This window comes from Hyposmocoma kahamanoa, unplaced genomic scaffold (assembly GCF_003589595.1).
Source record: "Hyposmocoma kahamanoa isolate Upper Pololo Valley unplaced genomic scaffold, ASM358959v1 192, whole genome shotgun sequence".
Classification (NCBI taxonomy): Eukaryota; Metazoa; Arthropoda; class Insecta; order Lepidoptera; family Cosmopterigidae; genus Hyposmocoma; species Hyposmocoma kahamanoa.
In genome coordinates this window covers 75,624-133,691 of record NW_020653719.1, presented here as the reverse complement: position 1 = coordinate 133,691, position 58,068 = coordinate 75,624, and the positions used below count along the sequence as shown (strand labels likewise).

The following is a 58,068-nucleotide window of genomic DNA, read 5'->3' as shown; positions in this document are numbered from 1 at the left end:
ATGAAAATTTCACAGGAGTGTTCAATGTACCTACCTACTCGGAAGTTCGAAAATAAAATCGTCGAATTACAATCATAAATGTAGTCTAAACAAAAGCTCTCAAGTGCTCTTATCTCCCTTTTTAATTTATTTTACGGTAGCCTAAATAAATATTGCAAGTGATAAAGGTACAACTCTTTATTTATAAAAGCAACACCTTTTAAATATTATTCTCAGGGGAATCTGCCTTACGAATGAATAGTTAAGACTATTACAAAAGTAATTTGCTTACCTAAGAAATAAATATCTATTATTTGACTTTGAGTTTGAGAAGATCCTAAAGACTCGCATTCTTATATAGTGACGTGACGATACGTATGATCACAGACCAATAATTACGTAGAAGTAGAAGCATGTAGAAGTGTGTAGTTTGCGTGACGTTATGTGCCAACAATACGCGAAGTTCCACATACTTAAGCTCAATCTTTCATTTGCTTTGTAAGTTAGGGTTGCGTCATTTATCTGGCGCAAAACCTCGAAAATATTAGAAAAACGCCTTATTTTGCTACTTTGGAATTAGTAGAACGTGAGCAAAACCTTGAGTGTTCAAGGCTCTGCAGCTTCACATCTACTCCGTAAAGTTGCCTGCTTATCGGTATTCTACAAGATATATCACGAAGAGAGTGTGCTAGGGAATTGCATTAATTCCGCCTTCCCCTTTCCATTGTTGGTGGACAAGACGTAGGTTAGGGTTCTCCCCCCATTCTGTGAATATTCCAAGGAATCGCACAAAACGCTTTGCTTCCACATTTATATTTGGCTTGGCTATGGCTATGGCTTGGGTTCCACCTCTATGTTGTGGATATTCCAAAGATTCGCACGAAGCGTTACGCTTCCACATTTATATGGCGAACGGCCATGGAGTGGAATTCCCTGGCTGCAGACTTGTTCCCTGAACTGTATAACTTAGGCCTGTTCAAAGAGAAGTGAATAGGCATTATTTAGGTGTGCTTGCTCCATCATCGACTTTATCGTCATTTTCCATCAGATGAGATGGAAATCAAATGCGCAATTACTTTTTAATAAAAAAAATATTAAAATTATAACTTGCAATAATAGGAATAGAACTTTCAACAATATGCAACAGGGCAAAGTTTAATTTTATAGTCTAGAATTTGTTACTTCTTTTTAAATTAGAATTTTAATCAAATAAATTTAATTTCTTTTTAAATTATTATCAAGATTTCAAATTATGAACGTGTGACATGTGGCGACAGCGGTTCTGATAGTAATCGATGTTTAAAACGCTTATTACGTAGTGTTTACATATTTCAAGGGACCCTACCCTACCGACTAATATCTAACATAGGAAGGTGTAATAAAGATTAGGGAATTAGGGCGGGCGCGTCCCCATTACGTCGTGACGACAGATAGTCGTGCAGTTTAAAATGTCGTCTAATTTGTGGTCTCGACTGTCTTACTACTACACCACAAATTAGAAAGATCGAGACAATGGAAAGAGCTAGAACGACAGTCGTCATAAGATAAATAACCAACTTCAAAAAAAGGAGGAGGTTCCCAATTCGTCTGTATGTTTTTTTATCTATGTATGTTACGCGATAACTCCGGTATTTGTGAACTCCGATTTTGATGATTATTTTTTTGTTGGAAAGAGATTATTTACATCACCGGTTTTTTTTTCAACAATATAATGCAACAAATATACAACATTTTTGTGGGATAATAAACACACACAATATATTTTTTATTTCATAGCACTGTAGATTCAATGTTAATTTAACTGTAATAGCAGGTCCGATTCATTTAACAGCAGAAACAGAAAATACAAGACATTCGTTTTTATTATTTTATAAATTAATTTTATATATTTACAAAACATTTAAATTATTAAATTTTATGTTTTTTAAACAAAGAGTACACGAAAAAATATGTCGAAATAAAAGCGATGTTTTTTGGAACGAAATCGCTACTGTCAATGTCAAATGTCAAGTCAAATGTACTTTGATTGAAATGTCAAGTGTACTTTGATTTTGTCAATTGTGTGTCAATGTTTGTGTTGCTAATTTATGGAGAATTTCCCGAATTGCGGGGAATTTCAACTATATTGGGGATTTTGTGGGAATTGGTGCTATGTGGGGAAAAATGTGGGGATTCTAACAAAAAAAGTGTGCAAAACTGCCCCGCTACCCCCTATCAATGTGTCTTTCAACATCGCACATCTCTCGCATTATTAACAAGCAGCTTAAGTTTTTTTTTTTTTTTTTTTTAATTTATTTCCAATCAACTAGTAGAATTATTATCAGAACACTTGGTTCTGAATTGTAAAATTACCAGTCGGTGCGTGTTGAGTTCGGGATCCCTTCTCCCGCTTAGGCTGGTCCGGTATAAAGAAAAACGATATCGGCTATTGATAAATAACGCCGAGCAGTTAATACTTCCACACCACAACTTACCACTCGTCAACTTTAAATAAATAAAATAATAAATAAATAACGCACACACTCAACATAGCCCAGCACTAGGGAAACCCTGTGTCGCGGGTGCCATGGACACACATATAGACAACCACAAATTACACCCAAACTCACGAGAGAAATAATTGTAGGCCATACAACTATTTCTCTCGGCCCGGGAATCGAACCTGGGACCTCTGCGTGGCAGTCCGGCATGGTAACCGTTCGGCCACGGAGGCAGTTAAATAGGTATTAAGTATATATAGATCGAGACTTAATTTTCTCATTGAATATTTCTAACCTTAACATAGTGTCACCAAATGCGCAGCAAATAATTTAAGTTAGGTACTTAGTTTTGTAAGGCAATGAAAAATTTTTTTAAGGACTAAACGATTTAAGGTCTTCTAATTTTACAATTTGCTTTTCATTTTAGGTTCTGTTTACATTCACAACTAACGTAATAGATGGGTACATTTCGAGTTTCTTAATTCTTTAGTATATTTTTAAACGATGAATTTGTAATAAATAATGAAACTTGTTGCTCTCCCCAAATTTGGGAATTTTAACCGTGATTTTTGGGGATTTTGAACAATTGGCATTGGCAACGCTGGTCAATGTGTCAATGTCAGACGGAGGTTGACAGAGGTCGTGTTGTGTCGTGTTTTCAAAGAAGTAGTTCTATGTCGAAATCATGTCTAAATTTCAAAATAGAATAAAACTATGATCTCATTTATTAACTCGAGTGTTCATCGATTAAAATAGTGTAAATTACACCAATCGTCGTAGTGGAAATTGGCAAAAATGCAGCAGTCACCTTTTGAGAACATTTTAAACATAATAGGCGGCTTATCTGAAGGAAATGAGAAGCCTATGAAACATGGATTTTACAATGCTTTTGCGCTTTTCATTCTGGCGATATGCTGTGCTGCAGTTTATGTACTATTTTTGATATTAGAACCATTTTTTAAGCCTTTATTTTGGGCTCTACTTGTGGGGTCTCTACTGCACCCGTTTAAGTATAAACTATCGAATAAATTAAAGTCATGGTTCGAAAATTTGGAGAAGACGAACACGTCTGTGGTTTTTGGTTTGATGGTGATACCAGTGAATATTGTAAATCAAGCATCTGATAAAGTCGGGCATCAGTTTAAAGAGCATTATAAGGTGATTTTATAGTGATATGAAAAGTACAAGTTGTGTTCATATTACATTGTATTTGTTCTAAATTTATAATGATTTACCTAACATGTCATTACCCTTCTTGGGCTTTACCTTAAAAAGCAAACTCTGACCCTGTGGTGGAGACAAAATGGACAAAGTTAAGCAAAAAGGATTTGATCCACAAAATTATCAAATAATGATTTATATGTACCAAACGGTTCCTAAAGTCTGACCTCTTAGATCAGCATAAAAATCCAACATTTAAAAATAAATAAATATCTCTGGAGTTACATGACATTATAAGTTTTGAAAATAAAACAAGAGTGAGAAACACTTTTAAACTTTGAATTGTCATATCTCAAAAGTGACTGGATGTGCATTGGATCCTTTTTGTTTAACAATGTCTGATTACTCAATAGTTTTTATAACACATTTAATTATTATACTTTGCCTGCAAGTAAAAAATAATTTATTTAAAATTATTCTACAAATTTCATATTTAGCATAGGACTTGAGAAAATGTAAGATAAATCGATTTTGTAACTCTCATATTTCATGGAGCATTTGAGGAAATAAATAAGACGGGCATGGATTATGAAACCAAGACAAATAAATCACAAAAGGCTTAAACATGCCAACAGCAGCTAGAGCTTATTGAAATTTTCCTTATTGAAGCCTTAAGTGCCCTGATAGCTGCTTCCACCAAAGAATAATCTTAGACGTCTAAAGACAAAACACTGCTAGCATACTGAGTACAAAGACCCAGGACCAACATGAAATTTTTTATGTTTAACTAGATGAGTTGAAGGTAGAAAATGTCTTTCTATTTTTCTTTTCTTAGAAAAGCATAGAAAAATTAACAAAAAATTAATGAAAAGTTTTTTGGTGAGTAAGAAATGTGGATGGATGCAAAAGTTATGATGCAAAGTAGTGTGCATGGGTAAATGTGGTATGCGTGTGAATGTGTGTATGTGTATGCATTTGTGTGTTGGTGTATGTGAGAGAAAGAGAGTGGATGTATTTGTGGGTATGGGGTGGCAGGGCATGCATTAACGTTTTTATATATTAAGAATGTTTGTTGTTGTATTTCCAAAATCTTGCATCAATATTTTTTGTGTAGTTCATATTAACAAAATACCAGCACTTTTAATGGTGCCTCGTTATAGCAATACCATCCAAGCCGAAGCTGAGGTGAATCAAGTTCTGTAAAATTTTGAAACTTTTTAATTTGGTAGCAGAAGCTCTAATACAGATGCTTTATATGTATAATATATTTGATATTATAACCATATTAAATTTTACTGCCATGATATTAAATTATTTTTTGTGAAATTACTTCAATTGTTTATTATAATTATTGTTACAAAGATTAAACACAATAAACATACTTAGAAATAATGTAGACAAACTAAATACTGTTGTATTGATACTCTTCTTTTTGTATTGATGCCACACTATATTATTATGCCCTAGAACTCATTGCCACTACCTGTGTCACTGTGTAACTGCCATGCTTAAATGTGGAACATGTTTGCTATTGTGATGAGATTTGCCATTCGGCGTAGCGTACTCACCGAGTAGTACACCATTGCAAGGAGGCTCGTTTCGTGCACCCCACAGTCACACTGACTTGTCCTTATTAAATGTCTTCCATAAATAAAAAAAATAAAATAAAAAATAATGCAATGCTACAAAAATGCAAATCTATATTAATTTCTGTTAAAATTTAATTTACTTGAATATACTTGTTAATGTGCAAAACTTACCATTTCAGACAGTAATTGGCCTACTGTCAGCTATATTTGTCCTACCATGGCTGTACAACTCTGTGCCACGGAGCTTCTCCTGCCTCTTCTGGCAGTTCAACAGCTTCATCAGTTTCTCTACCACCATGCTTATCCAACTGTGCAGTTCTTATGTTGTAAGTATTTCATAATAATAATTCTTTAATACCTACTTTACTTTAAATGTATATACATGGTTTACTCATACTTTATATTTAATTTTTTATTTTAGTTTTTATGTATAGGTAACAAGTGTTCTCTGAAATTACTTTAATGAGATTAAATGACTCTCATTAATTATTATAAGACTAAATATTTTTAACTGACTTCAAAAAAGTATGAGGTGAGAACCTCATACAACTACTTTCAAGTGGATGTGTTTTTTTTGTGTGTATGTTACACGATTACTCTGTCGTTTGTAAACCGATTTTGATGATTCTTTTTTTTATTGCAAAGAGGGTACCTCAGTATCCGTCCTAGTTTTAATTTGAAGAATACATTCCACCTCTAAGGGTAATTCCTTAAAGCTTTGAGGTTGGTATTTTTTTATAAAAATGTTATAATTATCTTAACTGAAGGTCTTAATACTCACCTCTCACCTCTCACTTCTATGTAAATTAATGTCTTATTTTGTGAACTTGTGATAAAAATCATTAATTAATCCGTTTTCTCTTGCAGACTCTAACATTTGCTGTGGCCTATTTTATAAGTGTCTACATATTCTGGTCACCAGAACGAGCTGGCATATTTCGTGCTACATCACAGTTGTTATGGCTGATTATCATCAGTTTTCTAGCCAGTCTAACTGGATCCTTCCAAGTATACACATTTGTATTCCTTCAAGCAATTTGTTTCACTGGAATTGCACTTGAAGTTTTGGAAGTGCATAAAAAGTTATTGGAAAAAGGTAAAGTTATTTGAAAACAAAGCAAAAATCAGAAACTGCAATTTTCTCTAACTTAATTAACTCTGTGCTATCGGAAGACATCATTTATACAGACCTGAGAAAACACAATCAAAAAAATATAATATTAATAATATATTATTTAATTCTTAACACATTTGTATTATGTAATGTTTTTACTATTTTATTGTATATAGGTATGATATGATAATGGATATTAAAGAAATGAATAAGTATGATTTAATACTGCATTAAATGTTTTTCAACTAAAAGATCCATTCATTTATATATGCTTAGTGAAGTGACTAGTGTAGATTCCTGCAGACAAAATTGCTGTATTTATGCACATATTAATTTATATAAAAAAAAAGGAACCTGCAAAAGTCACTCCTACATCATACTTTCTGTATTATGCCGAGCGAGCACTGGAATATTGTTATTCTGACAGAACTATTATAGTCATCATTTGGCGACGCAAAGCAAACAATTTCTTAGAAATTCGCAAAAAAATGTACCAAGTGTGAATCAGAATGTGAACATTACAATATCAATGTATGCTTGGGAGTACGTTAACACTTTAATCGACAGTGAGTCAGGCTATATCAGCTCATATGAATAAAGTCGTCGGAAATCGTGTAAAGATTGTGTGATTGTGACTTCTTAGAATGTAATATGTTTGGACCACGAAATGGTGATGCTAGGTTGACTATAATAATGTGTTGCTTGAAAAAAAACCATTTATTCAAAAATTCCGCAATATAACAAGGATTCCAATAATAATCTATCAGCATTTTCTTTATACACAAAATTTTTCAGATCCTGAAACTTCCCTCTGGGCAGCATTATGCAATGTTTTCTCATACAGACAAGAGCTGGAAATCGAACAAACACAAGATAAACCTTTAGAACATTGTCAATCAACAGTCAGTGACCCAGACTCGACTCCAGAAAAAGATACCCCATCCCCAGTTACTCCGGAAACTGTACCCAAAATGGGAAGTTGGACAGAAACTGACACAATACACAGTTCTCCAAGACGTGCAAAAATGTTGTTTAAAACTCGAACGTTATCCACATTGCCTTTATCGGATACAAAACAGAAATCTGCATTCGAAAACAGGCTCTTGGCCTCATTTAGAGCGAGATCACTGGATGAAAACTATATGAAAAATAATTTCAATAGTGATGAAGAAACCACATTATATTTCAAGTTGCTGTTCTATGGATGTTTCTGCATGCTCGTGTGGAAACATATTTGGCTTTTACCAGTGATGTTGTTTTTTTTAGCTATACATGTACTGAAGTGGGTTTTGGACTTTTTTGGCATATGGTTGTTATGCGAAAACCTGTATAACAACATTATGGGAAAGGTTAAAAGCTGGTGGGAAGACAGGTAAATATATTTATAATATATATAGACAGTTGAAAGTACTTATATTTGGGGCTAGGAAAACATTTTATATTATGTTTCTCATCTTCTTGTCTACACTGACAGTTTTGCGGTGGGCAAAATCGGGCATTGTCTTGTAATTTTTTTTTTTTTAGACAATCAGCTTTAATGCCCGGTCAAGTACGAGGCATTTGCAAAGTGATGTCCATCTGCAATGAGCGAACCAGTAAGATAGCATACGACTCCGTAGACACCGTCTCTACATGCTTTGTGATCATAGGACTCATATTCTTCGTTACTGTTGCCACAGTCTTTATTTGTATACAGGTGAAAATTGCAGATATCATAATTTAAAATCGGTGCTCGTTAAAAAATGTACTCGGCATCTACATAGCCTTTACTCAGTTTTGGTTTTACGAGTAGTCAAAACTAATGAGTGATGCAACATAAGAGTCAAAACGGAAACAGATGTCTAAAGTAAATCTTAACAGATGCGGAAGCGGAAGTGTAAATACTTTATATCTTAAAGAAAAAATTCCAAATAGGATTTGTTTTTGGTTTCTTAATTGAGGCAATTTATTCTTTATTTTTTTGTAATTATGGATGCATAATTACAAAAAATTATACTTTACATGATAATGTAAAGTATAATTTTGCGCTGGTAACTTCAATAGTACTTAACACAACACAAAACTGCTAAAAACACACGCCTCATCCGTCGCGAACGTTATAAACTTCCGATTAAAGTTCTGTTGCAAAATTTGCGGAAGCAGAGGCAGAGGTCTGTTGCGCCATTAGTAAAAACCATTTCTGGTGAAATGTGGGTTCTACTCTAGTATTTTTTCCCTATAACGGGACGCTGATAAGCAGTAACGTGTCAACTAACACGACCAAAGTTTTGAAAAAAAAATGGAAATTAAAGATTTTTCGTGATTTGACTAATGGATGTATGTCAACTGTTTTATCTTTTTTTTATTATTTGGAGTTTTGAAAATCACCTAATTTATGTTTGTAAAACGTAGACGAGACGACCTTTGGGATGGCTCTGCGACATATCAACTGGCCACTTTGGATTCAATTGACAACCGTGTCAAGAGGCTTAGGTGACTCGGAATTAGTGGAGGCGAAACTGCAGAGCTTTGAACACCGCCGTAAAGTTGCCTGTTTATCGATATTTTACAGGATTTTATATTTTGTATGACGGATTATATATTTTGTATGATTTATATCACGGAGAGTGTGCGATGGAATTACACGATTTATTTCCACCTTCCCCTTTCCATCACCGGGGGACTAGGCGTAGGCTTGGGTTCCACGTCTATGTTGTGGATATTCCATAGATTCGCACGAAGCGTTACGCTTCCACATTTATATGGCGAACGACCATGGAGTGGAATTCCCTGCCTGCAGACTTGTTCCCTGAACGTTATAACTTGGACCTTTTCAAGGCGAGAATGAATAGGCATTATTTAGGTGTGCATGCTCCATCGTCACCTCATCGTCACTTTCCATGAAAAAAAAAAGAAAAAAAAAACAAACTACAATGTGGCATAAAAATCGCAATTATCGAGTTATTGTGGGTTAACATGTTATTGCTTATCGAGTTCTTAGATTTTCGCGATTCTTACACATAAGAAATGAAACTATTTTTCCGGATTTAAATCGCGTATATTTGTTTTTTCAAACAAACCAACGAGCCCTAAACCCGGAAAAATAGTTTCATGTCCTATGTTATTGCTTATTAGCATCCAGTCATATAGGTTAATAGACTTACAGCAAATATAACTCTTTTACCAGATATACTCAGAAACTATAGTAGTAGTACAACTAAGCGGTAGCCTGCTCAACAGCACGTTTGTCCAGAATAGTGAGCTACACAAATATTTACCCGAAGGCTGGGAGGACAAGCTTGATTCACTCCTTGATAACGCTTATACTTATGGGAGGGAAGGAATCTCTAAAGGGGTAAGAATGTTTATCTGTTAAATGGTTTGAAAAACTATTATGTACTTGGTACTTGGTGCAACGGGCTGGTATCCGCAACTCGACGACAAAGCGCCTATTATGTAATGGTACTTATGAATGAAACTTTTTTACGTTCTTTGTAGTCTTAGAACTGTTTTAATAAGTATTTTTAGCGTCCGCCATCTTAATGTTTGTGATCTCTATTTTTTATACGGAATGCGAGGTGAGAAACGGATACCCGCCTACCTTACTTTATTAATTAATTAAACCATTTGTTAAGTAATTTAATTTGCTTCATACAAACAAATGGAACCCGCAGATACGATACGATTGGATATGTACTTTACTGTTCCTCTGCATTCAAACTAACCTCATTTTATTTGGCATGAATGATAAAACAAAATTTTTATAAACATTGCTAAATGTAACTTTGTAAACCCTGCGTGAATTATTTTTAAGAATTCTTTAATAGAGTTTCTTCAACTTTTGACAAGTGTCACTGTCTAATGTGGAAAAATATTACTGTTTCTGAAAAATGTGTTTTTTTTTATCAGAATGGAAATTTTTCATGACCCAACCTACACTTGTTTACGACGTTTTCCATATAATTTTATGCAACTGCGCAGACGTCGCCATTTTAGTTGAGTTTCGATAATCGACAACAGTTTTTGATTGCTGAAATCTGCGATTAAATCAATTGTTGATTGTCACAACTAAAAACTAGGAAGTTTGTACCGGTTGTATGAAATTGCTCCCGTCTCTCGCAGCATCAGTCTTGTTCTGGGTTATGACCATGGATTTCTAAACTTTATTTAAAATCGGTGCAACCGTAAACTGGGCCTTCCGAGTTCCGGTACTCAACACTAGATGGCACTATATTCAATTGTTCTCATATAAATTTACGCAATCGCTTTAAAGGAATAAAGACTATTCACGTTACTCACTGTATCCTGTCCTTCGATCATATAACATTCTACAATGAATATCACCCATACAAATTCCGTTTTCCTGAACCAGGTGAAAAGTATCCTCAAAGAAGGCGACGCAGACAAAATAGCTCGCGTTGAGCAGCAAATACTCGAGATATGGGACCGTCTGTACCAAAGCTGGGTATCGGGACACTTCGCCGCGCAAGTCGGGCCACAGGTCGACCAGTCCGCCATACAGGATTCATGGGACAACTTTGTCAGTGACGTCACGAACACACCTGGTAAGTCCTTTTATTCACCACACTCTTCAAGAATTCCTTGACTGTGGTGCGAGAGTTGGTGGGAAAATTTACTGCATTAAAAAAAATCAAAACAAGCGCAGCTATTTTGCACGATTTAACCTGCACTGGGTTCGCAGAGTACAGTAGTAGAATTAATTTACTTGCATTTTTATTAATAATTGCCAAGCCACTCGAAGAATTTAGGTACAGTCGATGTCTGACCACCTAACCGACTACTTAGTTCTGAGTGGATCAGTGTAAAGAAAAGTGTTAAAGCAAGTTAACCTTCAACTAGTGTGCTGTAAAATTCACTTTGATAGGACTCCATATTGCATCATTAGTGAATGACGTTTTAATAAACTTTTTAACCAATTTGATCTTTAATTACATTACATAAATACAAATTTCAACCAAAAAGCTAGAATTCGTTTTCACTTTTTAGTTGAACGCGTGACAAGGCTCCCAGAAGTAAAAGATCGGCTAGGGGATCAGGTATTTTAGGGCATCGACTGTACCTAATATTAAATGTGTACCTTGATATTAAATGTGTGTGTCAGTTATGAAGCGCCAGCGTTATTTTTGTTATGCATTGTGCACATTGTACATTATATAGAACAGTACGTTGACAATTGTTTTCGGATGAATTCTGGCTTGAGATCTAATAAGAAATGTTCTTTATATTTGCAATATCTTATTCGAACAAAATACTTCTTAGACTCGATTTACAGTAAATTGAGCCTTCGCTTTTTTAGACTTATAAAAACATAAACAAAGAACCGGTGGTCATAAACGTTTTTCTTTAGCAACAAATTGTAGTAAAGGAAAACAGTGAGAATGGATGACTAATGAAATGACGTTTGCAAATGACAAGATAATTATTTTATTAAAAGTGTCCGTTTAATTTTTGGAAGCTCTGTTTCATTAAGTTTTTTATAGTGCAAGCCTTTGAAATAGATTTGGTAAGATAAACATTTTTCATTTGATTTGTAACTGTTGAATACTATTAGTCAAACGATGTAATAATTACGTAGTTAGTAAATATGTTTGAGAATTTTGTTTCACGGTATTTATGTAGTTATTTTACTTGCAAACTGACAATGAGTGCGAGTCAGTGGCGTCTGATTAAAAAAAGCAACTTTTCCTTCTGACTAATGATAAAAAAACTAAATATTAAGGTACTTTTCATCCGGCGAGGCGAGACGAGGTTTGAAATTTGTATAGCAAAATTTCGATTCTCTACTAGCGCATCTTCGATCGAAATGCTTGACAAGAATAGGCGAGAATCGAAATATTTGTTGATGTAATATTCAACCGTATAGCTGCCGGCATACATTAACATACTCCATTGCGCAAGCTATTAATGGCGATTTGTCGTGGAAAAAGACCAAAGAGATTTCAATTCTCGTCTCGTCTCACCGGTGGAAAACCGCCTAAATAATGGAAAACATACTTTGATTACAGATATATTCGACTATTCCGGTGTGGTTGCATGGGTCCAAGCGAACTTAGGCACTCTCAGCGCAATTGCTACCAGCGTTTGGGCACCACTAGCAAGCAACGTGTCTCTTTTAGCCGGCTCACTGGGTGCTTTTGCTTCATTGCTACTGTCAGGTGGCAGCACTATCATCAACATGTTCATTAACTTGGTAAGTCAAACCTCCATGTCGATGATGGTGTCTTGAAACATTTGGCATAAGTGCAACAAATAAGAGTAAGCGTTCCATTACATTGCTATAAAAAACTAAATAGTCCTGATTTTTCCTAAGTATTAAACGAATCTGATTTTAACCAAGCCACAAAAACTATTAAGACGCTGACAAGCGTCGATGACCTTGAGCGATCACGCGCCTACTATAATTTCTCCAATAAGGTGGCGCCATACGCCCCGATGCGGTAAGAGTATGGTAATTGGACCTTCAAATTTCTTCTTCTAAATTTGTTATTTGTCTTTTATTTAAAGCAAATAAAGTGTCAGGATCAAGTAAGTACCATTTAAATAACCACACCAAATTTGGTAGTAAGCAAGTTTGGTTTGCCCGAGAAAAATATGTCAAAAAATAACCACCAGAGTCTCACTGTAATCCAGTTTTTGTATTACCTATGACAATAAGCAATATTCTATGAATTTCAAGCTACACTTCAAAATACGTATTACAGGATGTACTATTTTCAAAGTTCCACGTGCTATGTTATCGCCTAAAAACTTACACAAAAACATCATATTTAAGCGATTTTGGACACCTCATCGCCTTAAATCTTCTACAATCAATAATCAGTAAACACTCCAAAGTAGTGAAAATCGAAAAGAAATAGAAAATCTTCAAACCCTGGATGAATAAAAAATGGTGTGTACTAGTTCTTTGCTATCCCGCGAATTACAAATTAATAATAATAATTATTATTATTTATTTAAAAACAAAAGCAATAAAATAAAATAATTGTCATACAATAAAAATACAGTGCAATACAATGCGCTTATAAGATAAGTCTGTCATTTCTTATTTCCATCACGATGCATGGAAATCCAGTCTTTAAAATAGGAATCGTGCACGTACTCACAGAGAGTACGGAGAATCCTGTTGTCAGACACACGGAGAAGGCTCCTAAAGCTATCGACGCGAAACATTATTGCGAATAAATCAGGAACTCCGGCCTCGGCGAACATACTCGATGCGCTGCAGTATCTCGGCTGGTTCATTAGAATGCAATACGTATCATTATACTGCACTCTAATGGTGCTCATCGCGCGTTTCGAAAACCTACTCCAGAGTTGACATGTGTAGAAGCATAAACAATAAGCCTAAACAAGGTCACTCTGACATGATTACTACACCGCGGGAATCTGCGCGCGAGCATGTTGCACCGAACGGCTAGAGCCCTGCACCTTCGTTCTATGTCGTCATCATTAACTAGACTCTCCGTTAGAACGTGGCAAAGGTATTTGAATTTATCCACCATCTCCACTTGCGCACGAACTAAAACACGGGCGGAACGTTCGCCGGGCCCCTTCCGGCCTTAAAGACCATCAATTGCGTCTTCTGGACATTATATTTTAAGCCGTACTTATGAGCATACTGCTCACACAATGCCAGTAGCTTTCGCAGACTATTGATCAGAGGGCTGAGGAGCCCATAACATCGGCATAGCTTAAGTTATTTACACACGTTGTGCCAATATGGCAACGTACTCGAGTGCTTCTCAGCTCCACGATCAGGTCATTCACATAAAGACGGAAGAGACCCGGCGAGGTTAGCCCACCTTGGCATACGCCACATTCTAACCTGAATACGTTAGAATTTGTGTCGCCCCATCTTACACAATTACTTTTGTTTTCATACCAGAATCTCAACAGATCAACGACTTGCCCACACACGTTAGAAGCATAGAGTTTCTCCCATAGTAACCTCAGGTTCACTAGGTCGAGAGTTCGACTAAGGTCTAAGAAACAGGCGTACACTGATGTATCCCTGATGTGTTAGTAGTAACATAGTGATTCAACACACTTTTAAGGCTAAAAACGCCGTACCCGTTGAGAAACCGGGGCTAAAACCAAATTGGGCATCATCCAGCTTGGGAATATTTCGCTTCAGTTCCGGGTGGATCTGACCCCGAATTCGGCTGACCCGGCTGACCCCGAATTCGAAACAATTGACGGGTGTCGTTAATTGTTTAACTTCAAATCGACTAGTTTAACTTGAGCTTTGCTATAATGAACGAAAATTGAAAAATTATTTACATATTTAATATTTAATTACCGATGAAATGTGATTCCGTTTGTTTTGTAATTAAATCTTTTGCTATTTTTCCGACACCACCGAATGGAACAGCCCCCCATTGTTAGAGATATTATCTTTATTACAATAAATACATAATATTTTTGGAATATACGTAGACGTACAAACAGGTCAGTTGTTGGCGCTGTACTATTTCAGCTTTCTAATTTGTGATTTCAGCGCAAACGCGAGTTGATGTTTAAAAGTGATGTAAGGCCCCTTTACCTGATGAGTTGCCAGGGATAGATGACCCTTATTTCCTTATTTGCCGTATGTTTAGTTGACTAGGGACACCGTTCCCTTCAAATTGTATTAAGAAGTTTTTATATATTACATATTTAGTTTTAAAAAATTATACACTACCAGACACATTGCGAGGCACCATGAATGAATGAAATATTTTTTATTATAGTTAATTGCACATTAAAATAACGCGAAAAGCGTTTGTATTTTTATTCTTAAAGGGCTACAATACAAAAATATTGTTATTATCGTTGAAGAAAAAGTTTCCCCAGTTTTACAAATTCAAATTTTCAACAAGGACTTATAGAAATGACATTTGGTATAATAGTTTCAAAATAGTATTATAGGAAATGAAACTATTTTTCCGGAATAAATCGCGTATATTTGTTTTTTGAAACAAACCGACGTTTCGGGTCCTTTACGCGATTTAAATCCGGAAAAATAGTTTCATTTCCTATGTGTAACAATCGCGGAAACCTAAGAACTCGAATAGTATTATAGTTTTCCAAATGTATAGTTTTTCAATTGTATTGTCAAAAAAATGCAGGTTGGTTCGAATTATGTATCGGGGAGTGTATTAAATAAATTAACGCGACAAACACGCCAAATAAAAAGTTACAACTTAGATTTGTACTCTTACCATGCGGTAGAAAATTTAAAAACTATATTTTCTGATGACAAGACCTTGATTTCAAAAGTCAATACGAGGATCACCATTTCTTGACCAAAAGAGAGTAACTTATCAGGCTATATTTACATGTTTCAAACAGCAAATCCTACACATTTCGAAATCCATTTTACTTTGAATTTCTGAAGTACTGCAATGGATTTGGAAATGTGTAGAAATTCACGCTGAATGTCAGGCAGACGGTTAGAGAGCTGCTTAAAATACGCGTTTATATTAAAACTAGGTGGTGTTCTTCACGACGCTGTTCTACCTGCTCGCGTCGAGCAACGCTCTCTATAAGCCCGTAGAAGTGATCACGCAAGTCCAGCCCAACTTCGGACCGAGGCTCGGTATTGCCCTTTCTGTTGCCATCAATCAAGTAAGTAAATGTACTTTAATACAAGGTCTTCATTTCTATAATACAAGGATCGAACACTCAGAAAAAATTCCTTCGATCCGGCCGGATTCGAACCGACGTCTTCTAGCTTACCGTGGCAGACGCTATATCAACTACGGAACGAACCAGCGGACCTCACGAATTTTTCTATGTGCTTGCGTCGTATATTTGTGTTTGGTTTTTTCAACGACTTTTTAGTCGTAGCGCCATCTATGAGAAATCTATGAAAGATTTATCACCCAGTTAGTACCTTTACAGCTACCAGTCCTGGCGAGAGATGTCGCTATTCACTGCATTTTCAATTTTTATTGATTTGATATTCAATTATTTTTTTGTGATATTACTCCACTAGTTTGTTATAATTGTTAATACAAAGATCGAACACTCAGAAAAAATTCCTTCGATCCGGCCGGATTCGAACGGACGTCTTCTAGCTTACCGTACCAGACGCTATACCAACTAAGCATCTTCATTTCTAGTTAAAATAGTAAATTCTATACATTTAAACAGTTCATTCAGGGACGTATTGCCATATCTATCTCTGTCGCCAAGCAGTAAAAAAATGTGCGCATTACTGCGTTCCGGTTTTAAAGAGTTATGGTTGCTTGTGAAACTACGGGAACATGAGACTTGTCAACTTTATGTATCAGGGTGATGCATCTAGTATATAACCAAAAAAAAAGGAGCGAAATGTCATTTAATTTGTTAAAAACTATTCTGCCAAATCATTAATGTGACAACTGTGCTCCGGCCATCCCGGACTCGAAACAATTGACCGCACCGTCAATTGACGGTGCCGTCCATTGTTTCAGTTCAAATCGACCAGTTTAACTTGAGCTTTACTATAATGAACGAAAATTGCAAAATTACATATTTAGTATTTAATTACCGATGAAATGTGATTTGTCTTGTAATTAGGTGGTTGCTGTTTTTCCCACTCCACCGAATGGAACAGCTCCCATTATTAGAGATATTATTTTTATTACAATAAATTTTGGAATATACTATTTCAGCTTTCTAACTTGTGATTTCAACGCAAACGCGAGTTGATATTTAAAAGTGATATAAGGCCCATTTACTTGATAAGTTTCCAGGGGTGGATGGCCCTTATTTCGTCTCTATTTCTGGTTGTGTACTCGATGAGGTGATGGCACAGTGGCAGTGGCCCACAGATGTTTGCGATTTAAATGTCTGAGTGACACTGCAACTGTTATGGACATGCATGTCGCTTACTACCAGGCGCACGACTTATTGTACCGTCACTTGGTATCATAAAAAAGAACGACCCGGATTCAATTCTCGATAAGACCAATTTGGTGAATCATCATCATTATTAACCCATTTTATATATCCCACTGCTGAGCACGGGTCTCCTCTCAGACGATGATTAAAGGCCGTAGTCCGCCACGCTGGCCCAATGCTGTTTGGGGACTTCACACGTTTTCCGAGACATTTTTTATTTATTTTATTCGGGAAAAAAACAGTACAAAACTAACAACAAACGGTCTTATTACTAATTTACATATAAGTATGTACTACCAACAACGTCATCCACGAATTACTGTTATAATGTTCATGTTGCCACTTAACTTAAAAATAAGATATTAGTTAATAAATAATAATGCTAAGAACATAGGAAGAGGTGTTCTAAATTCCAGTTAAAAGCTTAATGGTACTCAATACATCTATAATAGCGGCTCTAAATTCAGTTTTTGGAAGATGTACAATATCCAAATACTTAAAACGATCGTTAAACACAAGAGCGATCCGGCGATGGTGTATAGTTTTAGATCTTTGGATATTAATAGAATGACTTGACTGTAATGTTTCTTATTATTGCAGGTTTTTAGAGCGTCTTTCAAAATGGCGCTTTTCTACGGCCTGTGGACGTGGTTGGTCCACAATCTGTTTGGTGCCAAAGTGGTCTACCTACCTTCCGGTAAGTTACGTTTAAGGTTAGGTTCAGATAGACGCACACCTACTGCGCGTCGACGTCCGTTAGAACGTTCAAATGACGCAAGGCAAAACGCGATGCGCGCAAATGTTTACAGGGAACGAAACCCACTGTCATATGAACGGGTACACTGTCTGTGCCTATAATTCTAAACGCGCGTTTGTAGCGGTGGCGCACGTTTTGAAGTATTATTAACCGATTTCAAAAAAAGTGGGGATTCTCAATTCAACGTATTTTTTTTCTGTGTGTATGTATGTTATGCGATTATTACAGCATCTGTGAACCGATTTCGATGATTTTGTTGGAAAGAGAGCACCTCGTTATTGGTACTATTTAAATTTGAAGAAAATATTCCACCTGTAAGGGTGGCAAACTAGGTGATGAATCCGGTTTCGCGCACTTTATGGTAAACAATTTCAATAATTCTGGGCAAACAGATATAATTCCACGAAATATTGAGGTCGGTTTTATATTTTATAAAAAAGTTATAATTTTCTCTGAACGCAGCTTTACGGCACATTAACGCGCGACACCGCGCGTACATATGAACTGACATATGTAAAATCTATACGCGCGATTTTTAATAACGCGCTTTTATATTTTTGTCATCTGAACTTAGCCTTACGCTACAAACATTACAGCGATAAAATAATTTCATACCCAATTACAGTGGCATTTTTTAAAGTACTTGCTTCGGAGCTATTCGAATTTGACGGAAATTGACGGTTACTTTTTTAACATATTTCATTTTAATAGTATTCATCGTCTACTCATTATACGTCTCCTCTATCGGTCGAGTCACATTGCCGCAGCCAGGCCAAACAAGCGACGTAACTTAAACTTCATCTTCTACAAGATTAGGTTAGATTTCTTTAAATTAAAAATTAAAAACAACACGCTGCAAGCGGCGCCACGCTGCACTGCATAATGCATTATGGTATAGAACATAATTCTCTACAAAAATAAAAAGAAAAAAGTAGAAATTTCTCTGAATGCAAAATACAACATAATCTCAGTACAAAGTACCTACTAAAAAAAAAAACGACCTGAAAAGTACCTGGAATTACGTCTATTTGCCAAATTTTATTGGAATATCCCCTAGTTCGCCACTATACCGAACTTGATACAGGAGATAATAAAAATCGGTTCTTACTTGAATTGGAGAAATAGCAAAATCAACCATTAAAGTAATTGCTCCTAAATTAAAGTTAGGCGCTATTTATAAAAATGAATCTTCATGCGTGAACAGCCACCCTTCGAGGTGGATGCTTTTCTTCAAAATGAAATGGGACCACTATGGAAGTACCCCCTTTCCAACAAAAAAGAATCATGAAAATCGGTTCACAAATACCGGAGTTATCGCGTAACATACATACAAAAAAAAGAAGATAGAGACGAATCGAGAACCTCCTCCTTCAAAACTGAAGTCTGTTAAAATGCCTTGAATTAGAGAATAGCAAAATCAACCAGTAAAATAATTGCTCCTTATAATAAAATTTAGGCGCTATTTATAAAAATTAATCTTCATGCGTGAACAGCCACTCTTAGAGGTGGATCATTTTCTTCAAAATTAAATGGGACCACTATGGAGGTACCCTCTTTCCAACAAAAAAGTGTCGTGAAAATCGGTTCACAAATACCGGAGTTATCGCGTAACAACACAAAAAAACGTACTGTGGAATTGAGAACCTCCTCCTTTTTTTTGAAGCCGGTTAAAAAGAGTAAAGCTTCCTGCAACCTGTCATTGGCAGCTTGTGCCGCCACGGGTAATGCGAAGTGTAACTTATTCTCAACAATAACTTATTTCTTTGAAAGACACATTTTCCGCGTCACCTGACTGCGACAATTTGAGCCACTCTGGGAGTGAGTTTATTGTCAATACTTGTTGAGGAGTTAACAACATTGTTACCATAGAGTTTTAATATCAGCAAAAAATAATAATATAATGTAATAAAAATGTGCTACACAATCACACCAAAATTACCTGGTCTCATATTAAAGAAGTCCCTGCATTATAAGTACCAGACGAACGGAATTCACTCCGGGGCACAACCCAGCACACCCAGATGAGAATCAATTTAGAAAACTTATTTTGCAGATCTAAATCCGTTAAAAAAATTCATTTCCTTAGTACAACAATTATAAAATTATAGTAGCTCCTTGTAAACGTCTTCGTCCAGAAAATTACTACCACCTTACCTATTTCTGCTGTGTTTTGAAGGGTAAGGATGCTGGTGAAATTAAAAATGAAATGAATGAAATTACAAGCAAACGGGACTTATCAACTTATATATCACAATGACGAGCACAGTAGCAATGACCCTCAAATCTTTAAGTGACACTGCAACTGCTATGGACAAGCGTATCGTTTACCACCGGGCGCACGACTTGTTCTTTCCGGCACTTGGTATAGTAAAATAAAATCGATACAATTTTGAAAAGTTGATTTCCCAAATTGGTCCCACCGCGAATCGCATCGGGATCTCCTTATTCAGCGTCCACTGTGCTAACAGTGGGGCCGCCAAGGTTGTAAATAAAATTATATCGTGGTAAGATACTCGTAACTATTCGCTTCGCCTTAGAGAAATGAGAATGCAGAAGACTCGGTCCTCAAGATTTATTGTAGGAGATGATGAAAGAGGAAAAAGAAAGTCGAAAAAGCCTATGTAACTATATAATTTGAATTGTAATCTACGTGCAGTTTAGCATGATTTATGGGCACGTCCTCATGTTTTAAGAATTTTTAATAGGAATGACGACAGAAAATAAGGAAAAAGAAATTCGAGGACCATTCAAAATTTTTAAAAATAAGTGACCAGGCACCAGAAAGGAGGTTAGCGTCATCACAACTATAACTTATGTGATAGTAGTTTAATAAACAACCACGAAAAGCTTAACACCTGTCCTATAACAATTTCGTTATAAGTGGTATTGTAATCACGGTACACTTATTTGTACTCAAGATGTTTATCTCAATGTCAGTTGTACGATCTATTGAAACGTAAGTACATTAAGATTAATATTTATTATAAATTATACAATTGTAATATATTTAAAAAATATATAACTTATTTAATATTCGACCGGCGAAATATGCTATATATGTTTTCACTCCTGGGTCATTGATCTTGAAATTATTTTAGTATAAACAGATAATGTCGTATTTTTTGCACTACACTGCTTAGCAGAGAATTATCTCACAGTCGTTGTCACGTGTTTATTACGAGTACATCGTACCAGCATCAACATTTCGCGTGAAAAACCTTATATTAATTTCGTAAAACTAGGTTCATTTGTTATTTCAACATTCACTTGTTTCTGTGACAATGAACTGCACATTACTCGTGTGTGTCGTCGGATTATTGCCATTGAGCAGTGCCGTTCGAATAAAATTAATTAATTGTCAACAATCTGAATGGCATTGTGCAAATAATGCACAGAACGATATTGTTTATTCGTGTTCGAATGTTAAGGACGATGTAAGTACCAATTGTTTATTTATGTTTACCGATAAAAAATTAACACCGTGTAAGATAACAGCAGTTTTATCGTAAAATGTCGTAATTTCAAAATTCACGATTTCAGTTTTTGACTCGGTCGTACATAAATGCGTCCAGTCGATCGTGTATTTTAAATGAGACATTTTTTTTAAATTCTGTTTTCAACCATTGTTACACTTTGTGATTTTTTTAATTAGCAATGGCGGTAATAGGGTGTTCCAAATAAGTACATAAATATCAACACATAGATACAAGGAAATACGCGTAGTGGTTAAAATGACCAAGTATTAATTAATTACTTTTTCGAATTACTGGAAATTTCCCAGCTTGCCGTAACTGTGCATATTTTCATACCATCCACATTCCATCCAGTTACCATTCCATACCAATGTAAAAGAGCTATTTAACGTTTGTTTTTACACTATTACAATTTTTATATTATGGTTAAATATAAAAGTGTCTATAATATCTGCATAAGTTAAAACAAGGATGTGCTTGTAGCTCATAAAAAACGTTTACTTCGTGAAAGGTTAGCTATCAACTGCATTTTTTACATGGCGCTACTAGAATTAGTTTAAATTCAACCAATCCAACTTCAACTTCTTCTTCAAAGTTTTTCTTACGGTGAAGCAAAACTATAACCTGAAATCCGGAATCCGCAAGAGTAATATGTGGTGATTTTAACCACTGTATGTCACTCCTTGCATTTATACGTAAACATTTATGTACTCGTTTGGAACACTGTTTAGACCATTGCTAATTAGTTACAAAATATATGTTCTCTAATTAGTTCTATATTGTTTTAGAATTTCGTAATCCACATAAAGGATTTTTACTCAGACCAAATAAGGAGTGTCACCGTCCAAAATTGTAAAGATATCCGCGTAATATTGGACTGTCCACTTCTCCAAAGGCCATCGCAATTGCAACATTTCAAAATAAAAGACTGTGATAGACTAGAATTTGTTTCCTTAGCCACCAGTTCATTACAGCAAACGCCACCAGAATTCACAATAGAAAACGTAAGAGAAATCCTGTCATTACCACCAATGATGTTCAAGAATCCTAGTACAAATAACGAATTAAAATGTGCTGGATCGCCGACATTAAAAAAAATACGTGTCGTGAACAGCAAAATTAATTTAGTTAACACTAACGCTATACGTAACGTGACTGAAATCAAAGTTATCGAATTCGACAACGTAACGATAGCTAACATTGAAAATCACGCTATAGATGCTATAATGGGTGATAATGCTATTTTCTCCATACAAAATAGCAATATAGCTACTCTAGATTATAATAGCATAAATATACAAACCACGACAGCTACTATTTCACAGAATTCTTTCGGAGACTTGACAGGCAGAACTATAAACATAACTGCAGATAATTTATACATAACAGAAAATATGTTTAAGGAAATATCTGCTAACGGTTTCCTTCTGAAAGCGGGTAACATTGAATTTGTAAACAATGACATCGATACAGTTCTGCGGAATGCTTTTAATAGCATCAAATGTGCCAATAAAGGTATTTCGAGAATATTTAACTTCTCAAAAAACAAAATTAGATCAATCGCACCGCATTCATTATTGATAGAATACACAAATTGCAAATCGATTGGTACAACAGTAATATTCAGTAACAATCAATTTGATTGTAAATGCCGTAATGTAGCGTTTCTAAAAACTGGTCCAATTAATACTGAGTACAGCAATTTAATATTAGACGTAAAGTCTAACAATACTTGTGTATCAGCGCCATGTATACTTCCTCTTGAAATTATAAAGAAACTTATTGATAGTAATATGTGTCAATTGAAACTCGATGCTCGATTAATGTGTTTGTTATACAACGATAGACAACAGCACGATGAAGTGACAACTGAGGAATATATCATAGAACCAACGTCTACAATTTATGTTGTCAGACATGCTAATTCACAGAATGGAGACGCGAGTGCAGCTATGACAGATATTGATCAAAGTAAATTGACAAATAATCAACTAAATAGAATGAATAAAACTACAGTGAAAGGTGTTTTTGACTCACTAAACGATTTCGTTGAAACATTGAGAAATACTGATCATCAAAGAACCACTTCGGAAACGAAGACTTCTGTTAGTGAATATACAAGCCAATGTGTTGGAAGTGAATGCATGAATGATTACGACAGACAAAAGGCTTTGGATTTTTATAAGTATGTGTACGCGCAAATTAGATCGCCAAAAACGACAGAGAACAAAGAGACCTAAATGTCTAAAAATAAATTAAAATATCTTATTGATTTTTTAATCGTATTCATTTTACTGCTAAATCCTCTTGACTAGTGCGACCTGTCTGCAATCAGTATTTTTTTTTGGAAAATACAAGAAAACCTATATTACATTTATATCTATATATATATATATATATATCTGTGTATATGTATATATATATATATATATATATTCTATATATAACATTTCGTTGCAAATTGATACCCTTCATTTCGTAGGTGATCAATTTATACTAGAAATCGCAGATGCGATTTACGACCTTCATGGTCGAGTGGTTTGCACACCGGTTTTCGTGATGTCGCCATCTCTGAGTTCCCGGGTTCGATCCCTGGCCGGATCAATGTAGAAATCTAGCTAAAACTATATTGTCTCGAGTCTGGTGCGGTGTTTGTGATACCGCCGTTGTCTCCGATTCCCATAAACAAGTACTTTAGTTACTTACTTTGGAACCAGAGCAACATAAGTGACGTTGCCAATATAATATGTTATGTTGTTTAATTTAAAATTGCTTTTTACTATATAAAAAAAGGGAAACAGTATTTTAACATTACTTGGGTCTATTCTTTGTAGTTATGAGAAAATATTTTTGCCCTAGCATTTCGCATTAAAACAAATTTAAGGTAAGCACTAAAATCTAGTTTACCAAACATATAGACTTGAATTGTTGTTGATAACTGACACCGTTTTTTTCCTTTGCCCAGTTTTAGCTGCTGTATTAGGCGCTGCGCCATTCCTAGGGCCGTATCTGGCTGGTATACCAGCAGCGCTAGACGTGTGGCTACAGGGCCGGCCGATGGCAGCCTTAATGTTGCCCATAGCGCAGGCTGCGCCAATCGCCTTTTTGGACGCTGCTGTTTATGCTGAAATTAAAGAGTAAGTTTCTTGGAATAAATGTCGTCGTTTTATTTTCATTGCATTAGAGAATTAAATGAAATGTTAAACTCAAACTAAAATCACATTTATTTCATATGTAAGCAAATTACATTTGATATCGTTATATTGATTAAACTCTACTGCTCATTCGTAAGGCAGATTCCCCTGTCAATGTCCAAGGCCAAGAAATATAATCTATAGTTTTGGTTTGTGAAAAATAAAGTGTTTCGTTGCATAAATAAATTATTAATAATCCATACACTAACTGTCAAGATTAAAATCCACATAATTAATTTCCATAAAAGTCAGCAAACCATAGACAAAAGAAATAAGAGATTATTTGCATTTCCTTTTAAAAATAAAAAGCCAAAGATATTTTTTTAATTTTATTTTGTTAGTAATAAAATTTGCTAATTTATTCGTTGTGTATGAAATTTTTTTTAAATTATTTTGACCAACTTCAGCTGTCCCAATTATTTCTTCTGATACAATGAAATAATCCTCATAAGAAACTGAAAATGCTCATCATTTTGTATGATAAAATATTTTATGAAATTTGACCAACTTTTGCTGTCCCGTAATTTTTCTTCCAATATAAATAATTAAGAATAAATACAATGAAATGATCCTATCATCAAACGGAGTCAATCAGCAATAAAAAAATTTGATCAATTTTATTCATTTTTATATACAACTCACGCTTGACCAGAACATTGACTATGCCAAAATTGTTTTCACAATAAAATATTTCCTTGTATATTCTATGGTTTCGGATTTCCCCATACTGTCCCATTTAACATTATGATAGCCATCAAGTCCACTTATTGAAAGCATTAGTTAGAAATGGACAAGTAAAAGTTTTAAATTTGAAAACACCTTAAAGCGGGTCCACAATATGTAAATTCACGAACGACTACGGGAATGTCTTTCACAATTGTTGTATGTAGACGGTCTATATATGATGTTTTTACTACTCAGATGCAAATGTAACCCTAAGCTGATATGATCAATGTTATAAGTGCATTGAATGAATATAATTGACCTTATCATATATTATTTATTTTAACTTAATAGAAAAGTTATTGATAATAATGTCAATTATGTACAGCACTGTTGTCGGACAATCGCTGTTCTGAGCACATATAATTAATTATATTTATCTAGTCAGCGTATCAGTGCAAATAACATTTTTAATGAGTAATTACCTTACTTCGCGCCAAAATAGTAAAGTTAACATATTTGATTAATTAATATTAACAATGTGATAGTACCATTCATTTCTTATCATTAGAGGCACAATATTACAATTGCGAATACAAAACCAAGAGTATAATTGGATCGTCACTAATATAAACTACACTATACTAACGTCTAATAAAATAAAACAGTATATAAATGCCGTGGCGCTGTCTTTCACCTTACAAGATTAGCCATCAGTACCGAACCTATTTTAGAAAAGTTAAAACACTAAAATTAAAACCCGATACTTCTCACGTACCAAACAAAATTCCGGTCGTATATGAAGTACTGCTGCCACCTATGGGATGAATCTACTAAATACCATACCTGGGATTAGAGATGGGAAAAACAGCTTATTTTTTTAAACGTTTACTTGTTATGCTTTGTTTAAAAAAGCGTGCTTTATTAAACGCTTTTTCACTTAAACGCTTTTTAGTTTGAAGCTGACAAAATCGTTTAGAAAACTTTAAGCGCATAGACTTTTACGTTAAAAAGCTTGCAACGTTGTGTTGACAGCGAAAAGCAAAAGTAGACCACTAAAGGTTTTAAGATAAGTAAGTTTTTTGTAAAAAAACGAGTTATATTTTTATCTATGACAACATTATTATATTAACTTTTTGTTCATTGGCGTTTAAAAGCGTTCAAAAACATAAGTTGTTTAACTTTGTAGTTGTTAACCGTTGAAATGGGAAAAACTGCTTATTTTTTAACGTTAAAACGTACGTTTAAAAAGCGTGCTTGTAAAAGCGTTTTTCACACGCTTTTTACTTTGACGCTTAAAAAGTAAAACGTTAAATAACGCTTACGCTTAAAATGAAAAATTTATTTCAAAAAGCAGACTTTTTAAGTGCTTTTCGTTTAAACGCCCACCTCTAGGTAGAGGTGGGCGTTTAAACGAAAAGCACTGAAAAGCACAAATGGAATCCCAGGTGGGATTCCATTGCGAAATGCCAAAAGGCTTATCGGTTTCGTAATATATGCATACCGATAGCCGACTGTCTCCAACTTCTAGGAATGGACCTATCGTTTAATTTGAACTTCGGTAGTTACATGGAATCTATAGCAATAAATGCAGCCAGGTATCTTGGCATTATTTCCAAGGTGGGGCGTTACTTCACACTGCGATAGTTGCTCAGCTATACCAAGCACATTTCCGATCATGTATGGAGTACTGCTGCCACGTATGATATGGATCTGCTAAATACTATCTGGCCACCATGGATTCCATAGAGAAAAGTGTCAAGAACGCCTTATCGGTGACTCGAATTTAGTAGAGGCGAAGCTGCAAAGCCTTGAACACCGCTGTAAAGTTGCTTGCTTATCAGTATTCTACAGAATTTATCGAGCTGAACTGCCTCCGTGGCCGAACGGTTACCATGCCGGACTGCCACGCAGAGGTCCCAGGTTCGATTCCCGGGCCGAGAGAAATAGTTGTATGGCCTACAATTATTTCTCTCGTGAGTTTGGGTGTAATTTGTGGTTATCTAAGTGTGTGTCCATGGCACCCGCGACACAGGGTTTCCCTAGTGCGGGGCTATGTTGAGTGTGTGCGTTATTTATTTATTAGCTCCTTACTTAAGATCGGTATCACGGAAACTACAAGAGAATTGCATGTAATAATACCATCATCCCCTTTCTATCATCGGGCGACTAGACGTAGGCTAGGCTTCCATCCCTGTGTTGTGGATGTATCCCAAGATTCGCACGCAGCGTTACGGTTCCTTAATTATATGGTATACGATATCGAATGTAACTAAGCAGGGGCTTGCATATTTGTTCCCTGAACGCTATAATATATAAGAGTGAATAGGCATTATACATATAGGTGTGCAAGCTCCATCGTCGACCTCACCATCATTTTCACAAACATCAGGTGAGATAGAGGTCAAATGCGCGCTTATTTTGTCTGTACAAAAACGCAGAGTGTTTATATATCGATGCAGATTACAACAGAACTATGGATGTCGCCAATAACTTAAAATTATTTTTCAGCGGCGGTCATCCCTACGTAACGGGTCTAGCCATAGCCGGAGGTATCTTCTACCTGGGTCCAGAGGGCGCCATTCTAGGCCCCTTGCTGCTTTGCTGTCTTATGGTGGTCCTCAATCTATCTTCCACCTTCCTCAGAGACACGCCTTCTGAAGAACGGGCAGCACTGCATTCGAGAGTCAGGTAATCAGGCCATTTAGGATGGTTCTATCGACCTACTTCTCTATGGTGTAGGGTCTGCATTTTATATTCTTGATTTACGATAGACATAACTTTTTCAAATATATGCACAAAATTATTATTTCGGGCACTAGGGAAATTATTATAAGGCTCATATTTGTAACTGCAAACTTCTCTAAGGAATTTTACTTTTTGACTGCTTGGTGCTTCCGGAAACTTTTAATATGTCAGCTTGTGAACCTCCATTATATTATGATCATATTATCTGCATCATAGAAATAGCTTGCCACAGAGTTCTATAATATATAGTTGAGTTATCTAAAGGTGGTGCGAATGGGGTATAAGTATGGGTGTCAGCGAGCAAAATTGATCTTTATGATTATTTAACCGTGCGCATAACTATTGCATAATCCTGCATTCAAATAACCTTTTAGTAGGTATTGGGAAACATTGAAGTGATAGTATGTCTCTTGTTTTTTTATAATAATCTTTATTTTATTTTCTAGATTCTTAACTGGCTCTAAAGCGCAAAAACTTCTGTAAGTACTAATTGAGTGTGATATTGAGTGACATTCACCATTTTATACGAAATATAAAGTGTACAGCCGAGTGTTTTCTTTACAATTTTCAAAATAATTACGTGCGTTTAAAAAATACTATTCAAAATTGCGAATCAAATACTCTTTTTAAAATTGGAATTCTCAATTAAAATACAAAAATACCCGATTTCGGTACCTGTGATACCCATTATTTAAACCCATGTTTTTTACTACTTGTTAACAGCTCTCACGCCAAAAAAGTTTTGACGTTGGCTCCGCCCAAATTTGTGAAACAAATATATGCCTGAAGTTCGCGTGACATGCGACAGGAGATGTTGAATTTTGCGCATTAAAAGTACCAAATTCGTTTTAGCGGAATAGCTCTTAAAGTAAAGGGTTTTAAAAAATTCATAGTAACAGTTGTCGATCATGCATAAATATAATTAATTATCTAATTTTTGTCCTGATAACTTGTAGCATTTCGAGGATAAATCGAAAAAATGTGAAAATTAGAGGTTATTTCGTGATTTTTATCTATCGAGGAAACTTTATTATTTTATGTTTCTAATTAATGTCTATGCTTAATATATCGTGTAGTTAGTCATACAATATTTTATTTTTAACTTTAAAATGGATATACCCCTCTAAAATCAAATCGAAGATTAGGAATTTTTCCTCTGCTCCCTCTTAATTCTGTTTAAAATAACAGTGCCTCATCCGCATCACCATCGAACATTGTAAATGATACCCAATTTTCAGTACAGATTGTAACAAAACGGTCTAATTCATAATTAAATAACAAAAAGGTCTCCTAACCTAACGCTCTGGTCAGACTGCTATCAGACCGACTGCATCCGTGGAGCCGTATTTTTAACTGCATGCAGTTGAAACTGACTGCACGAGCTCAGTGTAAACGGAAAGTGTCGAAATGGAAACATAATGTTACTACTCGTATCAATGTTGCGCCAAAAATTAAAACCCAAAATTGTTGTTATTGTATATACACAATACTACAATAGTAATGACACTTGTCATGCGGAAAAGTGTTAATTAGTGTACTACTGTGCTACGAAATTACTGTGACGTTGTCGCTAACGACCGCGTAAATAACTCCACAAATGTTGTATAGCAAATTATACAGCGCCTCTAGCGGTCACGAGAAGAGACATCATTTTATATAGAAATATTTTAGGCGGTCGCCAGCGAGAACTGTTACTGTAATCTCATGGTAAAGGCACTGATTGCGGAATAATCGAAAACAAATACATGAATGCGCTATATGAATTCAACCATTATTGTGACATTTTGAAATAGAAGATAATTTACTAGGGAAATTTGAATGTACATACTTTACGCAAGATTAAGATGAACATAAACTACTTAAGAATATCACTTGCTGCTTTTGATTCTCGGACTATCGATTATCAGTTGCACAACAAACTGTACACGGCCCATGCAACTACAACCGATTGCATGTTGTTGAATTGCCGACTACAAGCAGTTGACCACTACCACGTTCAACTAGTTGAAATAGTCTTCAACTAGGAAATTAGACTATTTTTCCGGATTTAAATTGCGTATATTTGTTTTTTAAAACAAACCGACTTTTCCTGCAAAGGAGCAGGTCCCATGGTCACGGTTGACGTCAACCGTCAACTGTAAAAAACAAATATACGCGATTTAAAATTATTTCATTTCCTATGTGCAACAATCGCGAAAACTTAAGAACTCGATATAGTTTTCAACTAGTTGAACGTGTTAACTGCACACCTGCAGTCCGTCTTATAGCCTTAGTCTCGATAATCGATATAACAAACACGTTTTGGACTATAATTTAATCAACTTCGTTCTAAAATTCCGTAGTCATTGAACGATTACTAGAGAATACTCACTTTTTAAAGCTGAGTAAGATTTTCGTCTTATACTTGGTTGCGGCGAAAATGTCAGAGAGGAACGATGTTATTGGTTCCCCTTACTAAATACCAATTGGACATTTGTCCGGGGAATTAGTATTATTTACAGCATTTTTAAAGCTATATTGCTGTTTAGCAATAAAACTTGTCAAGACGCAGTAAGCGAAACAAACGAAGATTTCTTGGCATCCATTCAAATTGCACATTGCATACTCTCGGCCTTTCATCAATCGATGTGCATGAAATTTATAATGAGCATAAGGCGCTGCGCAGATGGAGCAATTTTGTGAGACAATTCTATTAAGAGTTTCGGTAATCGACAACTGTTTTTGATTGCCGAAATTCGTGAACAATCAAATTGTCAATTGTCACAACTAGAGACTTGCAAGTTTATACTAAGATTGTCACAAGTTGCCAGTTTCCCCGATCGGTATCGCGTTGAGCGACTGCATTCCCTACCCGTCCCCCGCAGCGTCAGTCTTGCTAATGGCAAGCCATTGATTTCAATATTTTTTTCTAAACCGCGGCATTCATAACCTAAGCCATTCTTTTGCTGCAACTGACAACCGTTAACGGAAACTCGTAAAAAGTTGACAGCTGCGTCAACTACATTCCTACAAGTCGAGGTCCAAATTCTGAGATAATTAAATCTATAGTAAGTCTATGGGAAAAATATTCAATTGTAAGCTATGCAGAACTGAGAAAAAAAGAAAAACGCGCACACTTTTTTGTTACAATCTGTGTAAGTTGACCAAATTGCACAATAACTGAAATAGTTTCATATTTTGAGCTAGAAATATATTTATAATGCAACAGGACATAAAATAGAATACGTATTGTTTTGTTTAAGCAATTAATGTATACTTTTCTTATAATAATAATAATAATATTAATAAGGGGTATTTTCAAATTAATTTTCGGTAGCAGTTTTATTATTTACGTCTTCGAGTATAGTATCATGTAATATTAAATAATATTTCAGAATACTACGTTCGAATATTAAGTATTACTTCATGATAATATTCTAAATTATTTAAATAATAAAAATTGCCTCCGAAATTAGGTAGAAAGAACTAACCTGAAAATTACACAAATATATATTATTTAATGTTATAAATTCTTGGAAATAATTCTTAAATTTAAATTGAAGCTTTTGTCGATGTAGTAAATGCCTTTCTGTCCTGTCAAAAAAGTCCACGCCATTCTGCCCTGTCCACAACATCCCGTTAGCCTGCAGATATGATGCGACGCAGTCTTTTCTGTCTAAACAAATTATTGTCATTGGAAATGAAACTGTACGGAAATACTGCCAGCTTAATACTGCTATTTCTGCCGCCAAGCAGTAATGTAAGCATTACAGTAAAGCACACATTACTGTTTCACATTACGGTTTTAAAGGGTTAGGTGCAGGTGAAATTACACTCACATGGAACTTGTCAACATAGTCACAGGGTGACTTGTGCAGTGGCAGTGCCCATCAGCTCTGTGATTTTTGAGTGGCACTGCAACTGTTATGGGCAGGTGCGTCATCAGGCGCACGACTTGTTCATCTCGTCACTAGGTTTCATAAAAAAAAACTATTTATTCGCATTAAAATCGCGTAAGTGCGCGGCTGTGACCATGAGAAAGTATCTATAAAAAACCTGAAATATATGGTTTCTTTTAAAAAACAAATTATATGCTATTTAAAATCTAGAATAATATTTTCATTTTCAATTTGCAAAAACCCAACAACTTATTCTGTGTTCCTCTTCCATGTCTGCCTTCCTATATACCTTCTATAAGAATTTATAAGTACACTTTAAAAAATACCATATATCATATAAATGCTTTCAGCATATTGTTATAAAAACTGTACATAACAGTGGCGAAGGGGTAATGGCGCGATTCCCGTCGATTCCCTAAGAAATTGAAGCTCAGTATTAGGTAGCATTCGCTTCGTATCCTGCATCACTTGCCTCTTTTAAATATCCACCTTCGCCACTGATAATGATTGATATATAAAAAGATTTTTTAATAGAGTACTTCTGGCCTCCTTGTCATAACTAACTTATTTGTATTTTGGTAACTTTCGAGATATTGACATCTAAAGTAATTCTAAAACGATTGCGTTAATTATGATAACGAGGACAGACTTGGTCAACCTTTAAGTATAGTATAGTTTTCTAGTCCAGGAGCTGTTGACGCATTTAGATGTTTGACCATTCTACTTTTTAATTTAGTTCGCTATTGGGATTATTTTAAGGTGTGTATTTCCTTTAGATTTGAAACTTTTCCCTCTTTTCTTGTAAACATCTTTGCACTATTTAAATGTAGCTTATTATTAATAGCGTGAAGCACTATTTGCATGCATACGTTTACGTTTGACGTGTAATATACATAAAATCTACAACGTAAGTGGCTTTATTTTTGGGGTTATTGGCACGTAATGCCATTTTATAAAATTAACTCTGCACTATTTTTTGTAACATATGAAACACTATTTATTTTAATTGTTGTATTTTTTAAATTCATAATAAATAAAATACATGGATATTTTTTTACAGGCTCGGTGCTTATCTATGAAGGCTTGCATGGACCACTAACATTAGTCACCGGGTTAAATCTCATTTTGTTATAAGCATTGTACGTATGAATATACTAATACATCTTAATGACATTAATATATAATAATTTATCAATGTTCAATGTAGGGATATAACCCAATTGTATGTCGAAGACTCTTTACATCTGGTACTGTCATAAGACTTAAGCAATTTTTAAGCATTTCATCTGGTACTGTCATAAGATTTAAGTAATTACTATACACATTTAATATAATTTAAAAAAGTCGATCAAAATTAATAATAGTAATAACAAGGCTTTCGAAGACTGATAATAGCCAAACCCCAATAATTAACTCATACACCCGCACACAAGAACAAAAACGACATAAGTAAATTTTAAATATTGTGATTTCAAAAACAATTGAAATCACAACACAACACTCAAATTATAAGAAACGTACATCCCGGATAAGCGACAAAGTTAGATTGGAACCCAAGTCACGGATTTTATAAGAACTACCTCTCTAATTTTTCCAACAACACGTCATAAATCTATTTTAATAAATACTTATTTTTTTGAAATATATGGTTTTCAAAATAGATAACTTTAAAAAACCGACCTCCAAAGTTCGTTGAATTACATCTATTTGCCAAGTTTTATTGAAATCGGTTACCGAAAAGTGCGCGAAACTGGTTCATCACCTATATAGTTTGCCATCGATTCATAATTTTTTTTTATAATTTAACTGCCTCCATGGCCGAACGGTTACCATGCCGCACTGACACGCGGTGGTCCCAGGTTCGATTCCCGGGCCGGGAGAAATATTTGTATGGCCTACATTTGTTTCTCGTGAGTTTGGGTGTAATTTGTGGTTGTTTATGTGTGTGTTCATGGCACCAGCAACACAGGATTTCCCTAGTGCGGGACTATGTTGAGTGTGTGCGTTATTATTACATTATTATTATTATTATAAATGCCGGAGTACGTGACGTACGTTTTTATACGTGGCAGGCAGATGACTCCACTCTACCTGATCATCATGCAAAATGAATTCAAACTTGAAGGAACCTAGTGCAGTGTTCATACAATCACTACCCTAACCACCTCCTCCCTATGTGTTATGTAATGTTAACTAAATTTAAAAAATGTTTTTACATTGAAACGATAACAGAAACGCTTATGTTTTTTATGATTTGGTATGATTTGGACAAGACCTTTAAACATTCCTAGTTTTATGTTGGTACCAGGTAATATTATAATTATTCATGCTGTTGTCTCTTGGTGTAACATCATCACAATGAAACTTATCCATACAAGTTAACCATTTATCAAAACAATTTTATCTACAATAGTTCACCTGATGAATCACATCCTAGGTATAGAAACTTTCAAAATTCTTTTATTTTTAAATACATTATTGAAGAGGCTGGGAAGTAAGGGATTGCCGGACAAGTATGAATTACAAGGCCTAACGCCAGCAAAGCCTTGTAATACCAGTCAAGCAATCGCCGTTCCCGCCAACGCACATATTAGTACTTTTCTCAAACAATGTGAGGAAATAATATTAGACTAAAGAAGATGATATAATAGAAGAAGTAAAAAAATATTTATCAATATTAAAAGTAATATTTCACATGTTACGACAATTGCTAGAAGAAATGTTATTTTACCGCCTTTTTCTTTTTTTAAATGTGAGAGGTATCTAATGGTACATATTTTTAATTCTCTCAATTACGTACAGTGGGCAGTTGGCTGTATGAGTTTTTATATTGCTTGTTTATATAGTTAACTTTTAATCAATTGTTAGTAGATAGATTTAGAAGTTTAGAGCAGCTAACGGTAATGGATTTTCATACTTTGCGGGACTTGCCCGGGAAGAAGTCGCAAGATCCATAAATGAGAAAGTTTCCGTGTTCGTTTTTTGAGAGTACCTAATGCAAACATTTCCGAACATGTTTGAGAAAATTGTACGTATTCAAATGTTAAAAATTCTATTTAAAAAAATTATTTGTTTAGCTTAACATGGTGGCTGTATGTTCCAAAGGTTAATGTCCCCTACAACAAATTATATTATTTAGAAAGTAGGTGCTGGCATCGAAAATAAAATACTTTAAAAATATGCTATATATGTATATATATATGGTGTATTTATTACTATATATATAGTTACTTAATACTATGGAAATATTAATTATAGGTGATAACACCAACAAGTGCGGAGTGAGATTATTAATGTTTAGTAAGGACTGTGTAATAGCCTCAAATTCACTTTTATTTATATTATTTTTAATCTTTCGCTGTAATTAACAGATCTTATAGTCCCTTGAAGCCAAAGAAACTTAAGTATTATATCAACATTACTAATATATTAAAATTATGGCGTCAAGAAAAATCCGATTTCAATTGTGCTCTTTCTTGTATCTTGAAAGTTTATGAAGAACCTTAAGTGCCAAATAGTAATTTTTACTACAGAGCGGTTTAAAGATAATGAGGTCGTAATTTGAAATCAATCTTAAGATTAAACATGTTAAATTAAAAACAAGTGACGATAGTACCTGTGTGTATAAACCCAAGTAAGTAAGTCTTTATCATCATTTATTTTTAATTTGCACATTGTTTTGTTAATTGTAAATTTAAGAGTAAATTAAATAAATTAAAAATAACTTCGTATCTTTTACAATGGTAAAGGCAATGGCGTGATTTTTAGTATTCTAAAGCAATGTTTGTAATAACATTTAAATTACAAAATATGAAACTTAAGGTCCTTTACCTCTCACCTACAGATTAAGTCTCCAAAAAATGTTGTCAAACAACATTATCTACACAGGTATAGCTTTATAGATAATATACCTATCGTCTGAGTGCTAGAAAAGTAATGTACTATTTAATTTTAGATAAATATAAAGTATCACAAAAATATAGTAAATTTTCATTTATTACTATTAGCGCTATCAGGAGAATAATCTACTTGGAAGTAGTTTTATCTTTGTCCTGAATAATCAGAATTTTAAAGATAGCTTTGTTTGTTATGAAAGCGAGATGACGTCACGAGAGTATCTCGACAGGCGCTAGCATGATCATCGCACTCACTAAGTGCCCAGTTACACGACGCGAAAGTTTGTTACGTAAGCTTTCACGTACATTAATGGCGAATCTGAATTCTATTCACTAGGCAACAACATTCAAATTCCTCTGAATAATACAACCGAGCGGCCACCGCATAGATCAAAGACAAGCCAGACTCGCTCGCGCGCCCCGGTTAGCTCATTTAAGTTAAAACTTAAGAGCTAAGTGAATAGAGCGTACTTTGCCATGACAGTTAGATGCACGCGGTGGCTGCGCGGCGTGCTCGCGGTGTAATTCGTGTAGAATAAATGCGCCCGAATGCTACATAAGCACTAAATTTGCTCATATAATAATATAATAACAGACATTTATAGTCGATAGACAAGAGAAATATTTGTAAGTAAACTTTCTCGAGTCTTACATTTTCACGAATGTGCTAAACTTTATAGGGAGGATACTTGTTAAACTGTCTTAATCGGTATTTACAGCGGGTGTGTAACGCGTAAAGTACCTTTGTTCGATTTGATTAGATACAACCTCTTTAAATTTGACCTGACTTCAAAGATACACCTGTATGTGCCAGATTTCGATAGAGACTGACAAGCTATTTGTGAACTCTCGCCTGGCTTAGAATTTTTTAAGAACGTCTTGTATTGTCGTCAAAATTAATGAAAGTTTAAAGTTGAAACACTAACTACATTCTTTTTTCTCATTTGAAGTCGGTGAAAAGCACGCCAATAACTTTGTAATGTCATTATTATATCTATTTATTTCGGTCATTGTTGTTTACTTCATAAATATAGTTTTATATTAACGAAAATATGACTGCAATTGAAAGTCTATTGCTTGCTAAACACTAGATATTTTATAGATTTTAAAACTTTTCGTGGTTATTCACTAAACGATTATCACTAATATCAGGTTATATTAAAAATAAGTCATACCGTGGTAAGAAACCTGATATTAGTAATAATCAACTAGATGTTTTGTCGACACAAAACAAGTCAGACTTTTTATAAGTTTAAGCAAGTGTTTAATTAACTTAAATGTTTTAACATGACATTACTTAACAGAAAGGTGCTTTTTAAATATATAGGTAATTTTGTTGTATGCATAGCCACATATGTGTAATAATAGTGCCTAATTTAGTATAAGGCTATAAGCACTGGCTTTTTGCTGTCAAAAGCTTTTTTAATTGGCTATAGGTGAACATTATTTGACCCCAATTTCATAGGATGGTAAGTCAGGATGTAAGGCGTTGATGAACGTGCTTTTGAGTCGTGAGTCGCCTTTTTAAATCACTTAATTTATACTGCGTTCGATTTCATATTCAAGTCCGGTTTGTGTCACACGACGACGCAAAGTGAGTTGTCTGGTGACTCGCGCAATGCGACCGAATTCGGTCGCACTGTGTGACGTGTTTGTGCGAATGGAGTGAGGGATGACGGAAGGAAGCTGAGGGAAACATTTATTGGCATTTTTTTACAAATTCATCTTTATATTCACATCAACTTTCATATAGTATATGAAACTACCCACACTTTCATCTTTCCGTATTGAGTGGATGTTTCCAGAAAAGCTTCATTTTCTTTCATCATCTAATTCTTCATGAATACACACTATTTGTAATGGATCTTTGGAACGTTTAAAAGCAACTGATTATAAATACGTTGTCTGGCGCCACAGCCGAATTTCAGTTGAATGCCGAATGTAGACAACGAGACACAAAAAACGCGACAACTCACAAAATTACGCTCGTCTGTCCTCTCCCTAAAGGTTATTCACACTCGCCTTAAAAAGGTTACTTTAGGTTACTTATTTGTATTTGTCGGTAAAAAACCTGCAAGCAGATAATTCGGTTCCATTACATCAGTTCTAAGGAAAGAAAACCGCTTCTACTATCGTGTACTTAGTAGTCAGCCTTTATTTTTTGTTTTTGTGACAAATTTTAGCAAAGTTTTTCGACCTAAGAGCTGAAGACTTGTATTTTTATATTTTTGTAATATGTTATTTAAGCACATTTAATGTAAGTATACTTTGTTGGCATTGACCAAAACACATTATATGCTTTTTAGCAATGTCACAAAAGCAGAATTATAGTAAAGTATAAATTGTTATAATTATTAATACAAAGATCGAACACTAAGAAAAAAATCCCTCGATCCGGCTGGATTCGAACCAGAGTTTTTAAATTGTTAAGTTTGAGCTCATAAATAAAAGTAGTACCAAACTTTGTCTTACACTTAGGGTCATCGCAAATTGAACTTAAATTGCTCGAGCAACATTATGATTATGCTGGTAACTTTGCATCCACTAGGTACTATATTTCTTGCCGTAGTAGAGTTGTAATTCTCAATTATGTAGAGGTACAGATAACGTATAGCAATGTATATATTCGTAGTATACATTTTCAGAATCTTGTGTCTGTCACTCTTTTCATTTAACTTGTTTAGTACATCATTGCAGGAAAAGGTATTATATAATGCCACAGTTATATGATTTTTTTTAAAAAGGCACTAATTTCTTATCTTTTATCGTGTTGTATATTACAATAAACTATTTCTTTTCGCAATCGCTGTCTCAATGCTTAGAATTTGAAAATGCTCGAGCAGTCTTACGCTTAGTGTTCTCTGGGCTTTTGTAATTTACCTGTTCTTGTTGATATAAGGTACCCTTCTTAAGTGTAAACGTATTATAACTGTCACGCACAAAGTAACAAATGTTCTCGGTCATATTTAAAATAAAATTTGATTCGAACAATTGCATTGTTTTGTCTTATAATAAGTACTCATTTTATACATGTATAAAGTTCTATTTCTCGTTTATAGATACCCAGTGCCAATAAGTACTATGTTAGGCTCTAGACAGACAGATTGCATTTCGGCTGCACTCCGACTGCAAATTTCCAGTTTGAATGCAGTTGGTCCTACTGCATTTGGACTGTATTGAACCGTTTCGTTGGAACTGTACGCCAACTGCACACCGACTGCAATTGGGCTACACGGTCGAAGTGCAGTTCAAATGCAGTTGGACCATCTGCATTTGAACTGCATTCAAATTGCAATTTTGCAGTCGGAGTGCAATTGAAATGCAGTCTGTATGTCTAGAGCCTAAAACATTTTGAACCCTTGTTTGTAATTAAGCTTATTGAATGTCATAATGTCTCACCACCATGATATTCATTTTTTTTTTTGTAAAATTACTCCACAAGTTTGTTATAATCATTTATATTTTGGACCTTATTAAAGTAATTAGCTTGTATTTACAAATCAATTTGCTCAGTAAAACAATCTATATATCTGTACAATTATAACTATGGCCTACTTATCTATGGTATACCTATTACGCAAAAAGCCCTTACCAGTTCAATAAGATCGTCCAGAGATTATTTTATATCTACGATTGTATTGCAGCATGCAGATTCATGTAACGCACGAATGTAAGCCTGTAGCAATTGAAATAAATGTATTTATTTGCTTTTTAATATTGTTTTATTTAAATTTACATATTTACTGTAGAGATTCCATATCCCTAACACAGGTTGGACACTTACGTACTTACTTACCTTCCACTTTAAGTAATAATACATTTGTAGGTACAAAATGCCATTTTGTATTTTTTTCTAATTTGTACCCTACTGGAAGAAATACATAAATTTCTATATGATTAAAGTTTATAGTGTTTACACTCGACGTCGGCTTGTTTCTGCTAAAATTAAAATTATTGAAATTTTTTTGCTCGTCATTCCTTATTGCAATCAAAAGTTCACCTTTACTCTTTAGATATAAGGTAAATATGCAATTGAGGTCATTCGAAGACATTCTATATTTAACTTATCGTACGTTCTTTCTTGAAAACATAAGCATGACGACATCAAAACATCGTAATTGTACTTAACCGATTAGAAATTTACCTTACCAATTTAGATATAATGTATTTATATTGACGTTTATAGTATTTGATGTAGTGTTTCCGTAATACTTGACAAATATAAAGTACTAGCTATTATACGCCGCCCGCAGTCTCGCCAAGTGCTACCTAGATTGTGGCCCACCTCTTTGGAAGCAGTCAAAAAAAGTGCAGATCACGACACATAAATTGAACAATACGCAGAAGTCGATTTTACGGTCTCAACTGAAGTGCGGTTTGAGGTGTAACGAAAGGGGCGAGGCGTAACTGTAGCAGAGAACAAAAAAAGTAACACTATATATAGCAACGTAGCGACGACTGCGCCACAATGTGTCTGCGGCGCTCACGTAATCGCTCCCCGTCTCCGCTGAAAACTGTAGACCTGCGCACACAGCCGCCATTTTGTTCAACTTACTCATTCGCGTACACTACCCTCCTTATTATAAACAACACATTTGGATTTTCGTAACTTTCTAGATATTGGGATAACTTTTTTGTTTTCTTTGAAAAATGTCAATTACGCTGATATTGCTTTAATAAAAGTGAAATAAGACTGAACCTATATAAGATTAGAGGGATTGTAAATCTCGTTTTACTGATTCCAAACATGTTAATTAATTCGAACTTGCCCTTAAAAAGTCGATTACGTTGTTTATAAGAATGGCAGAGGTATAACCAATAACCATGGACCACTAACTCAAGAGCACTGCTAATCTCTATACTACAGATTGTAGCTCTGAAAAAGGTCAAAATCGCGTTTTATATTTAGATGGCGATGATCAAATAGCCTTTGTTTATTTATATTATATAAATATCCGTGGATATCAACTAGTTCCTCTTTAACATGAAATACAAGTAGATAATCAGTTTGTTTCCTTGTAATATTATTATTTTTTACAAGGAAAAAACCGACTACTTACAATTATTGAACATGAGCGAAAAATATTTTCTGAACTTTGACAAATATGCGTATCAATAGATGACATTATAAATTACTGCTTGCTGATATGGGTAGATGGCGCTAATTCTAAACAAAATAAAATAGCCGGCAGTATCTATAAAAATCTGTGAAATAAGCGCCGTTTGTCTTGTTTGTTACCACTAGAAATTAGAGTCATCATCATCATCATATCAGCCGGAAGACGTCCACTGCTGAACATAGGCCTCACCCAAAGGTTGCCAGACTAGCCCGTCAGACGCAATGTGCATCCATCGGATACCCGCCGCCCTTATCAGGTCGAAATCAGAATAGCTTTGATAAATTGTAGCTCGACAATGTAAAACAAATTAGTAACAAAAAGAGCTATTTGGTTTGCCACTCGTCGCGACATCTGATAATAGGTACCACATACTTGACTACACTCACTCGTATCGCGTTTAGCAGTCCTCTTGAGTTACATGGTATAACGTGACGTCTACTTTTAACATGTTTAAAGCGAATTTCATGAATAAGATGCTGGTTTTTTTAATAAGTATGCTTTATTTCTACTGTTTTCTATTTACAAGTATTTTAGTTTTAAGAATTGATGAACTTACCTTAAGAGTTAGGTTTAACCAGTAACACTTGTTTGTATGTTTCTTGTCTATTGCAACGTATAATAATATATCTTTTCTATGTTTCTTGTCTATTGCAACGTATAATAATATATCTAAGCACTATCTTGTCGTGACCAGGGCCTATTACAGACTTGGTTTCGATCGGGGATAGAACTAAGAATGTATGACAACGCGATTTAACAGTTTCGACTTCGAGAATAGTCCCGTCAGTCATCCGTAATGGGAAAACGGCCGTTACTACGGATTTCGTGGTTCAAGAATTGGGCTACAGATTCTAATGGGGACGCATGACGTTGTGACGCTCACAGATTGCAAGTAGTTTTTTTTTTTTTTGGCAAATTTGTCTACATGTTATTAATGGTGACATTTATGCCCCCTTCCAATGCGAAAAAGTAATGAACAGGAAATAGATCAGCGGAGTAAAATATCTTTGTCCTTCCACTAGGAAAGAAATTCACAGATATTTGCCTTCCATAGCGAGCGGGCTTAACGGAGTGAGCTAGGCGGTGGAAAAGTAAAAAATCTGTTTTTGTTTTGTGTAACAAAAATCAGTTTCAATGTTTTAAGACGTAGTAAACGCTGTGAATTTTATTTCTTCCCGTATTCTGCACCCTAATTAACCCTCTAATTTATAATTCATCTCTGAATAAATTAGGGGGATTAATTTATTGTAAGAAAGTTGTAGTCTTATAATCTCGCAAATCGCTTTTCTTCTGATCACGTTAAGTCCCTACACCTATATATTTATTGCTTTTGCGGAGACGGTTCAAAACTAGCGCGCAACACAATCACACGGCTGACTCATCTAAGAGGGCGGGGTAGGCCATAAAATTTTGGACCCTATGGTTTAGGACTATCTCGAAATCAATTAATACGTATGTTTCAATTTCTAAACTTCTTTAAATTATTTTCGGAACTTTTTACGATTTCACATATTACGCTGCATATCACTTTAAAATTAGACGGTTAGCGGTCTAATAACAGCATTTAATTAACATAATATTGGTAACTGATGGCACTTTTCAAATTCGATGTCGGCATGTCAAATTTACTCAAATAGTTGACTCTTGTAATTTTTTGTGTCAATATCATTCCATTTTCCTCAAAATATCCATTTTGCAAATCAGTTTCCATCCAGAAGAATATTACAATTCTGTCAACTTCGATGTCGAGTAAGAATTTGTACAGACCCTTGTACATTGGCCCCTTTATGACGTTTATCTGCAAAAGTATATTAATATTAGATTTATATACTTGGCCTGGCAATAACAAACCCAATACAATATTTACCTACTTGTCAACCAGGTGTAAGGTTCGTATGCATGCATGTAGTACGATAATTTACAATCACATTAGGGATCAATTATGTCGACACTGGTTACATATTTGTATAGGTACTAATGAAAAGTGTAAGCCAGGATTCTAAGTAATAATTATCTTTACTAAAGCCGGATTTACACTGGTCTGACGTATCGTGTCTTGACGCGTCAGAACGGTATCGGTTTCATCTTTCATACATTTAATTTTTTTTATTTTTTTTTATTTGTTTATATCAGGTAACAAAGACCCATGTATACATACCTTATAGACTAACATACATAACAATATAAAAACAAAATACACCTATATTATATATACCTTAAAACAAACATACATACAATATAATAATAAAAACTAATCTACACGATTTCCCTTATCGGCGACGTGTGGCGCAATCTGGTGTCAGGTAACGCGGAATCGCCGATATATGACACCCTTCGGCCAAAATTCCTCTTTCATGAAGGTCGAAAGATGTTCGGTCGGTATTCTCACCACAAACGAATTAAAGTTCACGTTGCGGCGAGACTCCAACCGCTCGACCCTCAGGGTGTATTTGGTTTTATGCCTGATATACTCCACTATCTCCTCAGACTTCGTGGAGTAATGCAGCCGCGACAGGTACATCAACGTCGTCGGTACGGCCGGACGCAGCAGGAAGTTCGGTCCTGTCGGAGCTGTGCCACACAGGTTACGGCTGGTGGGCTTCCTCTTCACCACCTTTGTGAAGCCATCCTCGTCGCACTGGACCTTCTGCCTCTGTGGTTTTGCAACTTCAGAGACAGGCACACGGAAATTGGTTTTATCCTTAGCCGATTGCCGCCGCTCGAATTTCGAATTGCGGCATATGCACGTGTCGGGGTTGACGTGCACACGCGTGACATTTCCACCGAGGCAGAGGGGCGGGCAGCGGGGCGCGGCGCATCATGCGCGGTGGCAGCAACGAATGGTGACGCATTGTGTGCCGACTCGAAACTACTGACCGAGGCATTCAGCGCTGCTCCGCGTCGTGTGTTTACATTAGAGGCTTCTGGTGACCTACATACCGAAACAGCATTGCTTAATAACGCAACTTGGGTACGCAGCTCACTTATGATGTTATCCGAAGCCTCTAATTTACACTGTACTTCGGCTAGACTAGACTTCAGGGACGTAATGTCCTTCAGCAGCTTAGTAACATCGACGTGGTCGAACGTGACGGGGGGCAGCTTGTGCAGCTCCTTCGCCACGAATGTAGGCACGTCGTCCGGGTCAGTCTCCTTCAGCAGCGTGATTATATCTTGGAGACTCTTCGCGCCTCCATCCCTCCGGCGAAATGGCATCTCTTCGGCTTTACCGAGACGCTGGAAAATCAGCATCTTGCCACTGCAAATCTCATCTTCACTGAAATTTGATTTGCATATCTGCACTATGCTGACTTCATCCATGGTGTCGATAGCGTGTATAATGAACGCCAGGAGCTCATTGGCAATGAGTTGCTGGGAACTCATTGTCAACTACGCGCAGCGGCTCGTGCCGCTCGAAACGCGAGTTAGGTGTAATTAACTCACTTCGTCGTGACACGTCCGTTTCCGAACGCGCATTGCTATGGACTGATTTTGATGCATTAATATGGTTAGATTTAAGTGTGTCGCAATCTGACGTGACGGTTTGTGTTGTGTGTATGAAACCGAGACCGTTCTGACGCGTCACGACACGACACGTCAGACAAATGTAAATCCGGCTTCAGTATTATGATAATTGTCGCGGTAATTATCCTAATAAATATACCTTGATTATTTCTTAAATAAATTGAAACAGCAAAATGCTAACAATATCGTGTTATAATGTGTTTGTATCAGGGGGTCCCGTTCTCCGTCCGAAACAATTACCACGACCAAATTAAAAGGAGCTTGATGCGAATGAAGCTTCATACTTGACATTGTCTGTTGATCTGGTCGAGTATTACTTATTTGACAGTAATTGTTTCGGACAGATATCGGACGGCGTCAATGTCAATCTCAAAAGTCATAAACCAAATCGTTTTCCCAAATATTTTTCTTTCTGTTTATTTAGTATTCTCACTGTTTGTAATTTTTAATCAAAAATTAAAGAGACAAAACTATGAACAATTTTGTAAGATATAATAATATAAGATAATTATTATGACAATTATCAAAGGAAACAAGAATCTTGATAGTTTCGAACTCAGCTTTAAAGATTATTGTCTAGGTGCTTAAGTCTAGTCTACTAGACTGACATAAATAAGACTAATCCAATACAAGCCAGATGGCCCTTGATAGTATTAAAACCAACCTCGATACTAGGTTCATGTAGCCCAACAACGGCCTTCAAAGGCTTTGGAAATAAGAAATTCGTCGGTGATGATGCCACGCCTTCCGCCTTGAATGTAAATTTTAAAAATATCTCGTCTTTGTTTTTTGTCCACAGAGCTAATGATATATTTTGTTTTGTCGAACTCAGGACAGCAGCACTCGCTGGGTAAGCAGTTGTTATTATAGGCGTCAAACTTGTCCAATTGTATACGTCCACTGTAATCTCGCCGTTTTCGATCGAGACGAATCTATCGTTCAAGAGGTATACGTTTACATCGCCAGAGGCAAGTAGTCTTGGAGAAACCAATACTGGTGCGAAAAACGACTGCGCAAAATAATGCAGCATTTTCCAATTGTTTCCGTATTCTGCAAGAACACAGAAGAAGAAAGTTTACATTTTTAGCTTATAACCGATAGAACAGCTTGTAGGTTTCTTGATGATGAGAGAGAGATGAGCTTTACTTCTTTTAAATAGCATTGATTTGAGAAGTATTAATAAAGTCAGTTTGTAAATTTATCATCTCATTGTTAAACATATTTTCATTACCATTGCTTGTAAGTTGTAGTATAACGTATTGTAAACCTTTGCAGTATTTTCATCTTACGGCTCTAGGGCGGTAATGGATTTGTTTTTAAATTTCTGCGCCCCCCACTGGGCTCCAAAAGAGCAAAGAATACCTAGTGGCCGCCTAATTCGTGTCACGACCTCAAACTGCTGAGTTTTTTATTTTATTTATTAAAACTAATAAAAATACAGTCTGCTTTATTTTATTTGTCATTTTTAAGACATACTCATTGATACCATTGCATACCTACATAAATTTAAAATCTTTTTTGTTTTATTATTACCTACTTGAAGTCAAAGCTCGTGAAGTTAAATACTCAAAAAAAAACATTAATTATTCTCTTTAAGACTTACTTGGTACTTAGTGTAAAGACTTTTTATGATATGTTTAAAATTTTTGTAATATGAATGAACCAATCATCTTTTATTTGTATATAAGATCATTGGAATGAACTATAACGTTGTTAAATCTAATTTTCCTTTTTTTAACTTCCTCTCATGTGTGATGAAAAACATTATACGTAGGTATGCCAGGACAAGCTCCATATCTTTCTTGGTTACTTTTGATTATAGTGACCCTCCGTACCTACCCTGAGGGCTTACGAGATGGGCACTATAACCTGTGCACGCACAGAAACCTTATAAGTTCAGGTTCTGACCTCCGATCAGCCAGTGTACAGGGTTGTGTGTGACAGGGTTGTCACTTGACTTCATCCGGTTCTTCGAGAGGCTAGTGCCTCGGGTGAGCCGCCCCGGGAGCATGTACAGTACCCTCCCTATTTACCAGATAGGAACCGGAGCTGTAGACACGCTCACTTCCCGTTGCGCATTGCATAACTAGCAGTTGCCACCGCTAAACTGTCGACCCTGAGTCCACTACCAAATCTCCTCATTGGTGACGGAGCTGTAAGGCACGCTCACTTCCCGACGCCGAAAACCGACGTCTCTCCAGTTCCCAATAACCTAAGCGGCTAGAGGGACGGGAGGATATCTAGCTTATCCTCTACTAGCTCTCCGAGCTAGTCCCGGAGATGCCAGTCGCAGCGTCCTGCGACAATGTCCGGACATAAATTCCAACTTAAAAGGCAACTCACGTGTCCCGCGCGTCTCCTCGCTTCAGGCCCTCAACTAGACCGCTACTAAGAGGCGTTAGCTGCTCACGAGATAGACGCCCCGGAAACATGCAAAACCGGGGCAGACAAACATGTCCGTCTCTGCAGCTAACCACAAACCCCAGCGAGTCCATACCCAAGTCCGATTCCGCCTGAGACGCCCGCAAAGGGCTATCACTGGCGGAGGGCTTGACCCGGACGCCCGCTATACCCTGGTCTTACCGTCGAGCCTGTAGTCTCTCCGGAAAACCCTATCTCTCGGGTCGATAGATAGGGACAGGTATGCCCGGACAACTATTTACAAATGTTCGGGCCATTAAAGCCCTTACCATCGGCTGGGGTTTTGAATGGCCCTCTCTGTAATTGCCTACTTGCCGCCGTGTAACACAATGTACTATACGAGTAACTTTACCTGAAAGATTTAATCCGCATCCTTGCAACGTACCCAGTAGGTAGGTAGGTACAATATTCTATAGTATCTACCACTGATGTAGAGTTATCTTTAAGATAACTGTTTAAATACATATTTTTTTACCGATTCCAGACCACGAAGGTGCTTGCCATACATCATTCAGTTGCCAATACAGTGCGCCCATTGTGTACCAATCGGCTTGACACTGTCTGTAAAACTCTGTTTCTGTCTTGATCGCCATTGCTTGTGTTATCTGTAAAGCAAATTAAGTGAGGAAAATTCCTCGGATGTTTTTGTTTTCTATAAAGTCAAACATTATCATTATACAAGTGAATATTTATCTCAAATAATATACAAGATTATCTATTTCATTCAAGTGTCATTGATTGACAGACTCACCTGACTATAATATACCAACTTCTTAAAATACTCAAAGTCTTCATCATAACGATGTTGTGATACTTGATGTTTGTATAGAGGACGGTCAATTACCTCATGATTACCTTTTTCCAACTTCAAATGCCTCTTGATTTGGAATAAAATGTATGCGTAACCAAAAGGACTGTGCTGTCTATGTTCTGAATATTCACTCTTAAGCTTTAAATCGTCTATATTTTTCGTCGCTGTTTTAATAGTCTTTATTGATGGTAATGACTGAAATCCATATTCCGAAGCGAACCTCGTCATAGGGTATATATTCGCATCCCAATTATCTGCCATATAGTTGTAATAATGTGTGTCCCCATAATGAGGATCATATGGATTACTTGCCACGTAGCCTTCTTTTTCAGATTCTAAACCATTTGTAGGACTAGATACTATGTAACGCCTTCCAGGATCAAGTTCTTCAACAATGGGTTTAATAGTATCCACGTACAATTTGATGTAATCAGATTTATAGACATTGAAGTTTTCGTCGGTTTGATACCAATTTCCTCTCAAGGCGGCTTCATTTTCATTATTTCCTGCCCAGATTGCGACTGAAGGATGATACTGAATCCTTAGAACGTTTTGATATATTTCTGTCTTTACTGATCTGGAATTACATATTCACCAGATTCACTTAAAGATATTACATAGGTAATAATATTTTAAATCCAATAGGTGAAGCTTCATTGTAACTTGAATTACTCACTCGAGAAACTCAGGATCAGTAGGATACATAGAACAAGCGAAGGGGAAATCTTGCCAAATAAGAATGCCCAATCGATCACAAAGTTTGTAGAAAAATTCCCATTCATACAGCCCTCCTCCCCAGACTCTAAGCATGTTCATGTGCGCATCGCGAGCCGAAGTCAGAAGTCCGACAACTGAAATGAAAAATATAAAAAATTATTAGTTAATTAAAAATAAATTTAATATAAATGTTAATTATGTTCCATGTTTTATAGTAGACTCCGCGATTGCGTGACTTCAACAAATACAAAACACTTTAAGAGCGCAAACCGGCGGGTAGCGAGGCAGACGACATTAAATTTATCAATGTACCTATATATTATGCTATTTCAATTGAAATAAGGTATAAATTCAGATCTCAGAGCATTGCGACCAACCTTGGAGCATCGCGGCGCATTTCTCTCTGGGGAATTGAAGAGCACGCTATAGAACACCGCGGTCAGCGGCGCCGGTATGCGACGGAATCTACCGACATGCGCCGGAGTCTGCATGAATACGATGGGGTTTGTTCGACTGCGTGGTCGCTAGTGGAACGAACAGCTGACCGCGGCATTCCAACGGAATCTGCGATACGCTGGCGGACGCTCGTTGTATCGTAACGGATATCCCTGATCAGTATGCGTTGACGGGCATACAATCCTCTTCGATGCCCTCCTCCGCCGTCCACCAGTTTGCACTGGTCCTTATTTACTTATTTTATATTTTATTACTATTAAAAGAAAAAGCTACCTTGTATATGTACAAAGGGGGCTAACGATTAGTAGGTACTAAGATCTCGTTGATGATGAGATGAGGAATGTGTAAGATAAATATATAAATCTCACTTTCAATGAGCCTTGCATTTGGTATGTAGTCATACAAGACACTGTGCTATATTACAATTGAATTAAGGCATACATTGCAATAGGTACTCTGAGACCGATTTCGGAGCATCGCAGGGCATTTGCGTCTAAGAGCTTTGAAATTTATACCTTTTTTTCAATTAGTAACATCAAATAAGCATTGATAAATTTAACTTGCTAGTTAGAGATCGTTGAAATTTTGGTGCAAAATAATTTTCTTTTTACCTGTACTAAAGTTGGCACTAAGTTCAGGAAGAATATTCGATGGTATCCAATTAGAGCCTTTCATGAATAAAGGGTAGCCATTCACTTTAAAGTAAAATGTAAGGCCTTTGCCTGCTGTTGTATTGCCTGAAAAATAGAAACCGGTTACTTTACCGTTGTTTTTTTAGTTTATTTATAGGCTATTTATTATTTTTTTATATTCGAAAGAAAAAACATAATCATTTGCGAAAACACTACAAATATCACCTACACTTTCGCTATTTCTAGTCGCTTAAAAACTAAAACGTACTAAGTTTATTGGAAGCATTCTCTTCAATAAGTTCGACAGTACGGAATCCAATATTTATTTGCTTGTAATGTTCTTCATTGCCAAAGCTATTGACGGACACTTTCAGAGGGTAGAGCGGTTGATCCCCATATCCATTCGGCCACCATGTTCTCACCACATTCTTTGAACACAACATGTTATTTATAAGACGAAAAAAGGCTAGCTCAAAAGAGCTAAGTGTACGATATCGTACATATCCTATTCCAGCATGCATAAACGGATAGATGCAATTTTATTTTATTTTATACGTATGTAGATATGCATACAACCATGAAAATTATTGTCATTGTGAGAAATCGAATGGAGCGACTTAAGAAAGTCATTCATGTAATCAATCAAATCAATAAAAAAAAAACTAAAAAGCGTCACTACCTGGCTAATAGTCATATTGAGTTCAAGTTCAAGAGTTCTTTTATCATTGATCGGTATTTGCTCATATTTGGCAATAGTAATCTTTTGAGGACCATCCACAGTCAATTCAAGGTTAACACGTCCTGCCCAAAAACTCTTGGCCTTATTAACTTCTAAATAAACTTTTACTTTCAAATTCCAATGTTGATCAGACTTTTCTGTATGTGTTGTTATTGATCTTATTATAGCATAATTGAAGTACTCGATGACTACGGGTTTCCTGAAATATTGGGACAATACAGAATAGCGACTCTTTAGGCACAAATATGTTTACGAGCATTTTCTGTAAGATTTTCCAAAAACACCCTACCTAACCTAATTTTTAGTAGCAATAGAGTTTTTTGGGAAATAGTTAGTTCAGGGAAGTACTGCCACCAGAGATGGGCAGTGGATTAAAACTCAATCAGCCCGTCTAGGCTTTAACCCCGGTTAACGCCCTACCTAACCTAATTTTTAGTAGCAGAACAGTTCCTTGTGCAATAGTTTGTTCAGGGAAGTACTGCCACCAGAGATAGGCAGTGTGTTAAAACCCAATCAACTCGCCTAAGCTTGAACCTCGGTTAAAGCCTAGGCGGGTTGATTGGGTTTTATATTTAAAGCGCCGGGGGTCGACCTATTTGTGCCCAAAATCGTGGGTAGAAACGGCAAACATTGAATCCGGTATAATTCCATACTTTTTAGAAATTTCGATGCAAAAAATCTTTTTTAGACGAAAAAGGGGCAACTCGACACAATATCCACTTTGCAATCCTGTGGATTCTCACTACTAAGTATGCACATTACGATTTGAATTTTAAGAAGATCACTTCAAGTGCCTCTGATCTAACGATTTTTTGCATCTATTTATTTCAATACGATTTTCAAACGAATCGATTTAAACCCGACGCTAACAAAGTACCGGGTTAAACACCGGGCACTTGCCCATCTCTACTTTAACTATTTATGTCGTCGAGCATTAATGCGAACATTACTGTGTTCCGGTTTTGAAGGGTAAGGGCAGGTATCTACTGGTAAAATTACAGGCACGTGGGACTTTGTTAACTTATGTTTCAGGAAGATGCGCGCAATGGCAATGCCCCTCAGATATTCGCAATTTAAAGTTCGCTTACCACTCGCGCATGAACTGTTCGTCCCGTCACTAAATTTTATCAGTGCCTGTTTATATCAAAGAATATGAAGTAGTTTACACCTTAGTGACATCTAGTAATCATTAATTGATATTTTAATCTTTTAGTAAGCCCTTTCCGTAACTCTATCTACGCTGACAAACTGTCGCACAGTAGGCATTCCCTAAAGATAGATTTACCTATAAGCACAGCTTTACATGCAGCGTTAGCAAAGTCAGTAACAGTGCTCGAATCTTCAACGTCGTAATAAAAGATCTAAAGATGACGTACCATAGGCCGATTGATGGAAAAGCAGGTCCCCAATCCCAACTAAATGAGGCCTGCATTTTCCTCAGCTGATTAACGTGGCATTCCCCGTTATAAACATCGGGGACACAAATTGGTGGCGAGAAGTACTTTTGGGACCGTTTTTTTGCAGCTTCCACGGGTGATTGGAAAACTACTTTTAAAATGTTCTCACCTACCTGGAAATTAGCACAAATTTGTGATTATAAATCCATTCAAGAATATCCTGAGAACAGTAAGCTTTATATATTTAAATGAATAAAATTATAAAAAATAAAATCATTTATTGCAGACATTTATAGTCCATTTTGTTAGTACACTTACAAGCTATACCTATATCCCACCTATTTTATTCATTTTAAGAACATCATGTTTTCTATTCTTTATGGTTTTCCTCGCGTCCGTTTCCTAACCTTTTACTTTGATGTTGGCACAAAGTATTCTAGTGCCATTGATTAAAAATAACTCTGTTTAGGAAACTTTTTAAGTTAATTTTTTATTACATTGCCCCGCACTAGTGAAACCCTGTGTCGCGGCTACCATGGATGTGTCCATGGACGAAAGTGAAATATAAAATAAACTTCCGCCTAAAATTAGGAATTGTAGTAAATGTAGAGAAATTAAAACTTCATTATTTAAAACTCGATGAACGATATGTCGTTCTTTAATATAACAGATTTCTTATGAAATTATTGTTTTTAATCTGAATTGTAATTTATTTATCATTATATTTCATTATTTTATTTTTGTAAGATTGAGACATGACATGTATATAAATTATTGAAAATTCGTTCTTGTGAAACTTATATGGCCCGTGTACGGAGTATGTATCACAAAGAAATAAATGAATTTAAAAGTTTCAGCTAAGATAGGGTTCCAGTAATAAAGTCAATTTTATCTTGTAGAACTTAAACTATCATACGCCCGAAATCAGAAACTTACGTTTCGGAATGTTTGCTTAGAGAATACACCTACCGTGCCAAAACCTAGTGTAAAATTTAATAGAGGTAGTTGAGAGTCTTATATAGATGGAATGTGAACTAAGTACCTACTTATTACTGCAAATACTAATAATGGAGCTAGAGAGGAAGCTATACGTACCTGAAGTAGGTTTTTAATATCAAATACATATCTCACGAACATGTTATTCGTGGAACCAACCGGATGGTCATTGAGCTCGATAAACGCAATAGTGTCGACCCCATGAAGCACCAAATTCGTGACTCCATAGTTGAGCTGGTCAGGTGTGACCGTGAACTGGCCTTCGTAAGTCCAAGAGTCGTAGGCCACCCATCTTGTGAGGACGTCATTAAACCGATACAGGATGTCGCCAATAATTCCCGCATTATGGAGATCTGTATACACGCCGCCCGGCGCTTTACCTGGTACATTTATTGCTGGAAAAAGACAAAAAATAGACAAGCTTCATTTAATTTTATTTTTTTATGACGGATGAGCAGGTTACGTGATTAATAAAATTGTATGTGTTCTTTTGTTTATTATGTTTTATGTTGTTTCCGATTGTTTTACACCTACAATAGATGAAATCAGTCGATCATTTCCATTTTATTTGAATGAAACAAACCAAATAACATTTATTAGTGGTACCCATTAGTCTAATAATTTAAAAATGTATTTCTATATCCAGGGCTGATTTTGTACTTGGGTGTCTGAATTGATGCTACTTCTATAACATTTGTTTGTACTAACCCATATCCTAGCAATATTACAGTTACTACAGGGTATAATAAAAAGCTGCAAATTTCCTTTTGTAGTTGTCTGGCACATATACTACATATGATATACTTATGACAACAATCAACTACAATAATAAAAAAATAACGATTGCAGACGAAACAAATTCCACGCACATGTATATGTACGAATTAGTTCATTCACTTTCATTTATTCTCTCATAATAAAATGAGAAAATAAATGAAAGAAGGCTGACAGAACAGATTTATGAGGCGTTAATGAGCGGAAAAGTTGGTAATGACCAACTAAAGCGATGTCCAAATTAAAGATGTCCTAAAGAAAGGCCAGTTTAAGAGTACCGTTAACTGTCGAGCTGTATGAAAGCTCTTGTGTTGATGAGACGAAAGATGTCTGCCAGGATTGTAACAAGTGGAAAGCTGTTATTTCTACCTATCCCGAGTGGAAAAGGAAGTGAAGTTTATGCATGTATGTACTTTATAGCTGAAATATGGTTGGACCTTTTTGAAAAACCCTGTTATTATTTGATTATGCAGTTATACAATCATTTACAGGAAAAAACGAGTACCTACGATTTTTTCTAGTACTTCATTTTTTGTAGTACTTTATTAATTCAACAAAGTTAAAAAACATTACTAAGATTAAAAAACTTTTGGTACGAAAGGCTAATTCGTGCGCGTGCGCGTGCGTGTGTGTATAGTAACGGGACATGAGCTTGGTGGTAAGTGACACGCCTGTCAATAGCACGTACAGTGCCACTCAGATCTTTAAATCGCAAAGAACTGAGGGATACTGCGCCTGTCAAGACATCAGTTGACAAGTTCCGTGTGCCTGTAATTTCACCACCCTCAGGGCGCATTTATTCGACACGAATTTCATCCCGTGCGGCCGCCGAGCGGAATCCGCGTGCATCTAACTGTCGTCGCAAAATACGCTCTATTATTTAGCTATTACGTTTTAACTTAAATGAACATCCCGGCCACGCGGGCGACTCTGGCTTGAATTTGGTTTACGGCCCGCGCGATTGAATACAACCGCGCAGTAATGAATAATAATTCAGATGAATTTAAAGGATGTGGCCTAGTAAATAGAATTCAGGTTCGCGATTAAGTACTTTCCGTAAGGAAAAGACTTATCATTACATCAATAATTTCAACAGGTCTAGTCCCCCGATGATGGAAAAGGGCAGGCGGAATCAAATTATGCAATTTCATCGCACACTCCCCGGATATAATCATGTACAATACCGATAAGCAGGCAACTTTACGTAAGTGTTCAAGGCTCTGCAGCTTCGCATCTACTAATTCCGAGTCACCTATAAGCCTCTTGGCACACTTGTCAATTGAATTCAAGGTGGCCAATTGGTATGTAGCAGAGCCATCCTATAAGTGGCAGCAGTACCCCATACACAACCGGACTTGTGCTTGACACAGCTGAAGTAACTATCCCGGTATGAAAGCTGTTCCAATGAGGAGATTTGGTAGTGGACAGAGTCGACGGCTTAGCTGGGGCAACGGGAAGTGAGCGTGCCCTCAGCTCCGGTATCTATCTGGAAAATAGGGAGTGACAACCATGTACACTGGCTGATCTGGGATCAGAACCTGAACTTATAAGATTTCTGTGCGTGCACAGGTTATAGTGCCCTTCTCGTATGCCCTCAGGGTAGGTAGGGATATGATATGATAAGCTACATATTATAGTGACCCATAATATGTAGCTTATCATTGGTAAACACTGAAATATATTATCTGTCTGCCCAGCTCATTCCCAATACATATAGACTGTCAAGTCTGTCCACGGTACTACGGTACTGATACTCTTTGACAAAATTCGACAATAAAACAAAACACTATCACTATTGATAGTGTTTTATTTGGAACACGTAGCTGTCTGAAATTTTTTCGCAAGAAATCATTAGTTTACGGTGGTCATTTTTCAAATTTCACACGTTTTGTGTTACCTGCCAATATTACTTAAGCAATGTACACAAAGGTTTCTTATGTATTCTTAAGCATATACTTAGAACCTCTTTTATAAGATTTGAACAATTGTAAAGAAAAGTTTTAGGCGGCCATTTATTGCAACAGGAAAGGGTTATTATGTTTCGTTTTGGATACTCATAATCTCAAAACCGTACCAAAATAACTTGAAAGTATATTTTTCTAATAACAAATATTTTATATTTACATACCTATTTAATATACTATAACAGTCACCTAATAAATAAAGCAACAACGAGCTCCTTTATGAGACTTAGTCTAAAATGTTACGTAGAGCGTGTATACTTAGCTAGCGTCCACGTCCAGTAATTATGAATAATCGAAAAAATGTATCGTTACCGTTACTAATCCATTAAAAGTAATTAACGTTTATATAGTTGTTTAGTTAAAAGTAGAAAGAAATAATGAAATTTGCGTTAAATGCAACATACGTGACTTTACACATAATTTCGATAAGGATAAATGCAATTAACTGTACCTAAATTATACGCAAATAATTAACTAGCTGCTTTTTGTACATAAATATCAAACTATCGGGAATTTTGAAACCTTAACTATAATAATTTACTTACTTTTTATTAATAAATATTTAAGCCGTCGCTCTACCAACAATTAATCCTAAAGAATAACCTCATTTTACGTATTATTAACATTCTGCCTTTACGGTTATACCTAGTAAATCTTTAAATTCGGTAAAGATAGTGGTTTAGTGAATAATAAAGAGTCTTACAATCAATATTTTTCTTCCACTTTGTCATAAATCAACGTATCTTTACTAATATAAAAGCTTAAATTTTTAAATAAACCAGAATATAAAATATTATTTCTAAATGACAACCAATGTATGTAAACCAACAATTAAACTTACATCCATTCTTATTTATAAGTGTCCATTGAACGACCTTTTGATTATCAATCGAACAATCTATTCTGACACCAAATAATAATACTAAAATTAATAACGTAAACATCTTCACACACTGGCAATTCACCACATTTTTTGCGCTATTTATAACAAAAATCTAAAAAATAGATCACTTGAACTTGTATAAACTCATTCGATAACCGACAACGAGTGCCTACCATTCGCATCAGCGTATCAATTCAAACTAATGCTGCGCTTGCACCTTATTACTATATCGATAAGAGACATTTCTTTATTTTTTCTTGTTTATATTTCTCTCTTTTAATACCAACAATTCGTAAAAAAACTTAAATGTTTTGATTTCGATGTTATAAATTTACTTCATTAAAACGGTGATACACATTTGCAAAGAACTAAAAACAAAGAACCGAGGCATACATTAATTCAAACGAGTATCTCAACCCGGTTTTAGTTTTGATATTTTTACTATTAAAGGTTTCATTCATGGTTCTCATTAGTAACTCAATCATCTTATGTTTGCATGTTGTTTTATATATTTGTTTTTCGTATAAATATACTCCTCATATGGTCTAGAAAATACAGCTAGTTAAAATTCATACCATCATCGTAAATGCTCTGCTAGATTGAGCAGGTATATTTCAAGTAGACAAGCCAGTTAACGATACATTAACTACTCCTCGAGGGTACTACACGACAACTTCAATAAGTGAGAAGAAAGAGAAAATAATTTTTCACTCACTAGCTCCGAAAGGCTTTCTTTCTCATTAGAATCCAGCGCGCAAAAGCGTTATTGAAATTCGAACGTGACGATATCGTTGTCAATTTAATGTCGACAATAATAAGAATAATATGTATATACCAAAGGATTTATATTACATAAATAACGACACGACACGAGTACGACAAACCTCGTAGTTGAACGTGTCATTATGTTTTTTTCTCATCGAAAGAAAAGGTTAGGTGCGCCACCGTTCATCGATGAACGATTCTTATTATTGTTGATATTAAATTGACAACGATAACTAATTTTGTTTATTAGAACTGATTTGTTAAAGTTCAACTGTTTTTCTTTCATCTACCGATTTCCTCGCTATAGTGAGTTGAAAAGTTGTGTGTGTCGCTCGGCAGCAAAGTTATTTTGCGTCTCGTGCATTTAAACCCTCGCTACGCCTAGGATTCGATTTTTGAACCACGAGCGAAGTGCCTTCGCTTGCTCAGGTTTTCATACAAGCACTCGCTTCAAATAACTACTTTGCAGCCTTGCATAACAAGTAAATATTACTTATTTCTCTCCACTCGTCATTTGTAATGCAAAATCTTTTCAGATCTGCATGCAGTTCGGTAAGCTTGTCTTAGTGGAAAAGTTGAATTTAAATCAAGTATGTTAAAAGTGCAGTCTGTACTTATATACTACTGATACCATATCGATACATTGTGTACATCACTAAAAGTTGACCATACACTGATAATATGAGGAACTTTAGTAGGTATGAATGTCTTCTTTGTCATCGTGTTGCACTGTATTTTTTACATTTGTTTATGAAACGTAACAAATCCCAAATACGGAACAGTTGAGCTATCTTATTTTAAATCACATAAAGTACTGGTTCACAATGACGCGCATGGTTACATTAAAAAAAAATATCATCGGTGGTATTAAGCATTCTTCACATTAAAAATAACATTTTTTTATTGAAATAAAATTGTTGCATTTTGAAAGAAAGAAAGTTGCTTCTACTGTCAATAGAATGTTTTGATAGATAGATAATTAAAACGTTTATCAACACAAATCACATTAACAAATACATACATAGTTATATGATGACGGTACCCTAAAATCCGAGATGTCGAAAGATGGT

General features: G+C 35.6%; 2 protein-coding genes across 4 annotated transcripts; one reads left to right on the top strand and one right to left on the bottom strand.

Moving 5' to 3' along the window:
• The first annotated feature begins 3,254 nt into the window (after positions 1 to 3,254).
• Positions 3,255 to 33,195, top strand: LOC113226431 (transmembrane protein 245). 3 transcript variants are annotated; one of them, XM_026459042.1, is made up of 14 exons: positions 3,255 to 3,617; positions 5,389 to 5,535; positions 6,077 to 6,305; positions 7,119 to 7,695; positions 7,848 to 8,019; positions 9,490 to 9,657; positions 10,675 to 10,867; positions 12,329 to 12,513; positions 15,795 to 15,929; positions 17,790 to 17,886; positions 24,385 to 24,556; positions 27,788 to 27,967; positions 32,639 to 32,661; positions 32,963 to 33,195. In XM_026459042.1, exons 1-13 carry the CDS (start codon positions 3,255 to 3,257, stop codon positions 32,658 to 32,660), a joined length of 2,640 nt encoding a protein of 879 aa, XP_026314827.1. In that variant the 3' UTR covers position 32,661; positions 32,963 to 33,195. The 3 variants fall into 3 exon arrangements, with proteins under 3 accessions (XP_026314827.1, XP_026314825.1, XP_026314828.1); XM_026459040.1 differs by lacking the exon at positions 32,639 to 32,661 and adding an exon at positions 28,471 to 28,503; XM_026459043.1 differs by lacking the exon at positions 32,639 to 32,661.
• A 7,795-nt stretch (positions 33,196 to 40,990) lies between these two features.
• LOC113226573 (beta-mannosidase) lies at positions 40,991 to 56,372 on the bottom strand. Its single transcript, XM_026459262.1, has 11 exons — positions 56,192 to 56,372; positions 52,712 to 53,007; positions 51,596 to 51,789; positions 50,160 to 50,418; positions 49,749 to 49,908; positions 49,460 to 49,585; positions 48,352 to 48,526; positions 47,616 to 48,252; positions 47,340 to 47,469; positions 45,108 to 45,493; positions 40,991 to 42,716 (listed from the first exon to the last, which is right to left on the bottom strand). Exons 1-11 carry the CDS (start codon positions 56,292 to 56,294, stop codon positions 42,483 to 42,485), a joined length of 2,700 nt encoding a protein of 899 aa, XP_026315047.1. The 5' UTR covers positions 56,295 to 56,372; the 3' UTR covers positions 40,991 to 42,482.
• Between the last annotated feature and the right edge of the window lie 1,696 nt (positions 56,373 to 58,068).

Bases quoted from the DNA above. Each gene is read 5' to 3' on its own strand.
- LOC113226573 (XM_026459262.1), bottom strand. From the start codon at position 56,294: ATGTTTACGTTATTAATTTTAGTATTATTATTTGGTGTCAGAATAGAT. The intron at 53,008-56,191 runs GTAAGTTTAATT...GTCTTTTTCCAG, and splicing joins ACTTATAAATAAGAATGGAT to CAATAAATGTACCAGGTAAA. The intron at 49,586-49,748 runs GTACGTTTTAGT...TCTATTTTTCAG, and splicing joins GAATGCTTCCAATAAACTTA to GCAATACAACAGCAGGCAAA.
- LOC113226431 (XM_026459040.1), top strand. From the start codon at position 3,255: ATGCAGCAGTCACCTTTTGAGAACATTTTAAACATAATAGGCGGCTTA. The intron at 8,020-9,489 runs GTGAAAATTGCA...CTCTTTTACCAG, and splicing joins CAGTCTTTATTTGTATACAG to ATATACTCAGAAACTATAGT. The intron at 12,514-15,794 runs GTAAGTCAAACC...TATTAAAACTAG, and splicing joins TCAACATGTTCATTAACTTG to GTGGTGTTCTTCACGACGCT.